Raw genomic sequence first — 71596 nt, forward strand, 5'->3', positions numbered from 1 at the left:
TGAAACAATTGTGCGTCTGTGAGTAAAGGGTAGAGGGAAGAAGAGAAGTGATGAGGACAGGAAAGAAAGAAGGGAGGACAGAAGGGGACGTGTGCTTGTATGGTTTTTCAGGTAGATAAGGAACCTGGGTCTCCTATACTGCAATGATAGGACAACTGGGAACAAAGGCTCTTTAAGATGTTTGCCAAACTGTGTCTTATCATTAGAAGTGTGTCGTATTGTAGTCTTAATTGTTAATGTTGCACCATCTGATCAGAATACAAACTGTCCCTTGACTCTAACCACTGAAATACTGTTAGTAGCCTACCGTGTACGTCTGATCCTTGATTATCTGCTGTACTGACAACATGTGCTATTTTCAAATGTTGCATGTTATATAGGCAAAACGTACCTGCTAAATGAAGTTAATATACTGTAAAATGTACAATAATGGGAGAGTTGTGGAAAGCACGTCCAATCCAATACATCCATGGTCTTGACCTGGAGCACTCAAAAGCCCAGCCCTGTGAACTGTTTATGTTGCTGGCTGGACAAACCATAGGAGTAGTTTTGACCTTGTCGACCCAGCTGACCCTTCTGCCATGTCCTTTAATAAGTGTGGCACTCCACTGTGGCAACAGAACGGTCGACATTATGTCAAGGGCAATTAAGGTCTCAATGCACCTGACCCTGATATAATCTTCTTTGAAAGGAGCTCCAACTGTTTGCTGTGACTAACAATGATTGCCGTGCTTACTGGGGAATCTATTAACAGAAAGAAGGGTTTATTGGGTCTTTTTATCACTGCATGAAGTGTGTCTCAAGAAGAGGTGGATGAAAAATCTCTACGCATCCCAAAGACAACACAGCCACTAACGAGCTTTGATCTGCGCTTGAACATTGCCTACTTGTGCATTACTGGAGTGATTTTACACACAACGTCAAAAAATGATTGCCTCACTCCAAGAATTAAGCATGAAGATTCATGTTTATAGTTTTTCCAAAATAACTGTTGCTTTGACAGTATAGCATAACTGTCTAAATGTTACTGACAAGCAGACCATCGTCAAGTAAATCTCATCACTGCGTGCCATTGTGATACAAAACAGGTTGCAGTCATGACGCCAGCAGACCTTCACATGAGACAGATCTATAGCGAGTGCTATCGTGTGAGCAACCTCAATTCCACCCCTCCCATACCATAGACCCTAACATTGGGCATTGACCATGCCTGGGCCTCCCGACATCCCTCACCACACGCACAATACACCACCTCTGCACCCCCCATCCGGGGCTCCTAGTGACAGACTGGCCTTGCATGTCCACTAACGGTCACTTTAATACGCTGGAGGTCAAAGGATTAGTTCCTAAGGGTCATCTCCAGACCCCCGATTTCCAATATGAACCCTACAAAGAGGTCAGTGTCCAAAGGCGTGGGGCGCCCCCTCCCCGAAACAGGAACCTGACCCAACCCAGGCCACAATATCACACGTCTCTCCTCCAGCTACCCCCACCCAAGCACACACATACACTTACCCCTCCTCTCCCTGTTACCCAACCCCCCACCCCCCCATTAGGGCAAGCTCCCCATTCCTTCTTTATCTCCGGGGGCAGCGTAAGTCATGCAGAACTCACGAGTGAACACGCTGAGTGTGAGCTCATCGGATTAGACTCCCAGATAAGGGCAAGGCAGGCTGCAGAAAGAGCCAGGCCTGACTGGCCTGGCTGCCTGGCTGGGTCTGTCTTCCAGAGTCCTCACATTGCCAACACCCAGATACAGACACTCTGAAAGACAGTAACTGATGGACAGCCAGAAACCTACCAAACATTCAAACTCTGGAGCAATGCTGTAGACACATGAAATATGTCTCACGAAAAATTGGATATCTAGTGTTAGACTTCTTATGATGCTTTAGTAATAACACCTGCCATTCACAAAGAAAAGAAATGTAAACATTAAAGACATTTGCTGTTTCAAAGCAGGTATTCAAACAGCCTCAATGCTTGAACAGACACCTCTGTTTGTCCGGGAAATTCCAAAACAAGGTTTAAATATGTTTTGAAACCACAATGTAATTTGGTTTGGTGAGCTAGCATATTAAAAGATTTGTCTCGAACAGAATGAGAGATTGAATGACTCACTTTTGTCAGATGTCAAAGGTGTCCTAAGGATGGTGCATCATATTTCTCTTTGCTCTTATTTTTTTGTTACACCTCAGAATGAAATGACAATCTGAGGCAAGTTTGTGGAATAACACAGCCTTTTGAAGTCTTAAAGAAACGGTATGGCAGGCTTGTGTGGCAGGCATGCAAAACATGCAGGGTATGTGGCACAATTGTGGAGATGTGACCCCAATACCAACATAACAAACTGATAACTTCTATACATATACCCTCACCCTGTCAGTCAGTATCCCCCATTTTAACTGTTCTGACCAGGCCTGTTGTATCTTAGTCAAGGAAAAGGTCCTTCTTTCTGGAGGGCACAGTCAATGTGGGAGTCTTGGCCAGGCAGTAGTAGCAGCACAATGCAGATGACTGTGCAGTGTCTTGTTTGGCAGCCTGCTCTGGAGGTGGCTGTAGGGATCAGTGGGTAGCAAAGGCAGTACGAGAGACACAGGAAAGAGACAAGAGCTGAAAAGCATGAAGGGGCTGAGGCCTTGTCCTCTGAGTCGTGACCTTTGTTCGCTTCAATGAGGGTTTATGTTCCACCTCCCTCTCTCTCTCTCTCTCTCTCTCTCTCTCTCTCTTTTCTTGCTCTTTCTTTCCCTTGCCTGCACTTGCCAACGAGGCAACGTGGCCTGACCTGGCCTCAGTGCCACAGTGGATCTCCTCCTTATTTAGGGTTGCCACCTTTGAGTTGTGAAAAACCGGGACAGTGTCGGACAGAACACTCGGACGACGGCTTTCATATTTCTGCTACCAATCAAAAAAAGTATACACATGGCCAATCTTCGCTGTGTTTGACCTCTTTACGGACACAAAATTGGCTGTTTGAACCCAACCAGCAAGAAAATAGAACAGCAGTAGAAGGAAATTCCAAATTGGGGTTTATTTGAAACTGTGAAATTCAAATTTAGAAACACATTTTCACAAAAATATCTCCACCGTACTCTACTCCCACCTCCAACTATGCTGCGTTTGTACAACCTATCAGCTCACATTTTAAGTAGCAACCTCAATAACCTTCTGGTGATTGAAAGTTCAGTCTTAATTGGTCATAGTCAGACTCTGATCTTGACCTCACACAGCCATAGCTCCGCCCCTTCTTTAGTCATCCTAGATTGGGGAGCAAGGTGGGCTGGGCCAAAGGAATGGGGGCAGGGCTGAAGGAATGGGGGGAAGGGAAGCAGGGATGAAGGCAGCTGTTTACCTTTATCAGGTTTGTTTGAATACTCAGTTTCCGACAGTCCTCCTAGAACCAGAACTCAGAATATTCATTTGAGAATCAGGTCAGGTTACTTACATATGGGAAGCATAGCTCAGTGAAGTCAGCCACATGCGATTGTGTCTGTTGACGGAAGGCTTTGTGAGATAGATGGACTACAGGTCACTAAATGTAAGCCATTGTGTAGGCCGCCAGTCCATTAGTCACTGCCCCTGCATTAAAGCACCTGTGGAGGAGAAGGGAAGTTCCCCTCCCTCAGCCAGGAGGTCGGTGCTCTGAGCCTTGGAGAGACTTCCATGTGATTCTCTTTATTATGTCTGACTATTGCTATTGTTATGGATCATTTCCCACCCTTTCTGCTGAACAAGACAGTGTTATCATGAGCAGGAGCATACACACTACTCACACCACACAGGGTCCTCTTGGTTTTCCCTGTTCCCTTTATTCTGAAAGTTTAGATTAGAGTGAGGGGTGTTTGGGTTAGAGATACTGTGTTGTAAACTCTTAATACTCAGAGGGATTTGTCAAAACACTTAGACTGTTCTGGGCTGTGTTTCCCGATAACGATGGATCATAGCAACGATCGAGCAAAAAACGAAACCATCGATATTTCTTACGTGCGTTTCCCAAACATGCTCGTAAGGAGTAGGCTAATCTATGCACTTTCAAGAGTTACGAATTTTCAAGAGACACTTTAGCTACGATGTCTTTAGGAACGGCCCGCAAAACTAAGATTCGTCCTACGATGGATTCTACGATCAACTTAGGCTTACGACGCTTTCGGGAAACGCACCCCAGATCAGTACACAAACAGTACAAGTTTCTAAATACTAAATAATAATAAAAATTGCAATGACTTTATCATGTGCACATATTCTTCATGGCAACTTTATGGAAATGTCATTGTCTTCCAATTTCAAGGCCTGTTCTAACACTGTCCTCAGACTAACTCTCTTTGTTTCTAATCATTCTCTCGCCAAGTCCACAGTATGTTTTGCCATTGATGTACAAGATTTGATGGATGTACTAAACCCAGTGCTTTTCTTACTGTGTACTGTAATATTCTCCATGAGACATATTATTATCTTCCAAGAATAGAGAAGAGACACACCATGATAAACAATATACCCACTGATAACAGAGATTGACTAATGACCAGCCAAACCTTAAATTATACTAATCCCTAAATTGAAAATGTTGGTACTCTACTCAAGGACACTACAGCCACCGTTATACAAAGTCTGGAGATAGTGTTTTGTTTCACTCATAGACAACAGAAAAAAATGACAAATTCACACCTAATTTAGTACACTCAGTTGTGTACTTAACACGTGGCAATAGTTGTTTTGTCAACATAATGCAGTCCTATGTAATGGTGAACACTGCAAGGAGCTAACAGTAGGATGCTGCGCAGGCCACAACATGATCTTATAAGCAACACTGTAGACAGGGATTCATTAAAGGACTTCAGAAACACTTGAGATTCCCTCTATATTTATACTTAATAGAAACGAATACTCAGAGTCAGTTGCTTAGCTTTCTGTAAAACTGCTTTTAAGGCCAAAACGTCACCTCATCATAAATCAGTATATTGCAGGTTACCATGAGCCAAGACCTCCCTGCTTCTTTCCCCAGCCGAGTGAGCATGTCGTGGGACTGGATTATTTATCGGCCTCAGTGGAGGGCCACTAGACACCCAGCCTGACGCTTCTACACTAGGTCACGCTTGTACCGCAGGTGTGTATGTATGTGTGTGTGTGTGTGTGGCCAATCGCAGCACTTATCACGCCACTGCAACGTTTCTCCATGCTCTGCTCCCTCTGTAACCTCTTTTGTCATCCTCCATTACTCAGAGAGTCCTGTTGGAGAGGAGGCTCCTGAAAGGCTGCCCCCCGCCTCCCGCACCATCACAGGCTTGGTCTGGGTGAGACCACAGCGGATCATGAAAGAGACAGCTGTCACAACATCCATCCGCCAGAGAGGTGTCATTCTCCCAGTGTCCAGAGTTGTACTCGATTCTACACGGTCCATATCACAGAGAGAGGTTCTTAGAAATGGTTTCACAGTACATAATCTGGTGAGGGACTTGTTACATTACTGGCCTCAAATACGTAACCTATAGTTTTTTCACACACCCCCCCTGTCGATATATTTTATAGTTCACAGGTTCAAAGAAGCTACTACTAACCAATAAGGTTAAGTAATTCCGACAGAGCAAATACAGCTGAAGTTCCTCTTGGATCGGTTGGTCAAAGACGGATCTAAAAATAAACCAACCAGCCATTGAAGATGCCTGGAGATCGCCCCTGCTGTCATAACACTGAGGCGTATGAGGACGGTGCAGATTCAAAGCTGGTGCCGTCCCAGACTTGGAGAGGAAATCCCCAAGAAGGCGGATGAAAGGATTTAATGCGTTTCAATGAAGAGTGGACGATCACCTGGGATGGGGCCGACACGGGTGTTGGATAGGGGTGATACGGGTATGTCCATACACCCTGTCTGCGCAGGGTGCATCCCCCTTAATGCACCCTGCATGGTCCACACCCTAGGGCCCTCTAGTAGGATCAGAACAACCACAAAGAGCGACAAATGAGGGAGACTGTGGTGAGAAAAGTATTGAATTCAAAGCGGAATCTTTGTTTCCGACTGGGTTCATGGGGAAGTGATTGTGGCGCTTGTTAGGCATTACACTGTGTGATGTCATTGGATTTGTTTCCCCCCTGTTGTCCAAAGCAACTATTAAAGTCTGAGTGTAATCTCTGTCTATTTTATAATTATATCCCAGTAGTAATACTTCTCTTTTGACACTCCAAGCTGAGGAAAAGACAAACAGGAGGATAAGCTTTGCTGTTGACTGTTGTTCATGTCAGCAGCTTCTGGAAGCTCTGATGTTTCTCGGGCTGGTCCGTGCTCAATGAGCCTGCCTTTTATTCGTTTTATCCAGAAAGCCTCTGCAAACACTGCAGTGAGCGTCCCGATTTGATTAACGACTATTTCACTGATACACTCCCTCACATGTGGTTTCACCATTGTATCACATGCGGTTAACCAACAGAGAACAGATTTGGGTTAAAGCTAAAAGCACATTAGAGGGTCCAGCTACCGTTTCGACTCTTATTGTCATCCGCTTGTAAAAAAAAAAAAGACCCAAAGGCATTTATGTCCCACAACCTGTCATTATATTCTGTGTAAGGTTTTAAACAGATGCTTTATAGAATGAAGTGGTCCCTATAGCATGCTAGCCAACATCACCTGACTCTCCGGTCAGTAGTATAACTAGGGAAGATGACCAAACTGATGTTCTAAACACACACTTCATTGTCTACTCGTTATAGTTATTTGTCTTTTGTTTTGACCAGGCAGCCATCCCGTTACTGATGTCTGATTATATTGACCAACATTTTCAGTATTTGTTTGTAGAGATGGAGATTATGACTCATACATTAAGCATGCTGTTTACAGTACACCTACCATATGTCTCCATTTCATTTCTTCCACCCTTTACTAGAACATATGTTGTTTGTTTTTTCAAACAAGGAAATCAAGTTATTAGACATTCCTGTCTTCACGCTGGGTTCATCAAGAACACACTTCAATTTTGTAACTGTGTAGTTACTGTGGTAACAATGGGTTAAAAGCATGAGTAATTTTTCCTGTGTCCAAAAATAGACAACCAGTAATTATGTCTTCAGATTAGGGTGTGTTCAATGTAATGCAACACTGTCAGGCTGTCAAGGAAAGGTTTTCCTTAACGCCTGAATGTCTACGCAACAGCCGGGAGCTCTCTGCATTACAAACCAAACTGATCATCTCACAAAGGGCATGTCCACAGAATCACCATGGCCTCTAAACTGTTTTCAAACTGAGGCACCGTAACTACTTTATCATGTGCAGCATACAGGAGCAGACATGCTGCAGAGGATTTCTTTAAGAACAGAGGGAAGGGCACTGTACCGTAGATAGCCTACTTTGTTCCATGGAGGGTGTTAAATCACTGAGATGTTGAGGGGTGTTTTTTGTTTTCCGCCCTTGTGATGCCTGAACAGTTTTTATCGTGATCTTTCAGGGTTACTCAGGGACAGGTGAGAGAAAGATAGCACTGTAACATTGCGTTCATTATGATGCATAAGAACCCTATTTTTCCCTTGGACGGACTGCCATGCATCAGGAGGTGCCTCTGTTATGGCCCAGAGCAGGGGATCAAATGGAAACCTTATCATCAAGCAGCCATCCAAGGGGCAAATACTGACTGAATGAATACACAGAGGCAACAGCTTTAAGAGAGAGGTGCTGTTTCTGTCAATGCTACTTCATCATTTTCACTTGATTGTATCCATGTACATTTAACTGACTTTGCAAGTTTCAGAACACCTTTGAGAAAATCAAAAGGCACAGTAGGCTATCTGTTCTCAAAACGAATAAGAAAATGATTTGAAAAATAATACATCAAAATGATAAATTCATGACCATACTCTCCATTTGGAGATGACACGGTACAGGTTCAACAACAATGCGTCCTCCTCCTGGGAAAATCTCAAACTGTGATTTACCTGATAATCTTTGTGGTTGACCTGTGCTGCCCTGGATCAGGCTTCCATTGCACTCTTCTTTATCAGCAGTCCCAGGCCAGTTCCAAGCCAGGCCTAAGTGTTCAAGGCTGGGTCAGCCATCAGGGCCAGGGCCAGGGCCGAGGGGTTGCAGGAATGTGCTTCATGGTGGACACAGCCATGACTGCAATGATAGATGACGCAGTAAAACACACACAGGCTACAGCGCTGCTCTGAGTCTCTTCCAGCCCACAGGGAGAGTGATAGTCTAGATCATTTGACAGCTCTCACTTCCACCGCTGCTGAGACAAATGGTGCGAGAAGCCATGAAATTAGCCCATAAACCAGGCCACAGACATTTGGAAAGGGTCCTCTGATTCCTTGCGAGATTAAGCCAGGAAGATCAGGAACAGGCGGAATGGGGGTTAACAAAATAACCCTCCACCAAATTTATCAACTGGTCTTGGATGCTGTGCACAGTGAAGACTGCTGTTTGTTATCGACAGCTGGTCTTCATGACAATAGAGGCCATTCACTATTCTCGATAAAGAAGAAAGCTGCCTTTTTAGATTTGTGATTGTGAGGCAACCATTTTCAGCTCAAGTTGAGTCACAAGGAAATCAGGTGGTAAAGGCCCAATAAATGCCCCTAGAGCTGCATGTAGCCCAATGTCACTCCGACCAACTGAAATATGGCAAGACAGTGTTTAACTAATATTATGGGGTAATAAAACGACAGATTGATGATCAGTTTGGGGTTCCGGTCTTCAACTGAGAGCAGGGGTCGAGGCCACTGTGTGTATACGTGTGAACCTCACTCTGGTGTTACTGGCAGGACGGTGAGCTTTGGCCTGGTGAAGGGATGAGCCATTGTTGGCCCTGGCAGAGATTAGAGACTCCTGGGGCCCTGGCCCACAAAGGGGACTCTGTTACCCACTAGAGTGCTCATTGTTGCCAAACATTACCCCTGGTCGCGGCATAAAAAAAAAAAATAAGCATGGCAGATATGGAGCATGCATAATGCTGAGCTAAATGACAGCTGCTTAGCTGAGACAATTACTGCATGTGGCATGGCTTTTGCTTGGCTAGCTGCTTTTGGCGCTTGTCCTCTTTCTCTTCTCATAGGCGCACACAGCCATACTGAAGGGGACAAATTTGTTTGGGATCAAATAAAAATGTCATGGTCAAAATGGGTTTGAGCTCACTTTGTTCTCAGTTTAGTCACGTATTTCTGACATGAAGGGGGTGATAGCCATGAACTGGATTTGACAGTTGTCGAGTTTCTTTCACTTTAATACATATGCTTACCAAAACATAATTACGGATGTTTTTCATGTAAGAATTAAGTAAAAAGTCTGTTTTGGGTTTTTTGTGGGGGTTTTAAAAGCACATTATTTTCTTACTTGACATCAGGATAAGATTTTTACATCCCAAATTCTTCTAATAATGCCCAAACCACAAAATGCCGAATGGGGTCACGTCTACAAAGAGCAATAATCTTCTTTTCTCTCATCCAACGAACACGCCTGTCAATTGGCCCCATTGTCAGCATTCGTTGGGATTACTTTTTTTAAAGTGTCAAGATCAAAAGGTTTGTCTTACAATACACACTTCTTATTTTAGCTGAGGCACCCATAATCTTTTAATGTACGAAAGCAATTATAGTAATTAAGGACAAGCTGTACAACCCAAGGATCTTAACTAAGGCTTTGAGGAGTTAACCACAAACCCCCCAAAAACAATCACCCGTAACTAGAGATAAAGAGGGTTGTATGTAAATATGAGCCCTTTGTACAAGAAAGCAGCACAGAGAACTTGGCTGAAGAGCCTCTTATCCTTTCACACAGTACAGATAGAACACATTAAAGAGAGAGCCTGTAGTTTAGAGAGAACGGGGGAGAAGTGGAGGGAGATGGAGAAAGAGAGAGTTAGAGAGAGAGAGAGAGAGAGAGAGAGAGAGAGAGAGAGAGAGAGAGAGAGAGAGAGAGAGAAGAGGGGGGGAAGGGCGAAAGATGACAGACAGAAAGATAGAGAGGGGGAAAGAAATCACATCAAAAAGTAGACACAACAGCTAAGGGGTTTAAGCAAAGTGGTTTCTGCAGTCATTCATCACTATAACAACTAACCTTTAATAACATTGGTTATTTACCAAAACAATTACTTGAAAAGAAAGCAATTTATTTTGTGTCTTCCATGAAGAAGTTGAGTTGGCTTGATGCTTGGTACTTTGTAATATCAAGGGAAACAGTCATGATCTCAAATATTATGGACTTTTTTTGAACTGACCATGCACACACAGCCAACCCCCAGGCAGAGAGGAGCCTGTCCTGGGTGGTGGTTGCCCTGGACAGAGGGTGGACAGCTTGTTCAGTGAAAGCCCAGCTTGTTGGCTGGCCAGCAGGATGGCTGATTGGCTTGGCCGGGGTGACTTGGCCCTCTCCTCATTGTTCCCGGAGCTTGGTATTCCCCTCGCGACATGCTAGGGCCTCTGGAGGATGTGCTTTTAGGATTCCAGGCCCCTCCCACCACCATCCCACACCCACTTCCCCCATCCAACGTAATCTCTCCATCTCCCACTTCTGAATGGAAACACTTATTCACAGAAATAATGTAGGGGTGAAGAGAACGTCTTTTTAAAATTGGCATGGTAGCAGAGTTTCTTTTCTTCGACTTTATTTGTTCTCACTGTAGATTTAATCCACCTTTACTTTTCTCTATGTCATTCTGCCTCTCTGCCTCCCCTCTCTTTCTGCCCCACACTTCTTTCCTTCTCTATCCTTCTGTTTCTGTGTTTGTCTTTCTTTCTCTATCTTTCTTTTTCTATATCGCACCATTGCCCTCTCTATCGTAACCCCCTTTCTCTCTCTCTCTCTCTCTCTCTCTCTCTCTCTCTCTCTCTCTCTCTCTCTCTCTCTCTCTCTCTCTCTCTCTCTCTCTCTCTCTCTCTCTCTCTCTCTCTCTCTCTCTCTCTCTGTCTCTCTCTCTCTCTCTCTGTCCCTTTCTCTGTGCCCCTGCTTGGCTGGCCAGCACCTTTTCACTCTCAGCGTGTGGAATTGTACCGTGCATGTCAAGTGAATCCTTGAAAGAGCGCTTAGATGAGAGGTGCTTTTCAGGTCTCAGTCCCCTCACCTTTTACAGTTTTTCTCGATTGGTTACAAACATTTTCTGAATGCATACCTCATACTCTCAGAACTCTACAAACAAATCAAAAAAACACACACACAATGGGCAAAACCCCTCACTTCTCCTGCAAAATTAAACTTAACATTCAAAACAATGTTATTTAATCTCAAAATTGTATTTTGTTTTCAAATGACAAACACAAACCATCATATGAATAGAAATGTATAAGAACCATTTGAACACTGATGTGCTCAATGTAAAACACTATGATGAATGGAAAACACTTCTTCTTCATTCATCATAGTGAGTTAGGCCTTTTTTTGTTCAGTGTTACATTTACTACAGACAGTACATACATAAGTGTGTTGTAAAATATTTGAGAATATTGTTTTTATACTCAGAATACAGAAATACACGGTAACAAATATATTTTACATATATGTACACAGTGTACATCCCAACCAACACAAAGTTGCACATACAGCGGTTTACATACAAAACAACAGAATAATTTACTGTATAGTGTATACAGTTACATTATTATTATTTTTCTTTGTATTTGCCGTAATGTTATGGCGTTATTTTCTAGGACCATGTTCATGATTTCAGTTTCCTGTTCAGGAGACAGAAGACGTTCCCGACCACCTTGTGTTGGTAATCTTTCAGTTCTGCCAAACTTATAGTAAAATACTGTAAATACTGTGTAGGAATACAAAGTAGGAATACATTTTCCAAATACTTGAAACATACTTTATGTTTACAGTCCTACAGAACAGTCCACAGGCAATACTTTACTACTGTACTCATTGAGTACTGTATTGATATGCAGTAGGCCTACTGCAATTTTGTAGTGAGAGTAGATTTCTTACCTATTCTCATTTCGGAAAGTCCCGATGATGGATGCTACAGTGTACCTGCTCAAATTTGGCTGTACTCTTTGCCCAGCCTCCCTCATTGTTAGACCATGGTTGACCACATGGTCAACCAAAGCGGCTCGGATCTCATCAGAGATTATGGTCCTTGGCCTTCCTCATCCTCGTCCTCCCTGTCCTCCTCCTCTTACTCTCACTCCTCTGCCTCTGTTTCCAATGTTGGCATCCATTGCTCAAAAACAGAAAAGGTCACCTGTTGCCCTTTAATTCTAAAGCTCTGATTGCTAATTGTAAAACTGTGTGACAGGTGTTTGTCCGTGCGATGAGTCAGTGTGCGTATTTGAATGGCAGTGTGTTCTTTGTGAAAACAAAAGATTTTCTTCATGAAAATTGTGCCAAATGCAGAGAATTGTGTGTAGTGTTTTGAAAAAAGTGTGTGTTAGAACTGCAATTTGAGTGTAAAGCAGGAATTGTGCTTGTAGTTTAGCACAATTGGTTCATGGGGTTGGTGCATGAGTTACATGTTGTGGTCATTGTGTCTCAAGTACCAGTATTTGTGTGTAAACAATTGAGAAAAACTGTAAAAGAGACAATGGAGCTGTTTTTCATGTCCAGATGACGGAACTCCCAGGACTGCTCGCCTGCACGTCGCAGTGCACTCAGGTCTCACTGGATGACCGCATCTTACACCAGTCTGCCCTTGACTAACCTCTCTCTCTCTGAGACTAATGTTATGCTAGCCTGCATACATTGCACCTGTTGACAACATGTTCAAAGTGGCCTAGCTGTCTTATCTCTTGTAGTGTGAATGCCGCCTGCGAAGGGAAAGCCAGTGGCCAGGGGGAGTCCTGCCCACCACCCACTCTCTCATCCTGTGCCAGAGTTTGTTTATTTGTATTGGTTGGAAGTCCAAGACCGGCCTGGTGTGTGTCAACACCAGCTGCCACCGCGGCCGCCTCGCAGTACGCTAACGAGAGCAGAGCCAGGACAGATTAGAGGAGACACCTTCCCAACATTTCACTTCCTGAATTGCCCCTCTTGCAAAGCGAGAGCCACAGTCATTCCTACGATATCAACCAACTAATTTCATTTACTTAGTTGAATGAGGTTTTGGAATACTTTAGGGTCCTCTTGTTGTGTTTGGCAAAGACAATATACGTGCATATGCAACAAGTTTGCTCCAAATGATAAGCTTGGATGGGACACTCCTCTATGAAGAGACAGGATGATCCAAACATAGACATCATGTCTTAAACTTGTCAAATGAAATAGATTAGGATTACAGAAAAATATGTGAATAAACTGTTTCAACTTGCCATCCGTCCACATGAGAACAATAAAAAGGCCAACATGATCGTCTGTAATTCCCTCAGGAACATCAATGGCATGGGTGTTGACACATGTTGTGTGTTTTTCGACATACAACCAGGCCCTGCAGCCTGGTAGCGAGAACATGCTCTAACATCCTTATCTGAACGTCTAAGCGCCGAGCTTTAGAGAGTGACTTACGGGAGGTTTTAAAAACACACATTTAAACAATCCGGGGGATCGGCGTAAGCTAGTGAAGGCATTTACATTCCCACCACGGGTTTGAGTAAGCCCCTTTAATGATAATGCACCATACTGTCTGGCCCCACTACCGCTGGTCCTGCCTGCCTGCCTCCCGGACTGATGGAGTCACTCAAACCAGCAGATTAGTCAACTGCACAGGGGCCTTGACCTCCCCTCTAATGTGCCTGTAATGAACATTCAGAACCAGCGGCCACTCCTCCACACCCTACCTCCTCGACTCTTCAGGCTTTATCTCTGGCCCTGCCTTTCACCTCACCCTAAGTACTTGGTGTTGGCATTTGCTATTTTGTTCAGCCTAGGAGAGTTCCAGTTTTCCGAACGTGTATCCAAAAGCAAAGTCAGTCACCCCAGCCGCAGAATGTCTGTCATTCCAGCCGCAGAATGTCAGTCACCCCAGACGCAGAATGTCAGTCACCCCAGACGCAGAATGTCAGTCATTCCAGCTGCAGAATGTCAAGGTAATCTTCAGGTGCTGGAGGGAATGCTCGATGGTTTCGGAGCTGACTTGCTGACATCACTCACTAATACACCCTGCGTTACACAAACACAACCTCTACCCGTAATGCCGTTAATACCTTTCTACAATGCACACTCACACACGTGTACACACACGCACGTGTGCAGGTGCAGCTGGTTTAGGTAACTGGCTGGCTGGCTGGCTGGCTGGCAGGCTGGCAAGCTGACTGGTGGCTGACTTAGAGCTACATGATAGCTGGTTAACCGGGCATCTGACTGGCTAACTGGCTGGACAGCTGACTTACTGACTGTCCTTTTTTGATTGTGTGGTGAAGCCCGAGGCCCACTCTTCCCTGTGTGCGTGAGAGAGAGCATGACTGGGAGTCTGGGAGTCCTCTTAGTGAGTCATGAGGCTTTGAATTCCCCTTCTCTTCTCTGCCTCTCCTTATCTTGGCTTTACCCCAACTTAGCTATTTACAGGCAGACAGCAAAGCATCTGTCTGGTTGTTAACCATTCAATGCTCCACCCCTCCATCCTGCCAGACAGCCGCACAGCCAGAGAACCTGCCCAGAGATACGACGGAGCACCTGCACACTGACTCACGCAGATCTGCACTGGGGCCTGGCTAGCCATAGAATTACGACTGGCTGCCTGTTTGCAGAGAGCACCAGAAAAGATAGGCGTGGTAGTGTATGATGTGTTGTTGTGGTTGGCTGTGTTGCTGTGCTGTGTTTTGACATTGATGTTGTGTCATGCTGTGTTACACGTTGTACCATTGTATTATTGAAGTCAATACGCCAAAGCACATTCGTTCATTAAATAGATTAAATAAATTACCTTCCTAGAAAAAATGTGACTAACCCACATGGCCTGCTCCTCTGTCCAGCCCAAACACAACAGCTTACCTGTCATGACGAGGAATCCCGACATACTTTCCCAAGTACTAGGATCTGGAGAGCCCAGAAGTGTTAGGAAAACGCGTGAGGCATCTGAGTCTGTCGTTCAGAGATCTCCATTACTCATTGATGATAATCCTGCAGGTCCGCTTGCACCAGACAGACACGCCTTGTGGGAGAGGAGAGGATGAGGAGGCGGCTTCTTCTGTATAGTAGGTACGCTAGCTAGCCAGCTCTTGTGCTCCTCTCTGGCCCAATCTAATCAGGGCACAGGCCTCTCAGGCCTTACCTCAACTGATACAAATGTGGTCAAGAGAAGGAAGTGGCTCAGATAATTAAGGAGTCGTTCACGGCAAAAATAACAATGACGTCATACTGGTTGACAGTCACAATATTGTTTTAAGGCAGAATGGAATGTGGATGGGGAATACGGTGGCATTCTTGATAAATCAATCAGGAGAACATTGTGGGAAACGACACTCGTTTTTGTGTTTGTGAGTTTTTGAGGTCACAGTGTATGAAGGTTTACTTGTTTCTATTTGTGTGTGTATGTTTGTGTGTGCGTGTGTGTGTGTGCACAAGCAAAAGCCAGTGCCAAAAGCTCCTCTCTTCTTGAACAGTAACCTATGCTGTGGTTGTTGGCACAGTCACAGGAATGTTCAGAATTCACATGAAAACATCAACAATAAAACTATTTAGAAGACATTAAATCTCACATAATGGCTCTGTATTATAACAGGTACCTTTGTTGTGTTTTCTTGCCTGGTGGTACCAGTCATACTTCTAGTTTGTAATCTAAGATGAAAAGAACATGGAAAAACTCAAGATGGTATCGTGCCCTTTTGCCTCATCCAAGTTGTTAGAAAATCACACACTGTGTGTGGCACAATCGCTTCCCTGATCCAGAGCCAAGACTGTGCAACTTTGTGAAATGAAATTCCTGTTGATCAAAACAAGATCCATAAATGCAGTCCACACCCAAAGGGAAGCCTCTGCTATCTACTAACCATCCGATTCTTGAATTCTCTCTATGATGTCGTTCTCTTCAGTTTTTTAACAATGCTTGCTGAATAAAATGAAATGATGTCGTGGCTACCCACGAAGTTATCCGAGTTCCCAGAAAATAACGGTTGAAAGTAAATGTTCTGATGTCAATGTGGGAGCCAGTCATGTATTGGAATAACAACATTGTTTTGTTTGACCACAACACTGAGGTTGTCTAAACCTGAGGCGGTGACTGAACCAGCTAGCCGGTATATGTGGTGTACAGTATCGGTGTTAGTCAGAGGGCAGGAGAATGGCATTATTCTGTTTCTTTATCATCAGTCAGCAGCTCATCCATTATTTACATCCCGTGCCTCTGGAAGGACCAATAGCACTTTCCCATGAGGTCATAGCCACCGGGGTGTATGGGAGAAGCCACGGTACAGCTCTCCACATCTGCAGCACTGTGTTGACACTGTGGGTTGAAATTATCCTTAGACATGTATGTGTTTGGATAATCACGGCAGAACATTCCAAACGTTCCCTGCCATAAAGGAGACAAGTACGCTGTGAGAAGGAATCGTGAAGGAATGGTCACGCCCCCTCACATGAACTGTGATTATAGTCTCTCTCTCTCTCTCTCTCTCTCTCTCTCTCTCTCTCTCTCTCTCTCTCTCTCTCTCTCTCTCTCTCTCTCTCTCTCTCTCTCTCTCTCTCTCTATGTCACTCTCTCACTGTCCTCTTGCCTGTTTCTCTTCATGTCTTCCCATCACTGGGATCAAATTGCCTGACTCTTCTGTACTGTACCATCACCATCTCTGAATGCCTTTCTTTTTTAGAGGTGCATCAACATGGAACCACATCCCACCCTCTCACCCCAACCTTTTTATCTTACCTGACGCTGCCTCTCTCTGATGGCCTCCTGCTCCTCAACAAAGGATCCTCTTTCCTTTTGAGGGAGTTCTGTTGCATCTTGACTTCACTTCACTTAGTTCCTCCTCCCTGCATATTTGTGTATGTTGTGTTTTAGGTTGGGGATGAAAAGGCCCACAAGGACAGAACAATGGGGCACCTGCCAGAAGAATGAGCCCTCAGACAACAAACAGCTGGGCCAAGGAGTCACACACACACACAGAGGCACACTGATGGCTAGCTTTAAAGTGGTCAGAAATTATCCTCAACCACACCTTACATCCCCCTCACTGGAATTTCCCCTTACACATACACACACACACACACCCACACACACACGTATGCACACACACAAACATACAAATGTGCACACACACACACACACATGCTCCACAAAGGAAAGCTGTATTTGTCTTCTTTGAGTCAACCTTTCACCGGTGAGGTCTGAATCATGACATTCACACATGGTATTTCTTAATCATTGCCATCTATGAGATATCGCACGCACCGTGTCACTTCAATGTAGACAGAAACAACGTTCAGGCGAACAAAACACAGACTGTTTACTCTCGAGTTCTACTTTTAACCGAAACGAGTGCAGAGGACATTACTCACCCAGAATGCCTTTCCCTTTTAAAGGTTGAAAAAATCCCATCATGCCAGGACACTACTGCCGTGGAGCTAAATTTAGCTTGGCCGGTCAACAGGTCCCAGCTAACAACAACAAGATGTCCAGAGCCGTGGCTAACATGGAGCGTATTTAGGAGGCCAGTGGGGGTCGGAGAGGGGGTGAGTGGGTGGAGGGTTGGGGCACCTCTGTCAGGTCTCAGTGTCATAGTGAATGCCCCCCCCCCCCCCCCCGTCTATGTGGCAGATTGGACTATCAGCTCTTTCACGACCATGTCCGCAGATCCAGCAGGGCCTCCAATGCTGAGGTGATCCCTGCCTGGCACTAGCCACTGGCTGATACAAACGAGGGCTTTGTAGCCCCAGAGTGTACCTTAGTGCTCTGGGAGTCAGGAGGTCAAGATGGAGGAAGGAGGGCTAAGGCTAGTGGGGTGAGGGGGTGTAGGCTAGTGACAAGGCTCTGGTTGTTTTTCTGCCAAGCGAACAACCTTCACGTTGTGGAAACACCAATAGTTATGTCAACCCCCACCCCTTCCCCCAAAACACACACACACTTCCACACTCCCACACTCCAGAACAAAAAACAAAAAAAATCTAGTCAGTCGATACACACTGATATCATGCACCTTTTAACCCTAACAGGAGTTTACTTGTAGGCAAACTGACAGTTTGATAGTCTTGAAGCTGAGCACTGTGCAGAGTCTAGGAATGGTAATCACTGTGTTGGGTCTGAGTGTGATGGAAACTGGGAGGGACAATCTTCACAAGCAATAATTATGCATTAGAAGCTCATTGCTGGATTAGTGGCTTGTAAAATTGGAAAATAATTTAGTTAAAGGATTTAATGTACGCATATGATATGCTGGTCACACAGAGTTACCTTTCACCATTACAATGTTTGTGTCCATTATGCCTATTCACCTCTGTGTGTGTTGATGAACTTTCTGTTAATTAGCGAACCCAAGTATGCTTTCAAATTGCAAAGCCCTTTACTCTGCCATAATCTCCCTGTGAGCATGCTTGCAGCTCCTTGGTGCAGGTCGCTCCTGGTTCCTCAGGTCAAAATGTCATTTGGATTTTGAGAGTGAGGTAAACAGGACTGGAATAAGCCCCCTGTCTCAATACAGCTAGGCTAAGTCCTAAGAATAAGATTGCCATGACATCGACCTGCCCTCCAGTAGAAACAAGGAGGCGCTCTCTGTTGTGCAGCTCATAGTTCAGACTATTAAACCCAGGAAATGTTTTGGTAAAAGGTAATGGTTTATTCTGATAAAAGTGAAAATTGATTTGAGAAAACTGATTTTTAGGCCGTCAAATGTTACTGTTGCTAAACCCAAAAACTTTTAACATGCTGGTTTAGCATCTCGTTCCACAAAGGAAAATACTATCTACTCAATCAACAAATGCTTCTCACCCACATAGGCAATGAATAACCATGATTTTATGAGTAATTGCAGTCAAAGCAAATTTGAAGAATGAATCTTATTGTTGTGATAAACCAGTTGACCCAGCTGTCATGACCTTAACCTGCTCCTGCTAATAGAACTGAGAGAGCAGGGGACAATGTTTGTTTAAGTTGATATCCAAGGGTAGGAGAGGTTGTATGCCTGTTTGTGTTTAACACGAGACGTGTGTGTGTGTGTACGTGTGCTGATGTGAGTGCTTGTGAGTGTGTGTGTGTGTGTGCGTGTGCCTGTGTGTGTGTACTACATGGCCTGCAGCGCTGCCTTGCTGTCATTAACATTCCTGCTGTGTAGGCTTAGCTAATAGTGAAGTGGTTGACAAGACAGACCGAGATCTCTCCCCTTCTGCAATGCTGACACTATGTACATACTGTAAGGATGATAAAGCATTGAAAATTGAAACTCTTTAAGACAGTCTAAACAATAGTCAAGGGCTCCCCTCTGTTTTTACTGATCACATTCATTTATCACTGATGCCGAACTTTTTCTCTCTATCCCTGTTATATATATATATATTGTGAACTATGTGTTTTTGCCACTCTTCTATGTCTGGGTGCTGACTCATATAGTTAAGCGTAGTTAAGTATTAGGGTTAAGAGCTGTCCCTCCCTAACATGTTATTTGCCCAACAGGGATATCTCATTCACCTGGAAAATCCTAATGGATGCATTTCGGGCAATTATCCTTGCAGTGTTTTCAGAAACACGTGACTTGTTTTCATTGGTTTGTATGCTAGTGTTTTTATCGTTGCTGGACAGCAGATCTAGCAAAAACACTTTGGCTGTTGGTAGGTGTGCGGGCCCGTTCTGTTTGTTTAGGCTTATTTGCACATACTCATGTCATTTTGGCAACCCTGCAGCTGGCTTGAGAAACAGCAACAGTTGGATAAGACATGCAGGGGAACCTGTGCTGTGATGTAATAGCACCGTGTGGCTGCACGCAGTCCTTGCAGTTACCTTGTTGCCCTACAACACAACACAAACAGTGACAAGGGACCCAACCTGGCATGTGTCTGTATCTGTCTGCATCAGCTGTATCTATGGAAGCCAGGACCTGAGTTGTGATTGTTTGTTAAAGCAGAAACTTTTCTAACATGATGAAAGCCAGAAAAACACTTGAGATGACAACAGAATTCAGAGAAAGAATTTATTTTAAAGTTACAAAATATTTAAGAAAACATCTTTTATTGACATAAACTGTACATATGACAATTTATTTGACTAAATGATTCTGAAACAGGAACTAAAAATAACTTTTATTAAATAGAAAACTGAAAAAATAGAATTAAAGATGAAAAATGAAGTGTTCCACATGTTTATTGTACAAAATAGAGAAAGACAATAGAGCTAAGAAATGGAATCATATTGTACCCTGATACAGTGATTAGGCCTCTTGAAAATGATCGACAGAATTGTACACAATAACGTGATGGCCTGGCCATCTAATTATAATAGCTAAGATCTTGGCCTCTTTGGTTCCATTATTAGGTAAAATACATTTTAAACAAAGTTCAATTTATTTCTATAAAAATAACTTTTCAATGGCAGTTTTGTTTAACTAATCCCGCAACTTTTCAGTGCAAACATCATAACAATCATTCGCTTTGGAAAGGAAGCGAAAGATCACATTTCAAGTATTGATAAGAGTTAAAGACTAGAGAGGAGGGCGTTCAGTCGGGTAGAGAATGGATATGGGTTACTATACATTGCATAGCTCACATGGCACTTATCATTATGACAGGACACTCAGTACCCTTTTGAAGGCATTTCAATATGCAAGTGCTATTAGAGGGTGCATTTTGTAGTTTCTGCAAGTGCTGCACTGCACCTTGGCCCACCGGGGCCGTTTGAGAGGATTTCCATCCGTGTCCGCTGTGACAGAACAAACAGAGGCTGTGGCTATGTTCTCTGTATGTGTTCTAAGGATGTAGCACACGAGTGTGTTGTCCACAAAGGTCCATCTTCTCACCTGGTCAGAGAACAGGGCCCTGCAGCACTCAGACAGGCAGGAAGTGACAACGAGGCCCAGTCTTCGTCGAAAAACAACAATCGCAATGTTGTGTTTGTTGCTGGTCAGGGTAATTCCGCAAGGCATTAAGCCCTGCCAAAAACGAATTCCGCTGGACTGGCCAGCATCTTTACAGAGCATATGGAAGTGCTAGTGTTCTGAATTGTATACGCTGATGAATTACCAGTGCTTTTTTGAAAGTCCTGGTTGTGCCAAAGTACTGAGGAGCGGAAAGGGTAGAGATGACAGAGGCATCAGCTGATCCTGTCAGTTTCCTTAAGCGCTTTCCATCTTCACTAGAGGAGAGGAAGTGCCATTATTTTTTGACTAGAAATGGCAAACTAGAAAAATATCATTTGGTGATAACCATTCCCTTCTCATCCCGTTTCTCAGCGTTTAAAGTTCTTAAAAAGGAACGGACAAAAAACTGACAGAGCAGCCGAAGCCGTGCCGCCAGATAAATAGAACAACAATACATGGATACATGTGTTCGTACCTGTGTGTGTGTGTGTGTGTGCTTCCATAAACTATAGATATACTGTATATGTGAATGGTACAAAATGTCTTTTTTGCACAACCGTTTGACCGTCGTTTTGACAGCAGAGTTCCCACGCGGCTCAGGCGCAGCCGCACTCCTCGACGATCATGTTGGGCACGTCGCGCTTCACGATGTTGTACTCGTCGTCGAAGTAGAGCATGGACATGGTGCTGAGCTTGGTGGGAATGCAGCATGAGTTGACAGAACCTGGGCTCATGCCTCTCATACGGTACTGGTTGACCACCGCCGTGTGGAAGGAGGACGCCGACCCCGGGACGCCCGCCATGTAGGCCGGGCAACTGCCCTCGCAGTAGTTACCGTAGTAACCGGCAGGGGCTATGATCCAGTCGTTCCAGCCGATGAGGCGGAAGTCTATGTAGAACTGCTGCCGGCAGCACAGGCCCCCGCTGGTTCCGTCGCACTCGAGCCCCCGCTTACGGATGCGGTGCTTCCCTTCCACCTGCCGCGCCCGCACCACCAGGAAAGGCCTGTGGGACGGGTCGCCGGCGTCCACCAGCACCGGCACCACGGACATGGCCTCGCAGCCCTCACATCGCACCTCCAGGTCCTGCCGCCGACCGCCCTTCCCAAACAGCGCCCTCACTGCCTCTGACAGAGGGAAGGTGTGCCAACCACTGCGCTTCAGGTCCACCCGCTTCTCCACCAGGGTCCAGCGCCCTCCTCCGCCTGGTCCCTGGCCCACAGTCCCTGCCTCCTGGTAGTGGACCTTCACTGTTACCTTCCTCCTAGGACCCTTTTCTGGGCCGGCCGGAAGCACCCGGAAGAAGAGCCACAGGCTGGCTTGGGACACATACAGGTTCTGGCTCCCCTCGTTGGAGATCAGGAAGTAGAAGCTTGACTTTGATGATGCAATATCATCTGTTGGAAACAGGGACAGAGAGATGCGTTTTAATAAGTGACTTATCATTGAAGTCATGTGTTTTATGCAAACATTCACAGGACATCATCTTTTGGGCGGCCTTTCAAGTGTTTCAACTTTCCCGATGTGTTTGCACGCACACTTCACGGATATCTGAAGTTGGAAGCAGCTTTGTCCTTTAAAAAGCGGTTTCTCTTTTCCATCCACAGTGTCACATGACCCCTGAAGGGCCCCTCTGATAGGTTAGCTTTGATGGGCCAGTTCTGGGAGCAGGCCCAGTTGGCCTGAGGTCTGAGTTTAAAGCAGCAGGATTGGGGTGGAGGGGGGGGGGTCTGTGGGGTGGGGAGGGTGTACACGACCAGGGCCCCGGGGGGTTCATTGAGTTTGCTTGTGAACACCCTGGGCTCCTGGAGCCGTGGAGAGTGACAGCATAAAGCCTCCTGTGAGGTATTAGGGGACAGCCGTGGCACAGGCTGGCATTGAGCGCGTGGCCCTCCACGAAAAGCATGAGGAGGAAAAATAAAAAAGTCAATTTACATGACACTAGCCCACTTTCTAAACAAGCACAACAAAGAGATTCTAAAAGCCTAAGGCGTGATGTGCTCTCTAAGCTGCATCTTTTTTTAGTCTGATGTCTTCCAAATTACTCAGAGAACTTAATAGGGTCTGCGGGAGAAAGACTTAGTCCAATCTGCCTGTTGGAATGGGCTAAATTACTTTGTTTGCAAACTGATTAGTGTGTGTCAGTGTCAACAGCTTGCCACCAAGGATGGCTCTCTTAAAGTGACCCCATGCCTCGTTCTCATGTAACAGAGTCCCTGCACATGCATGCACACACACACACGCGCGCGCACACACACACACAAAAGCCTGTACAGACTAGTTAGGATTTCTTGTATTCTGACTACAGTATGAGCTGGGAGTCAAAGTACCACACATTCACACACATGCACTCAATCGCATGCACACACATGTACACACACACATGCACACACATGTGCACACACACATGCACACGCACACACACTACAAACACACAACCAGCCCTGGGGAACTAAATACCTTAAGAATCACCAATTTAACCATACCCTCAGGGGGCAATAGAGGTGTGTAGAAAAGTTGTGTAGGTTTTTTTTCTTGAAATCCATCTGAAGTGTGCAGATACAAAAGCATTGATTGAATAACAGTTTGCGCCTGATTTAAAGTAACTGCTGTCATGGCCCTGAGGCATGAGCACCTAGCCTTGCCTCATTTACCTCCATGCCTGCTTGCTTGCCTCAACAGCTCCCTTTTAACAACAGGGATCATGAGCCAGTGCGTCTCTACCTGTGTGTCCTGGCTGACAAATGTGTGCACCAATTAGGTGCAGGTTAGACATGGTGGTCTGATTGTCCAAAGACAGAGTGGCTTGGACTACTATTATAAAAGCACTGAACGCAGCTTCTTGTCAATCTGCAGGCTTGCTGGGGCTGTGGGGTACTGGTTTATGTGAAGCTCTTTCTCAATAGATCATCAATCAAAGACTGTAAGGGAATGAAATATGACCCCAGTTAAAGAAAGGGGCGTGGAGGGAGCTGTGGGGGGGGGCGGGGCAGGGCAGGGCAGAGCAAGGTAGGACAGGGCTGAATTCTGAAGTGGAATAAAGGTAGATTGATTGATAGCGATAGCATTTGTATTTGCATTGCTTTGCATGTACGTAGCATTTGTAGCCCATGCCACCCAGCCAACATGCAAACACCTTCTTTACACTCTATGTTTTAGACAAATTGCTGTCTGTTTACTATAGCAGCTGAGGTGTGTGCCAGGGTGAAAGAGCTCTTATGTTGAAGGGCTCTGGGGGCCGACCAGGTTAACACCTGGGTCGGCTCGTAGATGGACACAGATGGGGAGATAGGCAGGTAGAGACGTGAGTACCGTAGACAGAGAGAAAGAGAGACAGAGAGAAAAGAAGATATATATATAGACAGACAGATTCAGAAGAATATTCAGACTGACAGAAAGACAAGTCAGCAGATAGGATGGTTGAGGATCATTTCTCCCTATCACCGTGGCCCGACAAAATGCTGCAGCGAGTTGAAAAAAATAAAAAAAATAGCGAGGAGCTGCTACTCTGACTCCAGTTTAGCGCTGAGCTGAGGAGTCAGACAGGCTTCCCTCAGGCTGGGGGTTCAACAATCAACGCGCCAGGAAATCAAGACAGGGAGCAGGAATGTGCATGTGTGTGACAGTGTGGCAGGGTGAGTTGGACTTCTCGGCGAATCAGCTGCTTTGTTGGTGGAGGACTTGAGTTTGCTGTTGTGCTTCGAAAGATTGAAGGATTCCAAGTGTTTTTATTAAAGGCTTTATAAAACATGCATACGGCATTGGACCGCAAGGGCAAACTAAGAAGAGGCTGAAATCCACACTGGGATTTAATGTGGAAAGTGTCTGGAGTGGATCCAAACAGGGCATGAGTGACAGCTCTTCATGAAAGCATGTGTCCTGAAGTCAACCCTGCGGCCGCCATGAGGACAGGGCCACTCTTAATGACATCCAATAATGAAGTCTTAATTCCGTGTCTTGGACCAGTCACCGGGAGTTCAGTGGGTACGAACGGCTATACCGACAATCGAGATGCACACATTCACCCCCCTCTGCTCCCCCTGTACTCTGCTCCGCTCCCGTGGTTACGGGACACCGAATCCCTCGCTGAGGGCCCAGGGGACTGTGTCAGTGGAGACGGGAGATTGGCAGAGTTCCTCACCTGTGCCTTGGCAACCCACTCTCTCCTGATTTTTTCCATTCTCTCTCTCTCTCTCTTTATCTATGTGCCTGCTTTCAGAGATATGAGCTGAAGCTGCCTCTTACGTGATAAAAACTATACTCACCCCCCCCCCCCCCCCAACACACACCCACCCACCCACACCCCACGCTCACACACAGAAGCTGGGCCTGACACTCCAGAAACATCATGTAACATCTACAAACACCCGGCTCCCTCTCTGCAGGAAAGGAGAGTGCTTTGAGGAAGCCTTGTCCCTGCACCGTGCCCCGGCTGGCAGCCTTCGCTCTGGGGGTGAGAACCAGCTGGCCAGGAGGCAGAGGGGGTCTAGAGAGCAGGGACCCAAGCCAGCTCCATGGTACAATGCTGCACAAAGGCTCAAAGGTGTTGTGAATAATGGAGAAAAAACGCTAAGGGGCCTGGTGAACCTTTATATGACAAAAGCATTCTTTAGAAAACTGCAATATGGGCACAGACCCCCCCCCCCCCCCATCCGGACACACAACAACTCAAATGGCTCATGCATTATTCTGAGAAATATCTTTAGGTCTTGTTGGCTGTTTTTGTTCTTAATGTTGACATATTGGGTTTAGGACGGACTCTCAGCGCTCGCTCAATAATTGCCTTACTTTTGTTCCCCTGTCATGAGTGCGCTCAGATCATTCCTATTGGAAGGCAGAGCTAAGTACCCATCCCAGCTAATTGTACCTTGCAACGTACTGTGGAAACATTGGATGAGAGGGCCTATTTGATCTCATCCAACTTTTTTCCTTAATTGTATGCTTTCTCTGTTAAACGGGCCAAATATGTAGTTCTGACCATATAACCAGACAATTGTTGGATTAAAGCCCAGTTTATATATTTTAGGAATGTGCGTGTGTATGTGTATGTATGTGTGTGAGTGTGTGTATGTTTTGCCATGCATGGGTGCATTTGAGTGTATTTGTTTGAAAAGAAGGTGGGGGATGGAGAGAAGTTTCTCTCTGATTTCCAAGATTTAGCTATTAAACAACACATTAACCTAATCTTAGAGATTCTATAAAGGATCTGTTGAGAGATTTGAGACCCTTAAATTCATGTTTAGAAATGGTTTCAGACCTCCAAACAACATAGTGGGTTTTTAGTTTTCTTATATCAACTGCAGTTCTTTAATTGAGCTGTTAACCTAACTGCAATAACCTCAATACACTACTAATACAACTCAGAAACGCCATGATTTCAAAATTAGATTAATATTAATGCAAATTGAAGTTTACTTATCACGCAAACTTTCGCTTATCAAGCAGGACATAATCTTAAATCATGCTGCATGCACACAAGTCAACTTCTGATAGAAAACGGATGTAATCAGAGAATGAATGAGAGATGGTGGGTAGTATTACCTGCTTCTGCAAAACTGATGATCTCCGAGGTCTCCTCTTGCACTTCGTTATTGTAGGCAGCTTGACCATCAAGGTTCGGGATCTCAACCCTTCCATCCTCGCGTAATTTACCCGCGTGCAGCCTCCGCAACGCTGTTACCATCGCAGCCTTTGGGATGGGATGAGTGATGTTGGGTCTTTCCCTCATTTGTAACCTGTTCAAGATGTGCCTTTTCACGGCTTCTAGAAAGTCTATGTCCACTCGTCCCGACTGGTCCGTCTGTCCCAAGCCACACGATGCGCACGACTCCTGGGACACTGTTTGAGTCTCTGTCCCAGTCGCCAAGATACAGCGGACGGAAAGTATGCAAGCCACTAAACAAGGCAAAGTAAAATTATAACTTATCATTTTCTTTCTTAGAGAAGCAAGCACCAAAGCGCTCTAAATATAATAGTGTTGTTGAATTGATTTTCTCGAAAAGTCTGTACGATACAAGTTTTAAAGCTTATTTAACATCCCTTTAAACGTCCAGTTCTGTCCCGCAAAGCCCACTTCAACCCACGTAGTTTGTGAGACTGGGTTCGTCCAGCAAGGAATACAAAGGGAATGCAAACAAATATTGATGAACACGAAAGATATCCAATTAGTCCAAAATATAACAGCGTTACCATGAGAATAGGTCTAATTCATACATCCAGTCCTTATCTATCTTCTTAACTTGTTATCCAGCCATACATTGGTCATTTTGTCCCAAAATGAAGTTCACCTCTTGACTGAAGCACAATTCCAGAGGTGCTGATAGTTTGCTGCCGAACTTGAAACTGTGGCTCTGCAGTAGCGGAGAGGTAACTGGAGAAGACTCTGTCATGCCATGTAGATGGATTAAAACAATTAATGCTTTATAAACCATTTAAAAGTCACCAAGACATTGAGTAAATTAGACTCTTACTTTATACCCACTGACTAGAAACTACAATGTGAAAATATGTATTGCTTCTCTTCAATTAAATCTCTTTTTATTTATAACTTGCGGAATCCTGTTCTTATTGCAATCCGATGAATACATCAGCGTTTGATCCCTCCAGCCTTGAAAAGCGACAGAGTAGTTTCTTCGATGTGCTTGTTCATGGACAGCGCTGTGCGTTCTAAAGATGCTGTAATCTTAAAACCCTATTCTCCTTCGCAATCACGACACGGCACCGCACACCGAAAGTTTTTATACAGGAGTTGAAACCACGTGGAGAATTCCACCAACTGGACGCAAGGGATTATACCTCTATACCATCATAAAACAACGCTTGAAGAAATAGTAATTTGCTTACTACACAACAATCACATTTAGCCTACCGGAAAACGATTTTTAGACTGAATGCCTTTGACAGCTGTCCCGATCTTTAATAAGTGCGACTGACTGATTTGAATTTAGTCGAAAAAATGACGTAGCCTAATACAGCCTATATGTAGGCTACCCTTTGAGTTTTTTCTTAATTCTGTGTTTGTTGATTTCATACACAATTTGCAGTTGCTGACAAACTCTCTCAAATACATATTAACACACACACATACACACCTGAAATGTGTTTACATCTTTAGTGATTTAATCCATTTCTGAGGCCTGAAAGTTATTTGCTCGAGGAGGTACACAGGTTCGTAGTCCGTTCAGTAGCCTACATGACTGGCTGCGTTCATCCATGGGAAAAGAGAACAAACAGCGCCACCCTTTGCTGAACAACTTTCATCACATAATAAGTGAAACTATATTGTAAAATATGGAACCCATTTTTCCAAATTATTTTGAAATGTACCATATTTTCTTAAAGCATGGCCGCCTAATATTGACAAAAGGTATCGATCACTTTTGCAGCTCTGTCATAAAAGTCTTTCCAGTTCCCATAGATATTAACCCCATTGAGAAAACCAGGCCAAACTCCCTCACAATAACTAGAGGATTAATAAAAATAACTAGATGAAACGAAAGAAGAGAAACCTTGGGAGAAGCAATTCATTGAGGAAGGTGAGTGCAAGTGCATCCCGTGGTATATTTAGGCATGCTGACAGTGATAAGAAAAGCAAAGACTATCTATAAATAGCCTATAAAGTCGAGATGCATTGATTTAGGTTAGTGGGCCAAGTGAATTTGCGTATTAGCATTCTGCCGTGGATTAAGCCTGCAGTGTTTACTTTTATTCAGTAAAGCGACAGTCACATAAGGACACCTGGCCACGCGCGTACATAAGGACATTTGTGGTTTATCATAGAACAGGACCGGCAAAGATTTGGCCTAGCTATATGTGGCATCATGCGGTATCCGATTATTTTTTTGCAAATCCGTTTTTACCAATACTTCATTATGTTGCAATAGTCAAATTTCCGACAGGACAAACAGCTGTGAAAATATAATGTTGGTTTTAATATTGTTCATTCAAAAACATTTATTTAACAACAGTCAACCACAATGTAATTTACAAGAGCATACATATATGCGTTTTGATTTATCTTATAAAGTAGATAAACATGTTTACGATAAAGTACTGTGTTATAACACTGTTTGGAAAGAAGAAAAACACATCAAAAACGATTTAACTTCATGAAAAATGTGTTGCTCATTCAACAGTGCAGACCACACTCTTTTCACAAAAACATTTTTGACTCACTGTCTTTGTTTCCCAAACTCTGAGGCTTATGTTCTGTAGATAGTATCATGTAAAAATATGCAACTAAACAAAAAGCAACCACTTCCATCTGCATCTGTGGGGGTTACAGGTCAAAGGTCAGTGAGGGTCATATGCCACACAGAGATGGCTGTATGTACACTTTTGGAATTTCCCCCCAACACCAGCAGTAGGTCAGGCAGGTGGTCAGTTATGCTTTCCTCGGAGCCCACCAAACTCTCCTCACCCTCCCACTGCTTACTGGAGGCCTCTTGGTTTTCAAATGTCAGGCAGTTCCCAATTCTCTGGGTATCTTTCCCTTTCAGTCCATTACAGTAGATACCTAGTTCAATCAGGCTTTTGCCTTTCACTGAGCTGAAGGTCTCCAGCTCAATAGCGCCCTCTGTCCCCTGACAGGGGGATACTGGGAAGCATTTGTTTTTAAAGGGCCTGAGCTTGCTGTTTTCCAGGCTGTTTTTTATGGTGGCAGTAGGGGAACAAGTGCCTGTCTTGGACTGGTAGCTGGGGCCCAGTCCCACACAGCAATGATGGATCCTGGAGGGGGGACTGGAGCCAGGAAGCGCAGTCAGTTTCTCCCAAGTCTGGGAGGTAAAGCTGTACCTCCACAGGCAATTACTGGGTGTTCCCAGGCTCTCTCCTCCCCCAAACAAGAGCATATTGTCCCTGTACACCACAGCTGAGTGTCCAAGCAGCCTAGAAGGGCCAGACCTGTAAAACACATTCCAGGAGAAGGGCAGGAAGGCAGAAACACACAATGGTGGTTTAGAATACTAGACTGCAATGTGTGCTTCTGGTGATATTATCTTGGTACTATAAATTGATTGAGCCATGATGGTCATTCATGTCCCTTAATAATACACAAACGGGATGGGTATATGAAGGTACACCCATCCCGTTCCTGGTAAGTTTCCAGGAAGGAAGAATGACGGATTTGCTGGCAGAATGCTAGATACTGTATGTGGTGTAAGCTGTTTTGCATTTCCCATTGAGGCAAACCAGAGATTGAAGAAACTGACTAAGAACCTACTACATCCACAAAGAAATGGATCATGTTTATTGTCCTCTTTTTCAAGTACTTCACCAATAATGATGGGGGAAAAGTCGTTTCAACCTTGTGGGTAGATAGTGGGTAGGTGTTTTGAGGTGGTACTCAAGGTGAAGAAGGCTCACAGGGTTTTGAGGCAGCTCCAGGTGTGTCTTGTGGAGCTCCACCTCCAGAGGTCTTTTTGCTCACGCAGGCCCCTCAGACCCCCAAACAGGTACATGTTGTCCAAATGAGAGATGGCAGAGTGGTTGTGTCTGGGACCTGGACCATCCCCTCCCTGGGCACTGTGCAACAGGGACCACAGCATGGTGTCTGAACACACAGACATAAACCAACAAACGAAGACAGTTAAGTAAGTGGGTGTCCTGTGTTCAAAGTGTATTGAAGTTTGAACACACATTCAAGCTCACCAAAATCAAAACTCCAGAACTCCTGTGATGAGCCTCTCATGTCTATGTATCCTCCATAGATGTACATTGTGGAGCTGAACATCACGGCACTGTGGCCCTTTCTGTTGACAGGCATCTGGTTCTGGGAATACATGGATGGCTGAGCTGGATGGCAATTATCCTTGCAAAGTTGTACAGCCCTGGGGTAGTACTAGTAACCCTGTCATCCAATTGGTTGCAGTAAGGACTGAAATTCCACATAGCTACATCTTTTATGTGACATACTGTAACACTCTTTTAGACACAGACTTAATTGTATTAATATTCAACTCTACTTTAATGAGTGTTAGGCCTTCATACTTCATACTAGCACATAGACTGAGGTTCTGCAGACAGGGCAGAATCAAAGATTCAACATGATGCATGTTATATGCAACACTAAATTATTCTGGTATCTGGGTCATTTCTTACCTGAGAAGAGCTTCTCATGCCCTGCCAGTGCACCCACTGTTCCTTTCCTGGAAGAGAGAGAGCACAAAGGACAATGCTAATGTGTGCCAGCTGCTGCTGTGTTACATGAATGGGAATGTTTGACTGTGTTCTTTAGATCATCAGGTGAAACTTACCAATATCAAATACCCACAACGCACTCTTCCAGTGAGTGTATGCAGAGTCCATCATTCCTCCAAAGACGTATATGAAACCCTGAATATGAACATGGGGTGAGATAACAGCTTATGTACCAGAACAAATTGAATTATTTTTCTTGCAAAATTCATTTCTTTCAACTATTGGTGGCAGATAATGTTTATGTCCTTTCATGTGTTGCCTCATGAGTGGAGCGCATCAAGATAAACTTAAAACATGAAGGGCTTATATGTATTAGGCTGTCAAAACTGGTTTCTTCTGCTGTACCTGATGGACCACCATAGAGTGTTCCTCCAGTTCCTCTGGTGCTGCTTCACTGCTACAGTCCAACTCCGTCCACTGGTTATGCACTGAGCATATAGGACCACAGAAATTACCTCATGATTGCATTGTCTACCCATGGTTCATATTTGATCAAAATTCACAGGAAGCTGCTCTAATTGCTGTGTAGTAACACTGTAAATCCTGTTGCATGAGCACACTTGGTACAGCATGTGTCATCACATTGAAATTTGACTGATTCACGAGGGGGGTATTCCAAAAAGCAGGTTATGCAACATAACCGGTAAGTTAACCCACCAGCTGATTCACAATGTTGCAGCAACCTACTGGCAATGGTGCTACAACGCTGGGTGTCAGCTCGGGAGTTAACTTACCCCCCAGCTGAGTGTCATGAGTCAAGTAACCTAAGCCATACTACATCATATAATGCATTTTTTGAACATCTTGTATTAGGTAGAGGCTACATAGAAAGGTGAAGAAAACAATGAAACACTTAAATTACAAGCAATTCATATCAGCATGACGGGGGTATAAGTGTGAGCATCCAACGCTTACCCACACTGTACCTCCAGAAGTCCCTGAGAGAGTGCTTCTCCCTGCCTCCCAGAACATAGACTTGGCCCCCATGAGAGCAGCAGGCATGCTTATAGCGGTCACATGGAGCCTGACAGCTCTGGGGGAGCTGGCTCCAGAGGCTAGGACTCCTTCGACTCATAGGCTACTGGCCTATGTCTGCTGTCATTTGGGCCTTCTCTACGGCAAGGGAAAAAAAGCAAAAAGTGATGAGGTGAAAAAGGTCTGTCTGGTGGACTTACTCATCATTAAAAAATGGTGTGTTGACATCTTTCTGACTGCTTCTGCCTCTCCCTCAGGCTGAACATGAGAACCGGAAATACTTCGTTATTACAATGCAGTTTACCACACACCAATTGCCAAGTCTGAACAAGCAACAAAAATCTAAGATACCTATATCACCAAAGTCACCATGGTCACAGTCGGTTGCCTTAACATAATCTGTTGTTATAGATGCAGGCTATGCTCTGGTCCTCTGAGTATTCACACCCTCTTCACCGGATAGCAACTGCAGTTGGAACGGGTAAATCTATAGCGATGTATAGGCTATTTAATTGTAACTATTTTGAGCTTCCCTCTGCACAATAGACTAAAACACTGGCACTAGTGGCTATATTACTGGAATTACATAGTCGGATCATTTTTCCTCTTCATATAACTTTTTACAACTAGATCACTTCCGAAGTTATTGCAGGCATTTCGCAATTTACTTCCAAAACACTTGGATTATTTACAGAGTATAGAACCACGTGAGCAAATACCACATATTTGAATAGGCTACACGAGGTGTGAAATACGCAAGATACTTTAACATGGGATAACAAGTGGCCATTTTCTAAAGTCTATGAAACAATATTAATAATTATGAGAGTATACCAACTGTAAGGCTATACCACGCAATCGCCAAAAGTAAAACCACAGACATATCGGGTGATAGCCTAGGAATCCTCTTGACGTGAACGTTGATGGAACACAATGCCGTTATCTGAGCACCCGTAGTCCAATCTTCTAGAACTATATTCATGTAACGTATTTTCCCTGATGACTATTTCTTAAATTATTTTACTTTGATGTGAATGTGCGTTTGGATATCGTAAATGTTCTTTAATTAAATGAAGAGCGCAGAAAAAGTTAGAATCGACTGAAATCAAACAGCAACTGCAGAAGCTTTATAGTTTAAACTAGCCGATAACTTATATTGGACTAATTTGATATCACAGATCCACAATATCTAAACAAAACGAAGCCTTTTAAGCAAATGCCACTTACTGAAAGGTTCTGTTGGAGTTTGTTGTCTCCGTTACTGAGGCTTCGAAAAAATTGGGAGGAGGAGCGTGTGAAGAAGACCACTGTCGAGAGCAGGAAGGGTGTGTGTGTACATTTCCACTACAGGCCTACAACAGACTCTTGTACTTCAGTCATGAGTATAATAGCCCAATAACTTTACACATGAATCAGAAACTGAATCCAAATTTGTTTTTATTGCCATGTAAGTTTACACAAACACGCGATTTACTGTGGCAGGAAGGTGCATACAATAAACATGAATCAATCATGAATTTAATTGCATTCCAAAACATTAAATAGGCATATGGCACCTACAAACATATATGGATCTTAATTAAAAAGAATGGATAAATACAATTTTAAAAAGTCTAATACTAAAGAGTTAAACAATATGTAAGATAAAAATAGATACAAATATAAAATGTTACAAAAAAGCAAATAGGTGGTGGATGGACTCAATGTGTCAATAAAAAGTGTTATGTCAGTGTGAGTCCTTGGCCTAATAGAAGAGGCCAGCAGCGGATGGGAAGAAGAAAAGTAGTGAAGTTTTAGTCCTGATGGACCGCAGGCTTCTGCCGGAGGGGAGTAGGAACAGACAGTGTCCAGGGTGGGAGGAGTCGGACGCAATCCTCCTCACTCGCCTCAGGGTCCTCAAGGTGTGCAGGTCCTCGAGGGTAGGCAGATTGCAGCCGATCACCTTCTCAGCAGTGTGGATGATACGCTGCATTCTGCTTTTGTCCTTGGCAGTGGCAGCAGCGTACCAGATGGTGATGGAGGAGGTGAGGATGGACTCAATGATGGCTGTGTAGAAGTGCACCATCATTGTCTTTAGCAGGTTGAATTTCTTCAGCTACCGTAGGAAGTACATCCTCTGTTGTGCTTTCTTGGTGAGGGAGCTGATGTTCAGTTCCCACTTGAGGTTCTGGGGAGGATAGTGCCCAGGAAGCGGAAGGACTCCACAGTGTTGACTGGGGAGTCTTGCAGGGTGATGGGGGTGAGTGGGGCTGTATTCTTCCCGAAGTCCACAACCATCCCCACTGTCTTAAGAGCATTGAGCTCTAAGTTGTTCTGGCTACACCAGGTCACCAGGTTGTCAGCTTCCTACCTATAGTCAGACCTATAGTCAGTCATCAGCACCAGAGATGAGCCCAAGGTGTTGTCATCCGCAAACTTCAGCAGTTTGACAGACTGATGACTGGAGGTGCAGCTGTTGGTGTACGGGGAGATAAGCAGAGGGGAAAGGATGCAGCCCTGAGGAGATCCGGTGCTGATGGACCGGGAGTCAGAGACGTGTGTTCCCAGCTTAACGCTATGCTTCCTGTCAGACAGGAAGTCTGTGATCCACCTGCAGGTGGAGTCAGGCACGTTCAGCTGGGAGAGCTTCTCCTGAATGTGACACTAGTTCATCTTCTTTGATTCAGCCTTGATCCTTTATTTATTATAGTAGCCTAAACATATATATATATATTTTTTTACTATGCAATGTGACGCCTGAATCTGTTAACAGCTATATGCTAAGTATGAAAACAGATAATATTACATGACCAAGCAATAGGTTGCACTATTAGGCCAATGATTATGACCATTTTTATTCAATATTTCAGTGTAACTGTATGGTAGGCCTATCTTTAAATTTTGTCTGGTTGTGTTGGTCACAAGATGCACACACACACACACACACACACACACACACACACATCCGCACACACTCACACACGTACACACACACATCTCTTGTGACATCACTTCCGGGCGAGTTTGGTTTCTCCTGCACGTCCGGAAGGTGGGGTTTTTGTGACAGCGATCTGTTACATTTAAACTCGGCAGCCCTATGCCCCGGAATGCCCCATTAATGGTCACATTAAGATAGCATCAAGAAAGGGGAGACGCAATAATCCTGCTTCGGTAAGATATTATTATTTTATATTTTTAGGCTAGAATAACTTAATGCAGATGTTAAGGCTACGCCTCGGTTCTTGAAACGGGAGGACGGGCGCGAATCAGATACTATAGATCAGTTTCACAATAATGTATGCTATTTGGATGAATGGTCTTTGATAATATTATAAATATAGACAATTTTTAGTGTTTATCCATTTAAAAAGCATTTAGTGATTCGGAGATGGACAGGGATGTGGCATTGGCTACGCAAAAGGAAGCCGCCTGTGGATAGGCTAGCCAAAACTGTAGCCTGCATCTCGCAGCCTCTTTTGATACATTGTCGAGAGCAAACCATCAGCCAGTTTACCCTAAGCCCTTTAACTAAATGACCTGACTGCTTATTAGATTTGTTGGGGCTAATCAATGGGAACTGGATTTATTGTGTTGTCAGTTCCCCGACTATACTTGGGAAATATTTTGGTTTATATTAGCCCTACGCAGACCTATTGTGTTTGGTGTCTGAAATATCTACGGTAAGCCAGTCTACTTCAGTCAGTGAGGTAGACTGTTCAGGCTGTAATATACACATAAACTTCCTGAAAAGTTTAACAAACTAGGTAAAGATGCTTTACGTGTGTTTCCAATTAACTCTATCCGTCCTCAAAACTGTCTCCGTCCATACCATAAGGCCATAACATGCACTTATAAAACTACTAAAATAGTTAAAGACTTGTCCTTCAACTACAGGTCACTGTTCAGTGAGAAACAGTTACATGTAACAGTGGTTGTAATGTTGCTGTTGATTTTCTATAACATCCTACATGGAATGCACCTTCTGCTTTTGATGGTGTTTGGTGTAACCTTAACAGTATCAATAGCACCCCACAGCATACATGCCATTTGGTGTGTGGAGTGGAACCCTTATCTCTTTTTCTCAAGGTGTGATGTGTATCTTCGCTCTGGATAAGAGCGTCTGCTAAATGAGTAAATGTAATGTATCTTAACAGAGACAATTTACGCACAGACATGGGTCCTACTGAATGGGTCCCCAATTATTAAAATGGGGAAGCACTCAGCAGTGCCATTCTAATTCATACACAAATGGATTAGCCTAAGGGTGAACCAGGCCTAGTTTTCACTCATCTCTATAGGGAATGGATAGCATAATTCCACTATTAATCTTTTCACTTATCTTTTTTCATAATGATGTGAGTGCCACATTAGAGTTCAGAGCACCATAATGAACCATACAAAGGTAAACCTACAAAATAATATTCCCATCAGATTATATCAGACAGTGGGAATTCACTATTTTTACTTTACCAGAACAACAGATGGACCCTATTGTGTACGTATTAATATTCCTCCAACAGATGGGTCATAATTGTATCTCAACAACGCTATTGGGGATACACATTAGGTTCTGGTGTGAAGCTTAGCCTACTTGTTTTTTCCAAGGCTTGTGAATTGTGGCCAGAGTAAGGCTGCATTCTGTGCATTCCTCTACTTGTGGAGATATAATTTAGTGTCTGTCCTATCCAATACTCATGCATGTCTTCCTAACAAGATAACCAATCTCTACAGCCCATGCCTTGTTTAATACTCACATGTCTTTAAAATTCTCAGGTCAACCTTACTGTTCCCACACTTGTATTTAACATGGTACACAGCACTCATTGAGCCATTTTAAAAACATTAAAAATATGTTAAGTTTTGGATGCTTGAGTTGTCTTGAGTTTGGCCAGATGTAATATTCTCCCAGTAATACTGCTTCATTCAGCTGTCACACAAAAGAGGAGAGACATCCTGAGAATGGTACAGGACATGAAACTGGCCCTAAATAGCACAGCCCTCTAAATCTGCCCTTCAAGGTTTACCCGATTGTATCCAACCTCATTTATCAGAGTTTTTTCAGGGTTTTTTTGCCCACCATATTCCTTCTGTTAACTTCCCATTGGCGGGAATTGTCAGTATCATTCAAAAGCATGAAACAGAAAGCCGCATACCCCCAGTTTGCATTCCAGTTTGAATGGGATTTGCTCATCTCTTCTGAGGGGCAACTCAATGGACTTTACCCTTTAGAGAGGTAAGCAGGGACCAACTCTTTCTGGTCGGTAATGTAGAACAAAACCTGTCATTTCCTTTTGAGTTAGGAAATCATCTCCTGATGATCCCAGCATTTGAAGAGACAGGGCAAACCAGAAGAGACTCATACAATATACCTTGGTAAGACATGCTTTTCCTTTGACTAGGATAGAATGAGATGTTTGTGCCATGTTTTTCTGTACAAGGGGGACACATGTTCTTTGTGGGGATTGATGATGGATGGTCTGTTTGTTGATAGTGGGACGGGCAACCCCGGAACCCCACACCCAGTCTTTCCTGTAGGCATGTCCACAGACACAGCCCCTGCTCTCCAGCCGACCTATAGGCCTGTAAGAACTTACCACTGTCCTTCAGCTCCTCCTGCTCTGCTTAGCATCAGACCCACTCATGGCCTTACGACTGACAAGGAAGCAAACCACATGGAGCAAAGGAATGAGGAACCCGTCTATTATCTGTGTCCCTATCCATCTCTCTCTTTAAGAATGAAGGCTGTGGATGTGTTTTTTTCCCCCCTCCACCAGCCCCAGCCTTCACCTGTGGGGTGGTGGTGCTGGTGGATCCTGCTAAGCTCATGATAATACAGGAAGTAGACTCCCATACTGAAACACGCTTTGACAAGTTTGATGCACATCCTTGAATGGTATGCAGCAGTCAGTCTGCTTGGCATTTTGTGCGTAGGCCCAACTGTGAACTCGCTATCTATTTTGAATGCAATGGCGAATATTGTAATATTTTACTATTGTTGGAAGCACAGTACAAAGTGGCGCTATCCATGTTTTATAAACCCTGTACACCACTAAACATAAGCATATCCCCTGTTACATAAAATCACTCTGTTAACTTGTTGCCCACAGTGTGTCCAATGCTATGTCTAGACTTACTGCATGCCTAATCCACAACAAATTCACATGCGCTCCACTGTCGTAGTGTCTTCCTGGCATACAGTACATCGGTTTGTGTTGAGGCTGAAGGTGACCTCTTCAGCTGATTACATGGCACACCAGCATCCACCTGTCTGTCAAGATAATGGAACAGTAGCTACATAGACTAGCACATAGTGTGTGATAATGGTGTGGGAGATCAACACAGAGGCAGTTGGCTCTGTCCTAAGCAGAGCTTTGTGACTGGATGTCACGGGATGCGATGCAGATGCAATCAACTCCCAAGCTCTGCCTCGCACGACTCCCAATGAGGTTAACTAACTACATCAACACCTCATGGAAGTCCACTCAGGAGACTTGGGGGGGGGGGGGGGGGGCAGAGTCCTTCACTCCAGGCACCTCCCATCCCTCTTTGGGTAGACATGGAAAGTTGGAGCGTCATCTCCATGGTAACACATTGATTAAGCCCTGGGGGGGAACTGAGAGGTTTTAGAGGGTGTGGTCAGACCCAGCATTGTTTCCCCATGAGCAGTTTCTGCAGAGGATTACTGCTTGGGGATGGACTGCCAACTGTTGTGTGACAGTGGTGCTATGGGAAGGTGAGGAGTAGGAGGCAGGAAAACAACACCTATTTTAGCAGGCTGAAGAGAAGAGGTACGGCATTTACAGAGAGTGTGCCTTAATGTTGGGGTAGATAACTTTTCATAGTGGTGTGGTGTCTCATTACACTCGTCGAGTCGAGGATGTGGAGGGGGGTGCTGAAAGATTGTTGTTCAGCAGGAGTAGAATGTTGAGGGAGTATGAGGACTCAGTCACTGGGAGGTTCCCTGTGTTATCCTACCTCGATAATCACACCCAGGTGGAGTCAGAACCCCCGGAGGGATCCCAGGGCATCTCCCATGTTTACCGATGCTGTCTCTCAGCCAACTGGGAGGTAAGCATCTCCCTGATGTCATCCGAGATTACAGATAATTCTGTGCTTTTGTGTGCCACAGCATATTCACAGACATCGCAGATCTGTTTTACCAGCGTTTCAAGACCAAGTAAACATTGTGAGACACCAGACCCCTAGAGATTCTCTTTCCCTTTCGACAAAAGAAACGTTTTTTGTTTTGTTTTTTCTCCCTCCCTATGCTTTTGGGTATGTGCTAAGAGGCCGAGGCAGTTGAATCCGGCTTCCAATGGAGACAGGATTTAGCACCCAGCTGCCCAGTTTTCTCAAAGAGTCCTCTGTGTGTCGTGTCCTGGCTGTGCTCAGGGATGGTTAGTATGCATCATGGGGTGTCAGCGAGCTTTTGGAACTAAGCTGCCTAAGAGAATCTGCAGTTGAACTGGGTTGTCTCTCCTCCATCTGTAAGATGGTAAACATTGGAAGCCATGAACGCGACGAATGGCGGAGTCCTCGCTCCTCTTCTCTCTCACTTTCTCTTCTCTTGCCTCTCTGAATTATTCATGTTCATAACTGTGCTCTATGATAACCATGTAGAGGTTCTCCCCCGAACTCCAAGCTTTAGTCTGTTCTGAAGGTTGCTTATATTACCACAGGAAACCCCTGTCTTCCCCTAGCGTCTACGCATACTAATGACTGTAATGGCCTATTATTACTCATCTATCTAGTAACCTACTCTGAAACGGAAAGCCTCTAAATTGTATTTCTGTTTTGTGATAACAAGTGACTTGTAGACCTCAACTAGAGGACAAATCATTGTTGGAGACCGCCAGCAGTGATTTGAGATGGTAATATGCTGGAGGGGTTCAGGCTCTGGGATAGGAGAGAGGAGCACTGTGGGATGTTCCATGGCCAGCTAAGCCCTCTGTTTTCCCCATCAAATGTTGGGAGGAAGTCCCCTTAGGCCTCTGGGGTTGGATGGAAAGTCATCTGGTTTCCCACTTGTCTCTTTCTACCTCTCTTTGCCTCTTATCCACCTCTTTTCTGCCTCTCTCTCACGCATTCTTTGTCCCTTTCTATATCTCTCAAAACATCTCTCTCTGTGGAATCCTGACAGACAACGGCATTATCAATGTATTAGCAGAGCTCATGTGGAAATCCAACAGCTGTATGCTAACAAATGGCTCTCAATTGACCGGCTGGCAAATAGGCTGTTATACAGCATAGCCTGAGGATAATGTGCTGATTGACAAGGGCAGTGTGCCTTAATTGGCATCACTGCCTTACATCCCATCTTTAGCCAACGATCTACATTACAGTCGCAGTGGAGAGGTATTTCATTTATCTACACCGACTGCCACAACGGCTGTGTCTCCGCTTATCTGATCTGGCATCCTCCATCTGCTCTTCTCTGCCTTCCCCTCTTTCAGCCCCTCTTTTCCTCCAGCGCCCCCCCCCTTCTCCCCCTCCAGTTCCCCTCCTCCCCTTCCTCCAGCTCCCCTCCTCCTCCTCCTCCTCCCCTTTCTCCAGCTCACCTCCTCCCCATCATCCCCCTCCTCATCCTCCATTAAGTCCTGAGTGGAACTCCCAATGTGTCCCCTGACAGGCACCAGTCTCTCCCGCTATCTGCTCTGAGGGTGTTTCGGTTGGCCCAGTCAAGCACCTGTCTCATCCACCCACTGCACAACACAGAGAGACATGCTGAGAGACGGGTTTCGGGGCCCCCTGAAGCTTTGTCACACCTACATATTACATTGCCTCATTAGACCTTTTCATTAGTAGTGATGTGCAGAGGAGGTTCTTTAACTATGCGAGGTGGGATTGATGGTGGAGCAGGCCATAGGCCTGTTCAGCTGCCGGTTTCTTGGATTCTGTCACCTGGGAAATCCTAAAGAATTCCCGTCGCCTGGCACTGTTAGCGTCATTTATATTTCAGCTGCCAACCCGCTAGCTGTCAAACCAGCCAGATTGCCCACCCATCCCAGCCCTACAAGCCCAAGCCTGTATGTAGGTCATACTAAGCAGTGATTTCTGTGTCAATCCGCCCTCTGTTTAACCTTAGAGAACCCATATGGTGACAGAAAACAAGGAGGATCTCTGTGACTCCCTTGGGTGCAGTTGTCACATCCACATGTCATTATTGGACTCCTGTCAAGCCAGGGGTGACACTACCCCAGAGCTAATATGAATTCATAAGATAACAGAAAGATATTTTCGTTTTTGCTGTAGCAATGGCAGGCTGCACCAGTGGGTTGTGCAGGTGGCATTACGACCCATTGTTTGCCAGTTACACGTTCACCCCTGCTGAGTGCTGAGCTCAGCAGGGTCTGCCCCAGCCGGTTTGTCCTTCCTGTCAGCTCTCACGCAGCCTTCTGGCCTCCGTGTTGTCATGGTTACGTGAAACAAAGCCAGGAAGTACACCGGTAGACCATATTTTCCTGGTCAGGGACGCTATGAACAGACATCCGGTTAACCCCTGACACGGTGTGTGTTTGTTTGGAGGGGGGAGTTGCTATCGTCAGGAAAATGCTGTGGACTGATGCACATTAGAAAACCTCCTGAAACCAACGAGGTGTCTTGTAACTTTTTGTGAAATTATTGTTCACAAGTACAACTCTGATTTTGATTGATAAATGACCACTCAGATGGAGACCAAAGCACGTAAAGCAGCCTGTCAGTGGAGGCAGTGGATTGGTGTCAGATACACTTCCTGTTTACAGGTGAAAGGGAAGCATAGACAGGAAGATAAACGTCAAAAAGCTACAGTAAACTACTGTGCTAATGGCGAATAGCAGAACTTGTGACCTGCTCAATCTACAATGCAACCGCAGTGTCTCACTTTTCCATAGACTCTATAGCCTATATATAGACTATTTTTCAAAGGTTATACATGCTTATAATCACTCAAGTTCAAACTATGGGTACAGACCAAACCTAATTTTAAAGTTCCTGTTACATTTTATTGGTACTCTCGTTTTCTACATTGACTGGTAATGAATGGCACTAAGAATCATCTGGAAGCAATTACACAATCTTAAGCATGTGCCAGAACGGAGATGGACTGCCATTGCCCTATTGGTAGCTTGAGTTCATAGAAGAACAATTTATTGCTTAAGTTTCTAAATGCCATCCTCCAGTATTCAAACTTCCCAGCTTATGATCAGTGGTGCTGACCTTTTAGATGGTGAGCTCCACAAAGCCTGATATTAAAGTGACTGTCTTAGATATATGCCTGCTGTTAGGTAGTGTGGCAATGAGGTGCTGGGGCTTTAACTGCTCCGTAGGCCAGTGTTTCAGGCACTGTGAGGCTTCTTAACAGCTTTATATCCAGCTGGATCACCATGAACCGCGGCCACTACATCATTAAGAGAAACGAACAAGTGTGCATCTCTGTGTGGGTCTGCCTTCTTTGACTGCCTTCTGCTTTCGTCTCCACAGGTGGTGCCTGTGAGTGTCTGGGCGTAGAGAAGGCGTGCGTGTGTGTGTGTGTGTGTGGGTGTGTGTGTGAGAGCGAGCGAGGGAGAGAAAAGAGTCGAGCAATGGCTGCCAATAAGAGCAAGAACCAGAGTTCCCTGGCCCTCCACAAGGTGATCATGGTGGGTAGTGGAGGCGTAGGGAAGTCTGCTCTCACCCTGCAGTTCATGTACGACGAGGTGAGAAGACTGAAGAACAACCCCAACATATTCACACATTGCATTTCACACTTGCCCCAGACCTTTTTAACACGCCATATGTACCATACAGAGAGAGATGCAAAATAAAAACACTTAACTTTCCTACATTTTGCATTGGAATATAACAAAACGTTCATAATACTGTTAGTTCCTCTTTGGCTGTGTTTTTGTTACGCTTTGAACGTCTCTTTCTCCTCTGACCCTTAGTTTGTGGAGGACTATGAGCCCACCAAGGCCGACAGCTACAGGAAGAAAGTGGTTCTGGATGGTGAAGAGGTCCAGATTGACATCCTGGACACAGCGGGCCAGGAGGATTACGCTGCCATCAGAGATAACTACTTCCGCAGTGGAGAGGGCTTCCTGCTGGTCTTCTCCATCACTGAGCACGAGTCCTTCACAGCCACCGCAGAGTTCAGGTACTGTGTGTGTAATGTGTAAATGTGTTTAAAGGAGAGAGAGAGTACATTTCTCTGAGTGAGATTGTAAAAGCAGTCATCTTTTTCTAGGCAGTGGTATTGTTCAACTATTATTCAGTATGTTACAAACTGTGCGCAGCCTTTGCACAACTTATTTCTAAAGTACGTTTTTTCGGTAACAGCGTAATCTACTTTGTATCCACTTTCAAAGTTTGTGTGTCTGTGTGTGTATGGGGCGGGGGTGGGGTTAACAGGGAGCAGATCCTGCGGGTGAAGGCAGAGGAGGATAAGATCCCTCTACTGCTTGTGGGGAACAAGTCAGACCTGGAGGAGCGCCGGCAGGTTTCTGTGGACGAGGCTAGAGGCAAGGCAGAGGAGTGGGGGGTGCAGTACGTGGAAACCTCCGCCAAAACAAGAGCCAACGTTGACAAGGTATCCTCTAGCTATATCTCACTGTGGGTGTCCCGCAGGGTTAAAACGGACCCACTGCCTGTTGTGAAAGACTCAGGAATGCATACGTACATAGCCTCCCGTGTCTCCTTTGCCAAATGTCAAATATGCTGAGAACTTGTAACTGTAATGTGTGCATGAATGAATGTGGATAATTTTTTTGAATAAAACCAATTTAATTTGGGGGAAGATCAGACAAGCAACACGGTGCGTTTGAAGTGACATTGAACATAGTTGTGCAATTGTCATGTGAGGGTAGGTACGGTTCTGATCGCTGTGCCACCTGTTGTTTCCTAGGTATTCTTTGACTTGATGCGAGAAGTGCGAGGCAAGAAGATGTCCGAGAACAAGGAGAAAAATGGCAAAGGAAAGAACAAGAACAAGAAGAAGAAGAGCTTCAAAGAAAGATGCTGTTTACTTTGAACCCGACGTGGACCTCGCAACCTGAAAACACAATCGTAACGCCGGGGAGCACTCTCACGACCTCCTCCATCCGTCTTCATTTCAACAGATATGGGTCTGTTTTTCAAACGATGTGTCCGTTTACTGTCTAGCATATGTTCAACCACATTGTTGCGTTGCATTTAAATATAATTGAACATTTTGAATCCTAGTTTTTCCACGTAAAGTGACCACTTGTGTGTCTAGCCAGGACTGTGGATAGCGATGGCTCCATTTATGAATGCTCAAACTACCAAACTGCCTCCAACACTAACTCACTAACTCTGCCCTCCCATGTCAGTGCAGGTCATTTATTTTAATCTTATTGTAATGGGGTGGGTTCTCTCTGTTAAGCACAGACAAATTGCCACAGAGCCTGTGTTATTTTACAATGGTATTATAGCATTAAACACTGTGTGTGTCGAAAAGGAAAATTGTATTTTCTAAGAATCGTTAGTAAATACTTTCAGGTGAATTATCAGGCTTAAAATAGACTTAAAAGCACAGGGGGAGGTTGGAGCTCCAAGTGATGGACTGTTGTAGACATCTAGGTAGTGTTTATAGTGCCCCCTCTGGCACTTCTGTGTAAAAAGAAAGAAGAAACTGAACCATTCCACATCCCTTAGGAAGTTATTTGGAATCGATCATTTTGATAGCAAACAAGGAGGGAACCGTTTATTTTTTAATTATTTTTTCCTGCCATATTAGCCATTCAACTACAATCATGGATTATTGTGTATAATTCATGTTGATTTCGTTCAAATGTTATTTGAAATGTAATTATTTTGTAGATACATGCACTACATTGCCAATACCTTAAAAAAAGCAAGCTCCCTTTTCACTTGGAGAAAATTCTAAAGACGGTATGTGCCAACACTCAATTGAGGATACGACAATAACCACCTATTTTTCTTGCTTTGAAAAATGTGCATTGGAACGACAATTCATACTTTCGGTTCCTCAATCTGAGACTGTGTGAATGGAACGTTCTTGGAGGGGGGTTATTGTACTTCTGCTGTCACTGTTTGATGAAGTACTGTGTCCTACAGTGAAACTAAGGTTTCCACTCTTAAATTACACCATGCTCTTTGTAACAAAAAAAATCCTCTTCTAACAAGCTTGTCTACCATGAGTTGGGTTTTTAAATTTTGTGAATGATGACTTCAAAATATGTTGCCAAATAAATGCTTTTTGTTTTCTTTGTAAGTCGTCTTGTTGCCCCTCTTTGATCACTGATATTAAAGCAATTTTCAGGTTTTCATCCAGAGTATGCACAAAGACATGTCCACAGAGATAACACAGCACATGGGCAACTTTGTTGTGTGATCAAAATATCTCAATAGTCTTACCCCAGATATGTATGATTTCCTTCCCTCTAAGAAGAAGAGGAACTGGGAACAGCCAAGTGATGAATGAAAAGCCTCAACCATGGTTTGCATGCCATTGTTGTCTATGTAAACTCTAAAACTGTTCCACCGTTTGGCTGGAAGTGGATGTACAGTATGGTAATACAGGCTACTCCATTAATAATTTTATTTATTTATTGTGTTCCAATATGCATACCTCTCTAGAACTCAAAAACAATTCGATCCACAAATATATATACTTGATGTAATCTTTATTTTACCTAGCAAGTCAGTCATAAGCATGTTGCCATTTGGGGACAGGGATTGGGAAATTGAAAAGGAAAGTAAAACAAAACAAACATGATGAGACTCAACAATATAAACCCACCTACCACAAACAACAGATGGGCAATCACAGCATCAACAGACAGACGAACGAGCGCATCACAGTAAGAGCAATCACAATCATACAGTTACAGCACCCCACAGTGTTATGTGAAACAATTGCAGGTCTTGGCAGGAGCAACTGCTATTGTTTCCCTAGATGAAGGAACCGATGTAAAAAAAAAACGAAAACAATGCAGCTCTTTCCCCTATTTGACTCCAGCAAACTGAAGTGCGTGACTCAAGGTTTTGCGTGGTTTGGCACATTTAAGATGGATTTGTTTTGAGGGGCAAGCTTGGTATGTGTAGGTTTAAGAGTTTAGATGAGGTACCACATGGTTGAAATGAATACCTGGGGTTTATATGTGAGTTATTGGAGCATGCCTGACTTGCAGTCATAAAGTTTGAGGTGCTGATGACCACTACATGGATGATTAGAGTTGTGTAGGGTGCTCATTTCCCAGCAGCAGTGAAGGGTTATGAGTTGTAGTCCATTTGTAGTTCATGGTTCATGTTTCATATCTCTCCCATTCAGTTCAGATACTTCTTAACACTGTATCTCTAAGTACACAGATTAGGTGGTACATTAAACCTGTGGCACAGCCCTTATTTAGGAATGTATGAAGGGGCCAAACTGAGGCTGGCTAATGACCAATGCAGTGTCACCAGCGCACTCCCAGGTCTTTTATCATCCCTACAGAATGGCTCGTCCTCTGAGTAACCCTCATTATATAAGAGCTAATGTTGGGCATGAGGATGTGCAAGTGATAAAGCACCATCACACTCCTTTATTATACGGAGAGAAAGAGACTCAGTGGAATTACTATCAACCGCAAGATAAATACAATAGACATGCAATAACTTATATTCTATTATTGAACCTAGCCTAGAATGAATGCAACATATTCACCACTGGGTGGCAGCCACACCATTTGCAGGACTCCAACCTGGCTGTGCTGAAAATTTTGCGTGGAAAAACTGTTCCCTCCACCCTTCCTAATAAAGCACATTCTGGAGATTGGTATAGTGTCTTATCATGTATTGTAATAGTTTTACAGTGAGCACACATTTGCTTAAATATGAGAGAATATCAAACAAGTTGATGTCCTAAAATAGCCCACAGTTTCCATTTTGAACCCAGTGAACCAGGTCCTTCTCATCGAATGGTACACATTTGAGAGACACAGAGGCAACAAGTTCCATCGAAACGCTTCCACATGTGAGAACAAGGCAAGCATACAAACCTTTCCATCCCTGTTTAGATCACAAGACACTCCGGAGGCTCTTTTAGCACAGCACTGAGCATAAAGGGAAATGGCATATGAAAGCAGAAAAAAATATAACAAATGCTGCATTAAGCCTATGATTTTAAGAGCAGTACCTTGAATAGTTTGCTCCTCAGTACTGGTCAGTGAGGAAGACTGTGAATGTAAAGTAAAAGGGTCACAAATGCACCATATTACTTTTAACCAGAGAAACCAGAGACTTGTTTGTTTGAAAGAAAACCTTTCAGAGGCACCTTAGCACTCATCTGCTCTCTGTATTTGGTAAATGATGGCCTTTGAATTTCTTTTCAATACTTCAGTACAACTGATCTAACTCAAAACGTAATGTGTATGGACCTCCCAAAGTAGGAGGCAGCACTAAGTAAAAAAATAAAAAACTTTTCATCAAGCCCACAGGCTTAGTGAACATAACTATTATTATTTGACCTGAGGTTTTGGAGGGCTCTGTGATAGGCCTTAGCTTTGGAGGAGTGAGTGAATCAGCCTCATTTGGTGGTTGATTGCAGAAAGAGTGAGAAGGAGAATAAAGCAAAAGACACAGAAATACTATCCATGGTGCTCTGAAGTGTGGGCGATGATTGCATCAGTAATTCAAGATTTGCCTGAGCCAAAGTAGCCAACGTAATGGGACTGAGCTTTACACTGTTGAACTTCAGAACGTCAACAGCTGATGGTGGTTTTTTGTTGCCAAATATGAGACATTGATTAATACGTAGTTCTTCAATAATTGTCTTGGGGTGACGGTTTGGATTTGTGAAAGATGAATCCTTTTATTGGGCTGACTTTGGTCTTAAACTGGGAAACATGGATTATAACACAGTGTGTTTTTGAAAAAATTTACCATCTTCACCATCATGGATTTGTCTGAAGCATGACACCATGTACTTGTGAGAACTTCTGGCCTAAAGATGACTCTTGACCACACAAACACAGTTGAATAGACTGTACATCATGCACTCATAACCTTTGAAGGTAAAGTAATGAAATTCTGGAAATCTTTCAATGTCCAGCACAGTGTGTGATGTCTGTGATAGTAGCCAAGAAAACCCATGGGGAAATAACTGGGCCTCGATCTGATACACCGTCACGTTTGATCTTCATGCTAATAAGCAGACTATTCAATTTCCATTTGCTTTGCTGTTGTATGGCCTTTACCACCTGCACTTCAATATCCCACAGGTATAAAGACGGTCTAGGTCCATTTACATATGGTATGCAGTTGGACTGGCAAAGTAGGTAGCAATTATGTTGGTCTGGACAATTCATAACAAAGACATCCACAGAGACCAAATGTCATTCGTTGCTGTCCCATGGGACTTATATCAAAGAATGAACATTTACTTTCTCTAGTTAGAATTTTACTCTTCAGAGATTTCTTTTTATATTTGTGAACTTCTTGCAGTTCTTAAGAACCAAGGAAGGAGATGAACTGATAAGGATTCAAAAGCAACTGCTTAACAAATGGAAAAAAAGGAGCTTGATGCACAGCTGCACTGTCATCCTGGCCACTGTCAGTCAAACTCAGCCATCGGCAATGTTGTCCTTCAAAAAAAGACTTCTGCAGGGTGGCCCCAATAGCCTCCTCAACCTGCCATGGTTCTTTACTTTAATTGTACATTCATATTAACTCTCTTGTTGAAAACCCCACAATCTCTCCATTCTTAGTATGCATGTGCACACACAAAACACCTACACACACACTATTCATTAGGAATGTATTTTCAGTGTCATTTTTCATGGGGCGTCTTTTCAGTACACATTACTTTTTGCCTCATTTGATCTTAAGAAAACATTCATTAACAGAAAGTAAGCAACTGACATGAAACAACAAATGAACTCCGGAGGCAAAGGTTGGCTTAAGAATAATCTTGATTTCTAACCCTCAAGGAACATTGAAGTTGTGTTTGCCAATTAAGTGGTATGTGTGCCAATTATTTAGGAAAGAGCCTCTTGACCAATGCTACGTTCAATCACATAAAATCATAGATGAAAGCCTTAGTTGAAGTGTTACTTTTGAAGTAATGATATTGAAGTGAATATTGCTGTTGTAGATACATTTTAATTTAAAGCAGATCCAATTTCTACAACTGCCCTTCATAAAACAGTTTGAAGGAAAGTTGGATGCTCCAAGATTTTCCTTACACATAGTACCCTTGCACAACAGTAATAGGCCTTTAAGCTGATACAGTGTTTGTCCCATTGAACTGGCATAGAGCATTCATGATGCAACCTAAAAGTAGTGTCAGTGACATAAGCAACTACAGTCAATATCCTGGGCTTTTTGGAATGTGTTTTCCATGCACTCATGGAAATGCACTGTGTGGCCACAGAACCTGTGTGTTCTTTAAGGTAGTTCAGGTTCAAAGGCAACCTTTTGTGTTCCTTCTCAGATGTGACATAGAAGCTGTTGTTCCATCCAGAGGCAATAAACAAAGTAAAGAATAATCTTCGAAAGTGCAGCAGCTACCTAGTTAGTGTGGCTTGTGAGCATGATACAGATAGTGTCACATGACATTAAGCTATGCTAGGATACAGAAACTGTTACTGAAGTGTCCTCCATGAACTTGACGGTACTCTTAGAAAACAGGTCAGTCCCTGACTCCCTGGTGCAGCACAAGTCGCCAGTTTACTAACGTCATCTTTAGCCAACATGAAAAGGAAAGCACACTTCACTTGTGAGATACTTTAATGCGCATTAAAAGATTACCAAAACAGAGGAGTGAATTTGCACTGCCATAGTCTTTTAGCAGAGTATTGATTATACAGTGGAATTAAGTTGGATTCATGGCAGGATTTAGCCTTTCATTCATCAGCATTAAAGGCACGCCCACAGCCTCTGGGGGATTTGATATGGCATTTACATTTGGTGAATGGACAAAAACTTTTGAACCGTAATAACTACTACACAAAGAAATGTTACGTGGGACTTATGTGCGACTTATGTGGGACTCTAAGAGCTTTAAATGCAATGCACATACCTCCAGCTGAGGTAGCTGCTCATCAAGTAAGGAGCTCTCAATGCCACAGGAGGAGGAGCCGGACAGGATACATAGCATGTTTTTTTGTGTCTGTAAGAAATAGACAGAGATATTGCATTTGTGTATCATAAACTCTGGGAATTTAAGGGACGTTGAAAGAGTATATATAACTGCACCGTCAATTGGAATTTCTCATTTATATCTGAAGAATCCTATAGATCAGGGGCGTTGTTAGACCCTTTTTACTGGGGCACGTGCCCCAGTATAAATCTGCTGTGCCCCAGTAAAATCAAAAGTTTGAGTTTTAACAATTTACTTTATTAGTCAGTGCATTCATTTAGATTGCTAATGCCGGAAAAAATAAACGCAGTATCCCAATAAATTTTTTTTTGCGCACTCGCATTAACTATTGATGTCCCTGCCAAAGCTGATATCAAACTTGCGTCCCTAAACTGTTGTATAATGGGTTAATCAAGGGGAGTTTCTATAGCCGAGTAGTGTATTGTGCGCAGCAAGCTTGGAAGAAAAAAGGGATATGAATGGGGGCCTGTGCCCCAGTCGAGATTTATGTCTAACAACGCCCCTGGTATAGATCCCTCACAGTACCTGAATTCCAATTACATGAGATAACTACAGACACCTCTGCGTTTAATTTGTAGCACATCATTTCGTATCACCTTTCACTATTAAATCGTATATCTCCATTCCACTTCATGAGACAGGATATGCGTTTCATGCCAAATTGACATAGTGGAACCAGGGAAATACCTGAGCACATGTGACATTTGTAATTAAAATCCAGGAGTCACAGACTGTGTGGAAATCCGAAACGCATAACTCTGAACATCAATTTACAGACTCAACCCATTTTTCAAGAATGAACAACTGGTAGAAGAGAGGGTTTGGATAAAGTGAAAACCCCATTACATTTACATTTAGTCATTTAGCAGACGCGCTTATCCAGAGCGACTTACAGTAAGTACAGGGACATTCCCCCGAGGCAAGTAGGGTGAAGTGCCTTGCCCAAGGACACAACGTCAGTTGGCATGACCGGGAATCGAACTGGCAACCTTCGGATTACTAATCCGACTCCCTCACCGCTCAGTGATGAAGAAAGTGTTTTGTCCGTCTCTTCATAAACGGAGTGACTAAGTTCAGTTGAGTTCTGGATTTTAATAAGTATTATCAATCTGCAGATTGGGAGAGAAAACCAGACCTCTGACAATAAATGACCACACAACACCAGGCTTAGGTCTCAATCATGTCTCTCTCAGCTCTGAAAGCCGGAGGACCATCTTTTATAGGGCACAGGAATGTAAACATAGATAGTGACAGTCAGGCTGTAATGACGTTACAACAGTCTCAGAGGAAGAGATTCACAGCTCCCAACACATGACCACTCAGACTAGAGAGATCATAGTTGGCGCTCTCCTTGTAGTCATGACCAAGGACGTTTACCCAGTACTTTCTCCTGATCACGAACATCTATTAACCCTGACACATAGACACCATCTACTCTTATTAATAGCAAGCTTACATGAGAACATACTAACTAGTATCCAATGACTAGTTATATTGATTAGTGAATAATGTAAGCACACAGGAAATCCCAATTTCTTCCACATCAGCCACCTGACTCCCTTTACATTACAGATTCAAAATCATGTCTCCCGTACTAAGGATCCATTTCCTTGGTCTGTGTTGTGTTCAAAGCGCACATTAGATTGTGCCAGTGGAGTAAGGTCAAAGGTATACTGTAAGTTAGGGGGTTTCCTTACCATGCCTACCATTTGAAAAATCCTGCAAGATTCTGCAACATGATACTGTACACTGTCAAAAGGATTTTGCTGTTGTCAATCATATGATTGCTTGCCCCCAATGTGACCTGTTATTATGCAAATTCAGTCAGGAGCTCTGAGGCGTGTTTAGGCTGCACTCTACATTTCGAGGTCATGGATATGGATGCAATCAGGAGACCATCATACATTTTTATTGTTCAGTAGCCTTGCATTTAGGAGTTTGGAGCCATGCACTCGAGAGAGAGAGAGAGAGAGAGAGAGAGAGAGAGAGAGAGAGAGAGAGAGAGAGAGAGAGAGAGAGAGAGAGAGAGAGAGAGAGAGAGAGAGAGAGAGAGAGAGAGGGAAATAGAGAGAGAAAGAGGCTTACAAACAGGTAGCTTAGGTCAATTTCCTAACCCCTTCTTTTGGCCATGTGGAACCAAGAACGGGTCATTCAAATTTTCTTCCCTCTCATTTCAATGTCAGTATTCCAAGGAAGGCTAAACCTACCATACCGAGTTATGGCTTTTGTGTAATACCACTTCTATTCTCTACGGAAGTAGAAACCCCCAATTCAATAGCAAAAAAGTCCCTCTTAGCAAATTGATATTCGTAACCATGTCAGGATTTGTTCACAAAACCACTGCTGAGGACCAATTTTTACAAGATATTATCACAGCAATTAATTCAGTGTAGTGGGACTGAGGAAAATAGTGTAGATAATGTGTTCAAGGGATTTCAATGTCACCTCCATTGATCGACCAACAATGCTGGTGGAGAGCAGCCATGCAACACTGATGAGATGAGTTTGAGAGTTGGATATTTCTCTCATAACCTTGGGAGAAAAATGGGACACAGCCCTATTATTTTGCATTGTCAATAATGCATGTATTAGATGTTGCTGTGTATAAAATGGATGTGATGCAGTCAATAGAAATTATATCCAACAATGCCTTTTGAATGGGCGGCACAAACTTGCTAGAACACGTCTTTTAGCATATCGTACCAACAGGTTTTCCCAGTCTGTTGAACATATGAATTATACTTATTGAAAAAATTCCCGGGCTGTAACAATATACAGACTCAGGTATACTGCTAATCCTGGCTTGTGTACATACCATCAATCAATACTTTATATTTACAGTTCTTTTTTTTGTATGAACAAAAAGGAGCACTTTCTTCTTTTGTATCTGTCTGTCTCTTTCATGGGGCTTTGTATCCATAGGTGGAGGAAGATCTTTTGGCCCATGTGTGAGAGTCAATGTTCAGTTGCAGTGAACAGCAGATTCGATTCTTGATCCTTAAAAGGTTTTGTTTTATTTTTTGACATCCACAACAATAGATACACATTTTTGAGTTTGAACAAAAGAGTACCCCTTTAAATGTGGATGCATGTCAATGTTCCGCTCAAAACTTTCTCTCACTCTGAATTCTCCTGGAAAAGTCTAAGTTGAAGAGAAGGCTTGAGACGGAAGGGGGGGAAGGTGAGTTTCCATATGGAAATGAGCATGAGCCTGACTTCCAATAAATCTGAAATTCTTTGCCTTTTGTTCACATTTTCCCCAGCTGTCAGAAGGAATTGATGGAGTGCAATGGGTTTTGAAACAGAAATATTGCAGATAAGAACAGGAAGCAGTTCCTGAGAAGTAAAGGCAATTCAATCTCTCGAGAGTGCAGTGAAGAGAATGGCTAAATCTGAATTCTTCATGCAAACAGATTGGAGTTTACCTAATTTTCTCAAATAGTTTGAACAATATCACGTAAGAAAGAAAATTACAGTTACCTCTTTACAATACCACTGTGTTTCTTTGTTACACATTCTCTTAGTTTTTTTTGTCAGACTATCAAGTAGCAGGGAACACTAGATCTGACTTGTTTGCGTGGCCAATAATGTGGGGGCTGAAAATTCAGTTCCATTCAAAATACTGTTTTCCCTAACCCCTAACCCTGACCATAAACCTAAAGCTATCCCTTATTCCTAAACCAAACCCTTAATGTAATTCTAACACTAAGCCTAATTCTAAACTCCTGGCAGTTGAACTTGAGAGGACTCAGAAGATGTGTTTTTTGTATCACTATTCTTGAGGGGACTTCTGGAACCCAAAACAATAGTTAAACAAGGCCACACACACACCTCCATACACACACACACACACACACACACACACTTGCATGCATGCATGCACACACATAAACACACACATAGATTAAATGTATCCCATGTCAAAATGTTGAACACTTTGAAGTTCATTATTCAGCCCTAATTACATCTGAGGCTGGTTGAAGTCTGCTATATTTAGAACAATTTCTTGGTAACAATAGGATATTTTAACAGGTATCATTAAAATGCAATGCTAAGTGGGAATAAACATGCCGAAACATAACTAACAATGCTGTCTGATCCCCAGTGTTCAGAGTATGCAGGAGTGTGATAAGCACCCAGCTCAATCCTCTTACATGTTCAAGTGCTCGTTATATGCAGTTTACTTTCTGTCTGTGCTGTAACACCCTTCTGAGGTGACAGGTGGCGCACTTTCGAAACGCAGTTATAGGTTTGGCAACAGAAGTGAGTCACGCATATTCTGTCTCTCCTTGCTATTCTGTCTGTCCCTCATTAGAAACACCAGGTCTTTCAGGGATGAGAAAAAAAAAAGACTTCTGCACATTCTTTCATTAGCAGCCAAGGCCGTTCAGGCCACATAAACATTGACTGCAGGTAATGAGGTGCTGATGGGGAGCACTGACCAAACAGTAGAGTGATTGCTGTGACAGCCAGGCTAATATGAAGGATGAGACCTCAGGTTTGTAGCACCAGCTCAGGTAAACACGGGTGGAATTCTGATGTAAGAGGAGAGGAGCCACAATTTGAACCCAACCCCTCCCTCTCTCTCGCTCTCTCTCTCCCTCTCCCCCTCTCTTTCCCTCTCTCTCTTTTTCCCTCTGTCTCTTTCCCTTTCTCTCTCTCTCTCTCTCTCTCTCTCTCTCTCTCTCTCTCTCTCTCTCTCTCTCTCTCTCTCTCTCTCTCTCTCTCTCTCTCTCTCTCTCTCTCTCTCTCTCTAACTCATTCATTTTCTAAGCCTAACACGCTGACACTCTTTAGATGATCTACCTAAATCTATTCAGTAACCGTATGCACCTTGTTTCGCATTCTGTACGATGTTGGTGTTCCATGGAAATCCGGCTAACTTCTCACTGTCTCTTGTTATAAATATTCACTACAACAACAACAACAAAATACTCTCCAACTTGATTATACTCCATTCCTTCATGTCAGTTCCACATTTTACAAGACAAAGCACTCAGTGTGACGTGAATGTGTCGCTGTCCATGGCACTGACATCCCATGTTCTGTCCTCTAGATTGCCTGAGCCCTGCTCCACAGGTTGGGAGCACCAAACTGGGCTTCATTAACCGATAGCAGCAAACATGGAGACAACAGCAGGGGAAGGAGACTCATAGAAGGGCTAGATCAGAGAGTAGATCAGAGAGGAAGGACTACCTGTTGTCATTTTGACCTAGTATAGTTTCTGTAGGATGCAGTAGGATATGCCTTTGATTTTGAATGCTAATGTTGTAGTAGTTCAACCTAACAGTGAACTAAATAATAACACCTTGGTTCACAATTTTGCTTTCCTCTTACTGAACAATAGCTAGTCTCTCTGAGGACCCGTTGGCCACCTGGGGTTAGTTTCCATAAAGAATTCTCTGAATCTGAACAGTGATGATCATCATCAACATGTGTTGAAAGGGGGAAAGGGGGGGTGGGTTTTAATGTAAGCATGGCAGTAGTACAGTATCGACTGCAGCCACTAAGGCTGCATACAAACTGCAGCAGTAGAAACACAGAGGTTCCACATAACTAAAAAGCTGCGGTTGGTAATATACTGCGGAGGGAATAACCGCAGAAGCCATACAGAGAATGCAATTACAACCAAAATGTAAAATGCATTACTGCAAACTGTTTACAGCCAGAAAGTGACTAATGTCCCTTCTTTCATGCACAAGGGTGCGTGTGTTATTTATCAGTTAATCAGAGCCTGTATGATGCTGGTTTCCTAGGGCCATTACAGAGGATTAGAGATTACCTTTACCAGCCATAAGCTCTGATGTAATTCAATATTCAATGCATTTAAATCAAGTCATTCTACCAAGTTCAGCATACACACACAACAATCACAACAATGAGGCTATTTAAACAGTGTGTTCGGAATGCTGAGTAGGTATTTCTAATTCATGATGATGTTGTTTATTGATTGTAGCGTCGGTGAGTAGCCCAGCAGAATGTTTCATCCAGGAGCCTGGTATCAGTCTGAGAGAGAACCGGTCACCAACGCCATGTTCGCTATAGAGGAGAGGGGAATTTAATTAGAGCAGCTTAATGCTGTCTTTTATGAAGCCTAGAGGGGATCTTCCCCTCCTACTGATGCATATTCATGACTCCTGTCCTCTTTTGTTGCGAGGACCAGTGGAGGAACATCCGGACCACCGCTCTGGGATCTGAGCCCTTCTAGACGATAATGTAGCTCAGAGGTACACCACTAACTATCGTGTGTCGTTTAGTAGCAACAGGTCGGAACATCTTTAATTACGCATTAAAAATGACGATAGCCATTAGGATAAAGATTGATTGTCAAACGCGAAGCGTAAAAGGTTAGAAGAGGAATGAAATGAAATGGTGTAAATCCCACCCCATGTAGTTGAGAGGGAGATTTGGCACAAAATGTAGCTAAGATGCAACATCATCCCAATTACACCCATTGACTTTTGAATGTTAGGTCACATCGACAACTCCATTGGAAAATGAACTGTTGACACAGCATCAAACAACTGCAAATTACATTTTTAGCAAGTAAAATGAGGCGGCAGAGTATTGCTTTTGTAAAACAAGTCACTGAAGGCCAGATATTCAGGGCAGGAGACCTCTTCAGATTGGTCGAGGGGTGAAAGATGTTAATGTTAATTTAGCCGCCGTCATATTTCCTTAACATTTCCTTAGCATTCATGAAATGACAGGTAATCTACATCATGATAAACTGACAGGAAATGCTAGTAGCCTGCTTGAGTAAGAACCTTGTCCCAACCAGATAACTTTATGATAATGATGGAAAAGTCGGTGGGGGCTGCTGCATGCTAGACAGATGAAAGTCCAGACATGATTCTAATGGATTCCAATGACTTCGGTGGATCTGTTTTTAATCAACAAGGAACTACAGAGAGATGGAAACACAGCCTCAAAAAAAAAATGTCATTAATGTTGAATATAATGGATTTGTTTGACAGAGAATTGATGGGGAGGGACGAGTGCTCTGGACTAGATGGGCTGGTATTACTACACTGCCAATTTTCATCCTGGTTCTATGCAGAGGCATCACAGCCCCTCACACTTATTACAAACAACACACCATTAGATGATGTCGTTCTCGTTTTAGGATGTCTCGGGCCCACTTAGGTAAGTAATTATTCTCACACTCAGATCAGAGAGAGGTTTATTGAATGTCCATTTACAGTATGACTAGATACATTAGAATTGTTTCTGAGAGTGTGGTTATTACAATGATGTGTGACACTGCTGTATTTCCACAGTCAGACTATTTACATCATGTTGAACACTGTCTGTCAGAATGGCCCTCCTCCTCTTTAGTCACTGCAGAAGGTCTTTGGTCATGTGATGATGTGTCCTCATCTGGTTGGGGGGTCTCGGCAGAGATATCAGACCTCTTAACGAGAGGCTGGTCAGCATACTGCACCATGCCACAATTCTTTATTGTTCCACACTCCCACTCCAGAACACAACCAGACAGTATAGACAGCTCGCCCAGTCCCTGGAGGGGTCATTACGATGAAGACCGGCAGTTCCTGATGCAAGATGGAACTTCTATAGAAAGAGAGCGCAGGAGAGAGGAGATGCACAGATATAAATAACTGTGTATTGAACAGAAAGAGATCTGTGTACAGTGCCTTCTGTAAAATTGGAATCTCTGTCAAACGTTTCTTGCTCTATTACCAACAGTGAAAATCAGGCTTTTTGATCTATGGTCCAACATGTCGGGCTACCTGTCTTGCGCAGACACATTCAGCATTCCATTGTTAGCCAACAACAATCCAGAATGTGGGTCAAAAAGTTAACTCTCACTTTACTTTGCTGCCACTACCAACATTACCGTGCAACCCCTCCTAGGTGAATTCCAACCTACTTTTGTGAATTCCTAACACATTCATGGCACATTGTTGGAGGTAGGAAGTATTGAAAGAATGGGTCAACTGGGTTTGCTTTTTGGAGATATAAATTGACAAATGTTTGAACACTCTTTGACACCAGGGAGGTCGATATCTTTTCCCCTCCCTTCCAAACTCAAATGGACTTCAGGTCATGACTGAGATACCCTGCAGTGCACTGGAATTAGGCTGTGCTGCTGGGAGATCATGAGAGTAGATTGCATTGAGGCGCTTCAACCACAGAAGCAGAGCAGTTTGACTTTAGCAATATTGTGAAGATTGTTTTTCTTTGCTAAGTAAAGGTGTGTGATTGATCACCACATATATGTTGCCACACATAAATTAATTCATCATGGTAATACCAGATATAGCAGTTCAGATTTCAGCTTTCAGGTGGAGGCTTTGGAGACAAATATGGTAGCAGGTTCCATTGTTTGTCTGACAAGCCTGAAATAGCAGGATAATATCATTTCAGACAGGATTTTGACAATCTGTCAGCTAGTGCATGGTGCGTCATAGAAAAAGTGTCAGCTTTCTGAAGTTTTGAGCAGACCTGACTGCTTATCAGGCATCATTTAAGGAAATACTTAACTATTTGAATTGTGTCATATCTTTCTTCTGAAAGGTTAAAGCTGACTTAGGGCCGTTTATCAAAAACACCAGATGAAGGTCACAAGTGGAAGTTATCAGATATTTGAAATGCCTCTGTTTCCAGGCTGATGCGTTCACAGTGCTTTTCACATCTTTATTCTCTTTGAATTCTCTCTCAACAAAATAAAGTAATCAATAGAATTAGAGATGTGCAAGCACCTTGTTTTTTGGGATAGAATTTTTGACATGAGCATGTGAAAAGGAGAACTATTCCGAATATTCTCTTCCAGTTCTCTGTGTGCATCTCTGCACCACTGCATGTCTGGCTGAAATGTGGCCTTAGGGTGATTCTCCCCCGGTGACGGTGGTTCTGAGTGGTGCTCTATCTGAGAGGGGGAGGAAAGTGTTCCTCTCAACCACTCCTGACAGGAGGAAGACACAAGCCTCAAGCAAGATGAGACAGAAACCTGCACTTTATTCTTAGATGAGGAACCTGTGCAACTCAGGATGTTCTTTTTGTTCAAAGGCCTCTGTTTGGTGTTGATGTCTTTACCAGGACTAAAGTCATCTGATGTCTTCAAGGTGGCCAAGTGATCAACACAGATAGGTTGGTGCTAGTGAGATGAACAGCATAGCAAAGGTGAAGTCAGGACATAGCTCAGTGGCAGAGCTCTTGCTTGTATATCTAGAGAATCCAAATTCAAACCCCCCTTTATATGTTGCTTTGGATATTTTTCACAGTTTGTTTCTGGGATCTGCAAACAAAACATTCACAGTAGGCCTAGTATATTAAAAAACATTTGTATATAATAACTAAGCAAGCAGGCAAAAAGTCCCAAGAAAACAAACCGACATCCAGGTTGTTTTGACACAACTGAGAAAATGACATCGATTTGTACATTGACTCTACACAAACTACAAAGCTAGTTATTTACACAATATAGCATTTACACCTTTAGAAATGCCGACACTGGCAACCCAGAAAAATATTTGTGAAAATGCCATTGTTTGAGGTAATTGCGGCTGGAAACAAAGAACTTAGAACCAAATGATGAATGTGGAGACTCTTTTTCATTGAGCAACATGGAAACAAGGGAAGTGTGGGCTGACCCACTTAGGGCCCATCTGAAGGTGATGTATGGGAGATGTTGGAGAGCCAAGGAGTGAGAACCAGAACGAGAGAGCGAGAGAGGGTATGAGCGAAAGCTGCATAGCTTTTTTCCTCCTACGTGTAATTGCATGAGTGTGTTGTTGATGGATAATTAGCATGTTGAGCACACATCACCCTTTTCCCTCATTCACTCCCGTGTTTTCATTGGTCTATTGAAGTTCAGAATAGCAGACTCTACAGCTTTAGATAAGTCGGGGTAATTCATTAAAAAAAAAAGTTCTCCGATGATAACTCTGTCTTGGATGCTCCAACATGTACCTTGCAGCTAAACCTTTTCTGGGGTGTTTATATCAACTGAACTGAGGATCTCTATGGTCCAATGCATTCTTCATTTGCTTTGCATTAGGGAACCAGCCCATATTTGAGGTCAAATGCTAATCTAGATGCTATGTTTGGCCTATGTGGATCGGCTTGGGATTTGGCAGGTCCACAGATACTTTCTGGAAGTCAATGATACATGATGCCCATATGGATACAAGGTAATTGCCACTTGCTTTGTGAACATGACAAATTACCTCCACCAGTGTGAGTTCCCTCAAGTAAAAAATATATTTTAAGGTTCTAAGGTCACAATCAGTTTAAAAGCAATAAAGGCTTTTGACCTTGACAGCATCATTTCATACACAGAGCAAAGGTCTCGGACAGAAAGACTTCAATAAATTAAATGACCATCACCCCTCCCCCACACCCTCCACCACCACCCCTCCCCCACCATCACTCCTCCCCCACACCCTCCACCACCACCCCTCCCCCACCATCACTCCTCCCCCACACCCTCCACCAACACACAGATACACATTTTGGATCTTTTGATTGATAGATGTGCATGACTTTTACGAACAGTCTATATTCATGTTTTACACATTCAGTAAATTAAATCTAAATATATCTGATTCTTATAGATTTTGCAATGTACACCAGTGTAAACCAACATTGGAAGTATTACAGGCCCCTCACTAAAATATCCATAAAAATAAAACTTTCTTAAAAAAGTTGAAGTTGCAGTTATAACTTTAGATGGGAACAAGGTGACCCAAACAAAACTCATATCACACAGGAGGGAGCTGCATTTTAATTTGTTTTTAATTTAATGGATACATTTTAATCCAATTAACAAGTGTTTTTTATGATAAAAACAGCAGGTATGTGGTGATGTGTGTGCAGATTCAAAGGCATGCATTTATGGCTGTAAAATGTAATCATATTTGTGAGTGATGGGGAGCCTGGTGTTCTTGTTTCTGTCCTGGAGTGTCCGTTCTACTTTTTCCTTAAATCTCAAGGGTCCAATCTAAATAAACATTAGAGCAGATATACAGTACGTAAGGAATGTACTTTTTACTAAAATGTACTCCATTCTTAACAATTATTTTTGGCTAGATGATAATGAAAAACATAGTTTTTTGAGGTGTGCTTCAAATTGCAAGTTTTATTTGCCAATCTTGGGAGAATAGGCTGAATAACTCAAGACCAAAAAGTTAACTAAAAAGTTATATTAAGCATTGGAATGAAATTTAATGACATGTTTAACCATTGCAACGATACCTTTTTGTTATTTCAAAAAAAGTGTTGAGCACTTTTGTGCATTGCATAAAAATTTAAGAATCAATCAGAAACTTTCAAATCCATTTCGATTAATAATTGAGGCCATCAGAAAATCTCTTAATATGCCTGATATTTCGGAGCAGGTCTAATCTCAAGAGAAAAGGATGTTCCTTGCTGTGATATTCAGCAAAAATAAATAGTATCACAGAATGCAAGATTCAATGACACATGAATATTTCACTTGACTATATCAAATTGCCTGTGGATCTCATATTTTTAGATCATGTTTGTAGTCATATTTCAGTGGATGGTGGTGCCCTGTGTGTATCCAAATGTAGTGCATGGCTGAGAAGTCGCTAATTCCCTTGATCTTCGCTTTGGTTGGTTCCTCAGCAGAACCCCAGCTCGTAATGGCTTCCTCTATTTTAAACAAACCATGAGGGATATATCTATTTTGCATTAAACCATTTCAATCTGACATGTCTCTCCGGGCTGCTGACAAATATGTATTTAGAGGCCTGTTAGATCCTGTACCCAAGCTAAATACCACATTGAAGATAAGGAAAGCTTGGGATGTTTTAGAGATTTTTTGGTGAGTACTGTATCAAATACTGTAATAAACATTTTTTTTAAATAAATTGATTTCTATACTGTATGCCCACATTTTTCTCAGATTTGTGTCAGCAGATACCAAGCTGCAGTAAACATACAGGACACAGTAGATCATTCCTCCAAGTGGTCTTCTCTCCAAATACATTACATCATATCAACATTTTTAAGTTAAACTTTTCAGATCAGGCGTGATTTCACAGCTCTTCCATGTGGGTTCAACGCTGCCAGTCGTACCTGACTCCACCTTACCATGGAAGCACAAACACACTTTAAAGGGCACATTCAATCCTGTGGGTAACAGAGGTAATTATTTGGAGAAACCTGTGATGTTGTGGTTGGACGGAAAGGTGTTAATTACCTTGGTGGATTCACAGGATGCCTCTGGTTCTTTCTCTCTGTTTTCAGACCTTTTATTAGCTAATTAATTATGAAACAATGCACAGGTTGTTCATTGGGGAAATAAGATAAATGTTTGAACCTTTCTTTTTTCCATATTTCCACTGAACAAGCTTCAGTGAGATTCTTTATCATGTACATCACAGATGTAGGAATATATTACCAAGGGAAACAGAAGGACTGTTTCAATCACATGAGGGTCAACTGCGATTACAGCAGTGTCCTTTGAGGCGTAGACAGTAAAGGACCCGTCTTTGGAACAAATATACTCCAGTCTACTCATAAATTCTAATGACAAGACAGAAACTGAAACACATGGGTGAGTTTCACCTACACTTTAAGCTATGCTGGTAGACATCACAGCTGAACAATAAACTTATCTGTAAGATAAATAGTCCAAGATCCAGTTTGTTGGTACCATTCTCCTCCCTCCCTCCCTCCCTCCCTCCCTCCCTCCCTCCCTCCCTCCATCCCTCCCTCCCTCCCTCCCTCCCTCCCTCCCTCCTCTGTCATCTGTCTAAGGTGCAAGGCATAGCTACACCCTGGAAACTATCAGGAACATGATGTGTCTCTGGAGACTGAGTCGCCTGGGGGAAGATGCAGCTCTTAATCATCTGGGACCCATTTCTCTGACATTTCTCCCATTGTAGAACAGGCCAGTCCCCCTGTGGGACTTCACGATCACGTATTTGTTGAAATAGTAAAGATAGATTTCTCTTTGCGAAAAGTAAAATCCCCTCAAATGAGCACATTTTTACTATTATTCACCAGTATGTACTGTATGTTGGCTTCACTGAGCATCGACACATGCATTCTTCTTTGCTTGCTAATTATGCCTTTCAAACTGTTCCTGAAATATTCCCAGTAAGCTCTAGACAGGTGGCCATGGCTCAGTAACTTCCAGGACAACAGCATATGTGCTTAATTGGGGATTTAAAATTGAAATCTGTCTTTTCTCTGAAAGCTCAAAGTAGAACTAATGTATATGCTTGAGTGGAAAGTGACTGAGGAAATCTGTCTTAAGTCGTCTCCCCACTACTCCAGCCCAGGCTGTGAATAGCAGCCACTGTGGGCTGTTTTAGCTGTGCTGCAGTGAGCAGCCTAGAGGAGGATCATTTGTAACCAGTCAGTCAGAGTCTGGACCACCGACACAGAGACAGGGAGATATGGGGAGACCCTGGGCCAGTCTGACAAATAAGAGAGCAGGAGGATGGGGAGGAAGACAAGGGGAGAGGAAGGGAACAAAGAATTGCCTTTATCATTTACAAAAGCAGATTCCCTAGAGAACGCTTCTGCGAGGTACTGTTGTGGAGTGTTAACTGTGAAAATCATTTTGAAGTACTATTTATTTTAGTCAGCCCATCCCTATCCCTAACCACTCATTATAGATTTGTTCATGTACAGTAGAAAGGGTACATTAGTTAGCGACTTGTTTTTGTATAGGGTAAAACCCCTATCAGAGCCTTTCGAAATAGTTCACAAACCATTACTAATGATGTGTCGTTTCTTCTCAATGTATACATGTAGATCTAAGTATCATGGGGTATCGGTTCAACTCTTGTGAACACTTGATTGTGCAGCATGATGGAATCGCATGGCATTCCCATACCCCTTAATCTCTCCTGAAACATTGATGCCAGCTGCTATGAGATACAGCACCACGTGTCCTACAATTACATCCATAATTCATCTAATACCTGTTTTGTGAGCCAACAACGTTCCACATTTGAATTGTAAGCAGTGCGTGAACAACTGGGCTAAATAGAAAGAGAGGAAGAAAAAAAGACCCCAGTCTTTAGTATCACCCTGTCAGTCATAACAAGTCATTGAGAGAGGTGGCAAACCGTGTCTCTGGGTTGAGAAACACTATCTGTTCCTCTCATGTGCAAGATAAACAGGAGAACAACAACAGGCAGCAAGAGAAGGAAAGGGAGGGTCACTGCTGGTCAAGCTCAATTAGACAGACAGAATCATCTTCCATATCTGGGTCCACTGTAGTGAATCACAGTAAATGGGGCTGCATACTAGCATTGTGGTACACCATTTCCTTGTCTGCTGTCTACCAAGACTATAGCCAATCGTGCATTTATTTGGATTCTAGACAGAGACCCTAGTCAGAGTGAACCCCTTGTGCTTGTAAATGGATTTGCGACAAAGAAGTGAGAATTGTGTTTATCCCCAACTCTACTTTCTTTCTTCAGCAGTTCACCTTGTTTTATCCACACAAAACCACACACTGGCTAGCACATCCAAATGCAGGTGCACACACACAAGGACATATGCAATTCCCATGCATATTAAGATGGCAAAATGAGCTTTTGATTCCTAATTACAAAATTGATCTCATGCTCCAGGCAGTTATCAATGAGCACCTTGAATGCATGTTAATGACAAGATGGTCAGATGAAAGCTACATTCTGTAACAGAGGTTGACTGCGGCCCAACAAATACATTATATGTGACAGGGCGTCTCTGCATCTAAAACTTCAAGCTTTTATGAAGATGTATGAATTCAACTGCTTAAATTATTGTTTTTTTTTACCATTCACACTGTGCATGAAAAGTCACAGAATTTGATGGATTATCCCTTCCTTGTGAATCTCACAAAACTTCTCTCATCTCCCTAATCTCACCCTTCACTCCAGAGCATCCATGGAATGGCTGCCAAAGTGTTTTAGTCTACATGCAGGTGGTTCTGACATTACATTCTTTCCAACAATGAGTTTCCTATCATAATCTACTCAAAACCTGCCTATGAAGAAAGTGTTGCTTGCTGGGGTAAAAAGAGGCTTGCTGAAACCTTCACTCTCCAAAAGGCTGTTGCCTTGGAGAGCTGCCTTTTCGATTAATATTCTTGCGACAAGATAGTGGTTTAGTTTAAGGCAGGTCACGTGGGATCCTCAGCCTCTATCCACTCACACAAGTCAGATAATTACCTATTTAGATTTCAACCAGAAATCCTTGCTGTTGCTGCTAGGAAGCAGTGTGTGTGTATGTGTGTGTATGTGGCAGTGTGTGTGTGTTGGCATTGGCCTTCTGCCACAGCCTGTGAAGAAAGCGTCATGAAGGAGGTCTGTCAGATCGAGTTAGAGAGAGCGGACGCCTCCCAAATGAGAAAAAAAGAACATGACACTAATGAATCTAATAAGGGCAAACCAACACAATGCACCAATTTACCAGGCATTTGTACAGATACTCCAGATTTTACTCTGTGTTGTGCTCTCTCTGAAAACACTGCCCTTGTGACTTAACACACATTTTTTTCAAAAGGCTTTACATTTCTGAATCAACGCACTTCATATCCAATTTGTGAGCCTGGCTATTTAAACTGTCCCTGTTTCTGTGAGAGGGATTGTGGAATTAAGAGCTGGCCGAGGTTGGCTGACTCACTGTCACAGCTGCCCCCTCCAGCTCAGTCTGCCCATACCTCTTCATCTAAATCAAGGGAGGGAGGGTGGTCATTAGTCATTAGTCAGGTAACCAGCGGCTATGTCAGCTCATCTAGTCTCCCCTCCCCTGTTCTAAGCCTAGCACACACACATATTCTCCACAGCCCCCTTCCATGGAGACTGACCAACCCACCTGTCGTTGCCTCACCGGATCCTGCCTTAGCTCCTCAGCACCCAAGCCCTATCCTAGGTATATGGCCCAGGGTTTTTGACGGCCAACACGACAAGTGGTGTGTATGTGTGTGGGAACTGTACTACAATGCTAATTGCTAACCATGACGTTTACATAGGGGTTAGTTTTTAAATTAGGTTTGTGGTTAGAATTGAGGTTAGAGGTAGGTTTGTGTGTCTGAATTTCTGTATCCGCATGTGTGTCATGTTTGTGTTTATGCTGACACTTGCCTATGCTTATGCATGTAAATGGTGCTGCATGTGGTATATTTGAGTGAACAGTATGTGTGTGTCAGGTGTGCAATGTCAGTGCCAGTATGTGCCGTGCCTATGACCTTGTCAGATTTTGTGTGTGAATGTGTGAAGGGGAGGAGGAAAGCGAAGATGGTGTGTGTTACATGGTCAAAGTCTCCCACAGAGAGCAGAGTAGAACTTGCACAACCATCTGTGGGGTCTCTTCTCATACTGCTGTCCTCTGAGATACAGGCAACTAATTGAAGAGGGAGATAAACTGTAACAAGACAGACAGAGAGACACTGCGTGCTGCTGTCTCTAGATATTCTAGTTCCTCTGCTTAAAGTCAGACAAAGATTTGCATGTAGTAAACAATTATAGACTGCTTGTGACAAAGTGCCTAAAAGAAAACATGTGTGGCCATTTGGACATAATGTGTTCAACTACATTTTCTGTTATGTAAATGAATTTACATTTCATTTAAATAATGGTGTTAGTGCAGTCTTCTACATTGGCTTGAGGTGCTGTTCTTCAAAGCTTTGGTTCCCTAGATGGCAGTAGTAAGTCAAACTTCAGTGTCAAACAGAGTACTGAATGTACTGTATGTCTCACTCTCACATTGTGTATGTGAACAGTATGTGCAAATGGGGGGATTTATGTACTGAAATAGACAAGAAAGTAGTTCTTTATAGCTCACTGGCACATTTGTATTTTCCTGGCACACCATGCCCTCCTTGCCAAAACAGAATATTGCTCATATTTCATAAATACATTCAGAGGTTGTCAAATCTTGTTTAAGCTAAAACAGATGCAATTAAAAGTAGATTGCTTTGTTTATCAAAACAACTCTGCGGAACACAGCGATAAGAGATCACAGTTTTTCCATGTGTTGTGACGAAGCATCAGATGTAATTCCTTGGTGACTTTTCCAGCAGAAATGTGAGGTTATTGCCAAATAATATAATATGTGTTCTGGTATGTTTATGTTTTTAGACAGACTTTCTCTTGATACATATCCAACAGCAAAATGAGAGAGTGATGGTTTTGTTTGGTACAAAGAACATGAAAACATGTCTTGGTCTTATTTATGGGTGACTGACTATGGGTGAAGAATCCTAAATCATATAAATGCTAGGTTATCCCCACAGCTTGACACCCTCTATGCTCTCAAAAACACAAACATAAACACACACACACACACACACATGCACGGATACAAAAATATATACATACAATGAGGGAAAGAGGGAACCATTGTTTTCTCCATTTCCCCCTGGCACTGTGTACTATATTGGCTGCAAAAAGTGAATAGTGCAATTAATTTCAATCCAGTATGAGTGAGGTGATTAATCCACCAAATTGCTGTCATCTAAGTGCTTGATGAACAACTGCCTCAACCCCGGGGAGCAGCATTGGAGCTAGTCCACTTACTGCTGTACTCAGAAAAACACAGTTCCTTCAGAGCCGTCAAACCACCACAGACCATCCATCTGACGTCCTACAGCTCCATCAAAAACATTGTCAAAATAAACAAACAAAAAGCTGAGATTGGGAAAATACTTTCTGTTTACTACACCATTCTGTAACTCTGTAGAAAACTCAGACCATGCCCTTGACCACCACGATGTGTCCATTAGTGAGCACTGGGGGGTCAAGGTTGACCACTAATTATGAAGTTCGCGAAAGACCTAATGTTAGAAGGATGCTGCTGGTTACAGACAACGGACAGCACTGTAGTTAGTAGCTTCAGTACATATAAGCATGTGGTTGAGCATTTAGAGTTAGCTACTAGCCACATATGTCGAGTCACTGTGAAGATAATAGTGCTCCCAGAGCACGGGACTCAACACACAGTGTTTGTACCACACAACTACATCATCACATAATGTCATGGGGGTTGTATGCACGTGCACAGTACGTGTCAGGTGTGACGTGTCACTGCCTGTCAGGGAGAGAGCAGCTCCCTGTGTGTGAAGATGTATGCTTCAAAACAAGTCACTGACATGGCAGGAATTAACCAGTAAACTAGGCATTTGTTCAGGATGTGGGTTCATACGGATGCCACTGGGTGTCAACAATAAAGAGTTCCTGTGACAGATTTGCTCTGCAGCCCGGCCACCAAGTGCACTGTGAGCATCATTCTTATTGACAGGCCCAAGCCCTCTCAGTGCATGTCGGCGGGCATTATTTGCATAAGGGCTTTAGATATAAGCTGACATGATTCTATAGGTGGGACGGTCTTGCTAATAAGTGTTAAAGGTGAGCGGACAGACATGCAGATGAAGAGAGTTGATTTCAAATACCAAATGAATACACATGAGGTATGCTCTGAAAAAATGAGGGCTTTTCAGTGTCACTGGTCAGGAATGTCAGGAAACATACTATTAGCAGTGATAGAACTGTATCCAATTAGCAAAAAAGTGCAGCAAAGAAGAGGGCCATGTCCTGAAGGTTAGCATTGGGCTTTTACATGTGGATCTTCACTAGAAATGTCCAGTGTACAGTATGCGTTACACAATAAAGAACCTTTCGCTGTTTATTTGTCTCAAAGGAGACCTGCAAAAACATGCCAGAGTGTATCGTTGATGTGAATGTTGTTGAATAGGAAAAAAATAAAATATTGGCAAATTATTTGTAGAAAATATATACTATCAATATCAATATACACACAAAGGAAAATATAGTAACTATCAAGGATCTAGGGCCCCAAACATTATACCTGTGCTTATACCTTATACAGTAGCCTAATAGGTTTTTGTCGATTTACTCTCACTTCTTATTGTTTAACGAAAATCAAAAATCAACATCAAAAACATATCTATGCTTACTGTAATATAGATTTGGTTAGATGTTGCTAATAATGCATAGGCGTTTTATTTATTTAAAAAAACAATTGTACAATGTAGCCCAATTAAAAACTGCAATAATCAGATTGTGTATCCTGAGAACAAGTGTAGTGGCCTATAGCCTACACTAAAACCTAGCCTGGGATAAAGGATTTTATTCAGAATACAATAGTAACACCTTCCGATATTTCTGTTTTCCTTTAATTAAGGCAAGATATACTCAGATGTATCCTCCCACACTTATACCCACATCCCATTCTTTGGCTCACTCTCTCATCGCTCTCTCACTCTCGCTCCGTCTCCTCTACGTGCAATGAGCTGAAGACCTACAGAACGAGACATCTATGTGAATGTGCGGAGTGAGGGAGTGTTGGTTCGTTTAGGAAGCAGATTCCACTTGGTATAGTAGAATAACGGGATTCGACAAGGAGGACTCACCCGGACTCGTGTGAGAGAAGTGCTGTGGCTCCAGCCCTTACTCTGCAACGATGTCCGAATTTCTCATCGTTTTTCTCATCATATCCGGATTATTTTTGTACGACCAGACCTTGGCAGCCTCGGACACAGAGAAAGGTAAGGATGCAGGGTGTCGGAGATGCGCAGTCCGTAAAAACTTGTCTCGTTCATTCTTTGCCGGTGCATCAGCACTTACACTGTTGACCACCACCCATATCCTATCCTGTGTGGTTCTATGACTCGTTTTCCTTGGAAGGAACCATCAGTATAATATAAATGTATGCCTTTTTAACTGGGCACGGAGAAGGTGCCGTCTAAATGATGCCGTCCGGATTTGAACGTGCACTTTTTCATTACCTAACCCTATTTCAAACATGTTATTTGACCGATGTGCTTCGCGTTGGTCTATCCCTATTGCTATTAATTGTAGACCATAACTACGAACTGAACTTGACCACTGGCACTCACTCGTAAATAATTTCATTTGAGAAATAACATTGGAAGCGCAACCAAATGTACTGTAGGCATAGTCTTCAGCAGGTGACAATTTTGTGGCGTAGATGCAGGGATACGCACGCGTGTCCAGTGATGTGCCCAAAAATCATGTCCGATGCCAGCAGGCTACTAAATTGCATTTTATTAGCATCTTCGATGGAAAAGTAGTCGAAATCACTATTGCGTTTTTCTGTGAGGCTGTGCGCAACATTGGTGTTCACTTGTTCAGAGAATTAATTCTAAATGGTGATTGCTCAGTAGGTCTATTTCAGCCCATGTGTTTGATGAAGGATTGACCTCAGTATTTTGAAAATAAAATTACCTGGAACTCTGAGCTCAGTTGTTGCCGTTGGAGACTCTGTATAAGATCGATAGCGTTCCAATATTACCGTTTACTTTGTTGCTATACAACCAACTTGTAGTGTGAAGAATATCGAAATGTCATCAAATACCCCCAACAGAGCGTGGAAACCACGGAACTGGAGTATGCCAGGTAATCACAGCAGGCGGGCTACCAATGTTTACCTCCATGTTTGAAATGAAAGATTAATTTGAATCCCGAACTCCCTGTGGATGCCACGCTCAGAGAAGACCACCTCACTGGAACAGCAGAAACTGTGGAGCACTCCAGAGCTTTATCTATTTCGTTTTTCAAAATGAAAGCAGTTATGCTGTGGACTTGTTGGTGTCTCACCCACCAAACTTACACTTCCTCATTATGAACTTACTGCACACACATACCCTTGTATTTTCGACATTCAGTTTTCTCTACATCAGTGCATCTCATCTAACACTGACCAGTTTTGCTTGCCAGGGCAGCTTGGCAGCACAGTGTTGAGCTGACAGAATGACACTTGGGGAGCAGAGGCAGCCCAAATCAGTCCTTTTTAAAATCAAAATACCCTTGATCTAAGCGTTCACCATCGCACTAGATAAGCATCACCCAGTACAACCAGCTCAAGGTTGTTTCACATACACCCCATTTTTAAGTAGAGGTATGGTTGAAGAGACAGTATATCATAGGTGCAACCCTCCTGCTAATTAAATCAATAAGGTGGTCTTTTGGGGCTAATTAAATTAGATTTTTTATCGTAGAACACTTTCTCGTTGTTTGTGTGAGTGTGTGTGTAAGTGTGTGTTCATTCAATAGGTCAATAGAGAAGTGGTCTCGTTTGGAGTGGATGGACAAAATAATTAGATTTATAACATGTGCTAACGTTACAAGTACAGTTCCCATATAAAAATTGAATGAGCACTTTAGAATACCTTAAGTATTAGCACAGACAGACCAGAAGTGCAAGTATGTAGACTAGTAATTTAGTGTATCTATCCAGTAAGTGTGATATAATATGTCTAAGTAGTAAGCAATATTGCAGACATACAGTCTGAAACTTAACTAAATGGTTCAAAACCCTTTTGGTGGTAATAGTAGTTCAAAAAAGATAGTTTGGTGCATTTGGTGAAGTATTCCCTTCAGATTAATGTTAACCTCCTGTCCAGTTTAATAGGATAATTTCAAGGGAAATGTATGTGTTTTACAGTCTACCCTCCCAGGTTGGGCCAGTTTATGTTTTCATAGCTGGTTTTCATCTTTGTCTGGAAAGTATTACTGTGCATTGCACTGGTTGTTATGGTTCTGTGGTA

General features: G+C 43.2%; 3 protein-coding genes and 1 long non-coding RNA gene across 8 annotated transcripts in view; 2 read left to right on the forward strand and 2 right to left on the reverse strand.

Annotated features, from left to right (window-relative positions):
• The window catches only part of LOC134016505 (uncharacterized), a 26276-nt gene extending 20195 nt beyond the window's left edge, over nt 1-6081 (forward strand). Inside the window, exons 2-3 of the long non-coding RNA XR_009929539.1 lie at nt 5003-5104; nt 5221-6081. This is a non-coding gene — a long non-coding RNA (uncharacterized LOC134016505). The remainder of the gene's footprint in view (nt 1-5002; nt 5105-5220) is intronic.
• A 13870-nt stretch (nt 6082-19951) lies between these two features.
• LOC134017410 (inhibin beta B chain-like) lies at nt 19952-27543 on the reverse strand. Its single transcript, XM_062456968.1, has 3 exons — nt 27134-27543; nt 26388-26942; nt 19952-22243 (listed from the first exon to the last, which is right to left on the reverse strand). Exons 2-3 carry the CDS (start codon nt 26773-26775, stop codon nt 21444-21446), a joined length of 1188 nt encoding a protein of 395 aa, XP_062312952.1. The 5' UTR covers nt 26776-26942; nt 27134-27543; the 3' UTR covers nt 19952-21443.
• A 1213-nt stretch (nt 27544-28756) lies between these two features.
• si:dkey-3d4.3 (leucine-zipper-like transcriptional regulator 1 homolog) lies at nt 28757-33363 on the reverse strand. 3 transcript variants are annotated; one of them, XM_062456970.1, is made up of 8 exons: nt 33246-33363; nt 31959-32156; nt 31389-31471; nt 31100-31178; nt 30945-30991; nt 30495-30615; nt 30210-30396; nt 28757-29747 (listed from the first exon to the last, which is right to left on the reverse strand). In XM_062456970.1, the coding sequence occupies exons 2-8, from the start codon at nt 32116-32118 to the stop codon at nt 29132-29134; spliced, it is 1293 nt and encodes a 430-aa protein (XP_062312954.1). In that variant the 5' UTR covers nt 32119-32156; nt 33246-33363; the 3' UTR covers nt 28757-29131. The 3 variants fall into 3 exon arrangements, with proteins under 3 accessions (XP_062312954.1, XP_062312953.1, XP_062312955.1); XM_062456969.1 differs by lacking the exon at nt 33246-33363 and adding an exon at nt 32857-33171; XM_062456971.1 differs by lacking the exon at nt 33246-33363 and adding an exon at nt 32370-32625.
• A 1655-nt stretch (nt 33364-35018) lies between these two features.
• Nucleotides 35019-45207, forward strand: ralba (v-ral simian leukemia viral oncogene homolog Ba (ras related)). 3 transcript variants are annotated; one of them, XM_062456974.1, is made up of 5 exons: nt 35019-35168; nt 42459-42673; nt 42902-43110; nt 43365-43542; nt 43858-45207. In XM_062456974.1, the coding sequence occupies exons 2-5, from the start codon at nt 42560-42562 to the stop codon at nt 43981-43983; spliced, it is 627 nt and encodes a 208-aa protein (XP_062312958.1). In that variant the 5' UTR covers nt 35019-35168; nt 42459-42559; the 3' UTR covers nt 43984-45207. The 3 variants fall into 3 exon arrangements, with proteins under 3 accessions (XP_062312958.1, XP_062312959.1, XP_062312957.1); XM_062456975.1 differs by lacking the exon at nt 35019-35168 and adding an exon at nt 37261-37370; XM_062456973.1 differs by lacking the exon at nt 35019-35168 and adding an exon at nt 38862-39065.
• The last annotated feature ends 26389 nt before the right edge of the window (nt 45208-71596 follow it).

This window comes from Osmerus eperlanus, chromosome 3 (genome assembly GCF_963692335.1).
Source record: "Osmerus eperlanus chromosome 3, fOsmEpe2.1, whole genome shotgun sequence".
NCBI lineage: Eukaryota > Metazoa > Chordata > Actinopteri > Osmeriformes > Osmeridae > Osmerus > Osmerus eperlanus.

What these genes read in the sequence shown, in the direction of transcription:
- ralba (XM_062456973.1), top strand. Translation starts at nt 39,041, where the DNA reads ATGCTGTCTCTCAGCCAACTGGGAG. An exon ending in ACAGCCACCGCAGAGTTCAG is followed by an intron (nt 43,111 to 43,364) that starts GTACTGTGTGTG and finishes TGGGGTTAACAG; the next exon opens with GGAGCAGATCCTGCGGGTGA. An exon ending in CAAGAGCCAACGTTGACAAG is followed by an intron (nt 43,543 to 43,857) that starts GTATCCTCTAGC and finishes GTTGTTTCCTAG; the next exon opens with GTATTCTTTGACTTGATGCG.
- si:dkey-3d4.3 (XM_062456970.1), bottom strand. Translation starts at nt 32,118, where the DNA reads ATGAGTCGAAGGAGTCCTAGCCTCTGGAGCCAGCTCCCCCAGAGCTGT. An exon ending in CTTCTGGAGGTACAGTGTGG is followed by an intron (nt 31,472 to 31,958) that starts GTAAGCGTTGGA and finishes CTATATGCTCAG; the next exon opens with TGCATAACCAGTGGACGGAG. An exon ending in TGGAGCTGCCTCAAAACCCT is followed by an intron (nt 29,748 to 30,209) that starts GTGAGCCTTCTT and finishes TGTGTTTTACAG; the next exon opens with GTCTGGCCCTTCTAGGCTGC.
- LOC134017410 (XM_062456968.1), bottom strand. Translation starts at nt 26,775, where the DNA reads ATGATAAGTTATAATTTTACTTTGCCTTGTTTAGTGGCTTGCATACTT. An exon ending in CATCAGTTTTGCAGAAGCAG is followed by an intron (nt 22,244 to 26,387) that starts GTAATACTACCC and finishes TGTTTCCAACAG; the next exon opens with ATGATATTGCATCATCAAAG.